This window comes from Thalia democratica, chromosome 5 (genome assembly GCF_965202585.1).
Source record: "Thalia democratica chromosome 5, ktThaDemo2.hap1.1, whole genome shotgun sequence".
NCBI lineage: Eukaryota > Metazoa > Chordata > Thaliacea > Salpida > Salpidae > Thalia > Thalia democratica.
The window spans coordinates 53,415,415-53,487,503 of NC_139169.1; the positions used below are offsets into that span (position 1 = coordinate 53,415,415).

A 72,089-nucleotide genomic window follows, 5' to 3' on the forward strand; every position below is an offset into this window, starting at 1 on the left:
TGGAATATAGAAGATGGGAATTTGATTTATTAATTCTTTACAAAATTATCAATGGCAAATATAAAAGTTTTTTTAACCAGTTTTTTAATTTTTCCCAAAATAAATATCAACTAAGAGGAAATAATTTGAAAATAAAATGTAAACATGATTTTCAAAACAGTCAGTGGCAAGGCGCATTTTTTCACAGAGCAAAAGCTATGTGGAACAGACTACCTCAGGATATAGTATCTTGTGAGAGGGTAGAACAATTTCGTTTAAAGCTAAAAAGATTTGACTTAAATACGATAAATACCAGTAAAATTAACTAATTTTCCACTGTAACAAATGGAAAAATATTCGTTTCCCTACGCCTCCCCCCTACAAACTATTAGTTTACTTATATATTTTGTAGTTATGAATATTGTTTTATAAGCCATGATTTTAGACAAACTTCTTTACTGTGTGTACTAAGTAATATATAAATTTGAATTTTTTTGAACTGAATTTTCAATTTAGTTCATTTGTTTATCATATTGTGTTCAACTTTGTGTTTCCATTTAAATTATGTTTGTATATATATATATGTATAATTTATCTTAAAGTTTTGAATATAAGTTTATTTTCTTTTTCTCTTTTTGTGTGTCCTGTTTAAGTGGCTCAGGTTTTGATGCCTGAGTCCAACATTGCACAATAAACAATATAATAATAATAATAATAACTTAGTCATAGTCTACTGTTTTATTAAGCACAAATACTGTGCGTGCATCTTTCTCTAAAAAAATTTAAACAACTTAGTCATAGTCTACTTTTTTATTAAGCATAAAAACTTTGAGTTCATCTATTTCTAGACAAATTAAAACAACTCACTACTCAGTCATAGTTTTACTGCTTTATTAAGCATAAATGTTGTACGTACATAAGTTTGTAAATAACAAAACAACTTAATCAAAGTTTTACTGCTTGATTGAGAATAAATGTTGTGCGTGTATATATTTGTAAATAACAAAACAACTTAATCAAAGTTTTACTGTTTTATTAAGCATAAACATTGTGCGTGAATCTATTTATAGAATCAATAAAACAAGCTAGTCAGTTTTAATGTTTTATTAAGCACAAATACTGTGCTTGCATCTACTTGTAGACATAAAAACTACTAAATTGAAATTTTAAAAGAAGTACAGACTAGTTTTAACAAAGATTTGATCTTTTTTTTTCCTTTTTTTTAATTATATTCTTTTAAAAGAAATATTTATGTTTAATAATATTATAAATTACCAAAATTTTTAATTTTTATTTTATAAGTTTAGTTTTAAGTAAATATAAAAGATCATATTATTTTTTTTTATGTCAAGATGAATTTTTGCATGTAAATAAAATGTCAATCGAAGTTGGGATGTCACAAAATATTACAATATTTTGTCTTTGCTTTAAAAACTTTGTTTTTTTCCGTGATCTGTAAATAGTTATAGTTAATAAGTTTTTAATAAATTTCCTTAAAACAAATTAGTTATCATAGATAAATGTGGATGAATTGTTTTGTACCTGGTAGTAAATAAAAATTTAGTGCGTACTTCTTAAAATGCTTACCTTATCGATATCTTACACGCATAGTTGCCAGAATGATTTCAGCTATCGATTGCCCTCCTATTAGTTTTATGGGAAAATTTACATATACAATTTTTAATCATCGAGTGTCGCTCAAGAGCTAAGTTAGACTCTATTATGACTATCAATAAGTTATTGGCTTACTGTTTAAGAGTTATAGTATAGTGCTTTACTGACATACTTTAAGTTTTTGAAAGTAAACTTGTTCATAAAAATACTAAAAGATATTCTGCAACGAAGCAGATATAGTAATTAGGTTATTAAAAATATTAATTGTAAAAAATATATTTGTGTTCATTAAGGTACTTATGATTTCCAAATATAAAAGTCTGGGTTCGGTTCGCATTTCTTGAACAAGCACACTCACTTAATTTTGCAATTTTTGTGTTCGCACTGCTGGTTAAGTTTGCGTTTTTAACCAAAAAAATTCTGCTCAAATGTAACTCTTTTCAATTTTAAAATAATTAACTCAAGCTAAAAATTAGTTTTAAAACATAATTATTTTAGATTAAGTGAATTTTTTCAATAAATTAATCTGAATATGTAAAAAAAATAGTAAAGTTTTTAATTATAATAAACGGTCTAATCTAAAAAATCATTCGTTAGTTTTCTCACAATTATAGTTGTCTTTGTAATTTCAGTCTTAAAATAAAACTAATAAACACTTTAAACTAAAAAAGAGTAAACTATACGATTGTTTCTGAATAGTTATTGAAAAGTGACCCCGTTTAATATATGTAAATTAATATAATGTTTATACTTTCAATAATTAAAAACAGTTATCAGTAACTTTAACATGTTTAACCTTTTTGCAGTAAAAGATTGTTCAAATATTAATATCAATTGTGAATAAAATGAAACTTTTGTTATTATTTATAGATTAACTTTTTTTCAAACATAGTTTTTAAGCATAGAACACTAAAATTTATATTTTTTTTAAATTTAAATTGATCAATAACTGACACTTAGTGTTAGTGTTCTTAATGAAAATGTTATTTTACAGTTTTATAATACAATTTATAAACTAAAAGCTTGTAATTTAATATTATAAGTGTACATTCCTGTAATAAATAACTTTCTTAAAACTTAAAGGAACAAATGATAATAGTTTAAATAATTTCGAAGTAAACTATTTGGATGCATTTTGGTACAGGGTACAAGGTTTTTAAATATAAAGAAAAACCACTAGTACTGAGTTTATGTTTTGTAACCAATTTATGCATTTTTTCACGTACTAGATTTATATGAACCAGATTACTTACTTATGAAAAAAATTCTATAAAATTTTACATAAACTAATAAAAACTAAAGCTTTATCACAGTAGAGATATAAAAAACATAGATTGCAAAAACAAATCAAACTCCATACATTTATTGTAAAAATAAGAAGGAAATCACTATTTGAAATATAGTAAAACTAAAAAATGTAAAGCACCCTATAAACAATAAATCTACTTTATTTTGTAAAATTTAAATTGTTACAAAAGGAGAGTCTTTTAAGATAGTTGAAGTAAGAGTAAGCTTAAAAAACTTTTAAAATTGGACTAATTTGCTAACACAGGTTTAACAATTTTATAACTTTACTGGTTAATACAATTATGCACATTTGTAAACTACTGTGTATGTGGCTACTATACAAACAGTGCTAGACTTTAAAAATCCAAGATATTATTAAATAAAACTTTGCAGATAGGTTGTTAAAATAAATTCTATTTTCATACTTTATTAAGGTTCAATCTGTTGTTTTATTTCTGTTAAGAGTAAGTGACCAGCAAGAATGTGCAAAACTTAAGTCAAAAAAGTCATTTTTTATATAATACAATATATTTAATTTTTTTTTTTTTTTTTGAATTGACAAACTTGTGTATAAATTTTAATATAGTAATGTCTTGGTTATAAACTAGATTACTTGAAATGAAATCATAAAATTTGAAACTTATTAAAGTCATTTCAAAATACATTAAAACATAAAAATATATATATTAGAGTACAAATCTAAACTAAAAAGAAATCTGTTTAATTATAATCTTCAAGTATTTTAAGACTTTAATCACTTAATTGTATTATTTCTATGAAATTATAATTTTCATAGTAGAAAAACTTCAGACTTACTCCACCCTCTATTTTGCTTTTTAACTTTAAATTAGATATTTTGTAAGTTTGTATTTTAAGTAAAGTTTAAGGATTTGGCAAAGTTTCATAAACAACTTAATAAGCTTAATACAAAATACTTTACAGGGCGTCTTATTTTCGTTAAATGATATTAAAATTAAGTTTGAAATCACAGCTTTTTAAATATATAGTTTTAATTTCTACATTAAAAAAATAGTAATTATATATAGGTAAAGTAAATTTTGAAACATACTTAAAAAATGACTTTTTAGTACTGATGATTTTTTTTTTCATAAAAGTTTTGAGTATGAGAATTATTATTTTATATGTATTTAAATTTATTTAAAGGGTTGTGTCTCTTTAGAAGCTTTTATAAAATTTAAATTGTCACAGTTTGATTTATTATTTTAATTAAGCCTTACAAGCATTGGTACTACAACTTATAAACTTTGATAAATTATCTTTGAAAATGTTTTATATAAAGGGGATTTTATGGGATTCCCCTTTAAGCCGTTATGCTATAATTTCAAATTTCGGATTAAGTAGGCTTATGCTAAGCTATAAGCTATTGTGAAAATAAAAGCTGATTTTAAAACAAGTTTTCCGCGTTTAAGCTACATTTGGAATCTATGCTTAAACGTGGTGTAATATTCGATGAAATATTGTTTTGGGAATTCTCCTATAAAGTGACAAAAATGGTCTTTAATAATGGTATGGGCGTCTTCCTCAAAGTCTGCAGTTTTGCAATTAAGTATTTATTTTTAATTTATGATGTATTTTGTTCCAAGATAACGTCACAAAAAAGTAATTTTTTGCCTTTAAAAAACTTGTTTTGGAGAATTCTTCTACAACGAGTCAAAAATGGTTTTAAAAATAGTTTTGGCGTCTTCCCCAAAGTCTGTATTTTGTGCAATTCAGTTTTTGATTCTTTTTGACGTATATTGTTCAAAAATGACGTCACAAAAAATTTTTGCCTTAAAAAACTTACAATTGTTTCATAAAAATTCAAAAAATTGTACTTATTATTTTAATTTTAAAGTAAAAAAAAAAATAGTTTAGAAATAAATAAAACTAAATAAGTAAATACTTATTCAATATTTTATACAACTAGTCAACTTTTTAAGAACATTTAGTTACAAACTATAACTTTTTTTTTCGGAAAATAACATTTTTATTTAACTAACCATAAGTGGCAGAACTATATTAAATTGATTATTAAAATCTATATTGTAAAACTATGTCTAATTAAAGTTAAACTTATAATATACATAATTAAACTAAAACATTAAATAATTTTTTTAATAATAACACTTAAAAAAAAACTTATAGAAAAAAATCATAATTCTAATAGTAGCTAATTAAAAAAATTCAACATTTTACTAAAATACAACGAAAAGTAAAGAATTCCGAACCAAAAAAGTCGACAATAAAATTAAGAAACCCTTTTTATATTAAAAAAAATATTTATATTATCATTATTTATAAAAGAAATTTAATCAATATATATACCATTTTTAAAGCTTAAGTTTATTACCATAAAAGTTTTTTATTACAAAAAACTTAAATTATTGACAGTAATTAATTAAATGGTTTTATATGAACTCTATTCTGTCAAAGTTTCAAATTTTTTGTGTTCATTCCATCTGACTTATAGTTAACACTTAGGTTTTCATTTAGTACCTAGTATTTTTAAAATTCAGAAATTTTTTATTTACAAACCCTCTTTCTTTTGTACTTTAAATAAATTATAAATAAACAAAATTCTCATGATCACCAGTTAATAATGAAACTATATATGGATATGGTTGGTTTTCAGCCTGAGCAAGTTAGATTTTGATGTTTAGAAGCCTTGCGCCTCAACCGCTCAACTATTGGCTATACTATATACTAAGCTATTATAAGTTTCATGACTTTAGAAGTTCTTCACAAATGTTTGCGCTGCAATTATATTCTTATATGTAAGTTCAAGAAATATATGATAAAACAATTAACTATATATCTATTTTGCTAAAATAACAAAAAAAAAAAAAAAAAATGAATTCATAAAACAAACATAAAATACAAACTTATTTATTTTATAATAAATAGTTTACAACAACTTTGAAGTCGTGTTAAATGTTCTATTGTGGTTTTTTAAGCCTAAAAATTCATTTATTGTATTTTTTTTTATTTAACATGCTCAACTTATATATTTTAACTATTTTTAATTTAAGTTTTAAAAACTTCTACCTAGGACGTTTTAAAGGTTTTTTTGTATTTGTTTTTACCAAAAAGTATGTACTTTGTAAGATTATCTTTTTTATAACTGCTTATCAAGCCATTTTAAATTGTATATTGTCATATAAATTAAATTACCTATACTAAATGTTACTAAGTTTAATTGCCGAACGGATTATTAAACTATCTAAATTGTAATATATGTTGTCAATAAGGATTGTAGGTAGAAATCTTTATGGAAAGTTATTTTCTTTGTTAAGTACAGTAATTGATTTTTTTTTTCATTAAAATTTGTTTAAACTAGCTTTAAAGACGCTTTAATTGTGTTTTTGTTTCTATTAGAAAGTTTATTTATTGTTAGTTTATATTCTTTACCTGCTTAAACTTTTTTTTTTGTTCTAAAAACCTCTACATAAGAGGTTTAATAAGCGCTTTTTTGTTTTTTGTTTCTAAAAAGTATATTTATTTTTTTTTTTTGAACTGTTAACTTTAGATTAAAACTGCCTGTCTAATTTATGTATTAAAACAATGTTTTAGAGTTTTGGATACTATAACTTTGTTTTTGTGTCTATTAAACCTGAAAAGTACATTTATTTTCATATTCTCTATTTAATTTGCCTATAAAGCCATGTCTCGACCAATTTCTAATGTTAAATATGTACAAAAGTGTTCTACTAAGGAAATTTAAACAATTTTTGTGTTTATTTTAACTGAAAGACTAGTTATTGAAAACATTTAATTGAAACTTTTAAAATTATTTTTTATAACTACTAAAAATGAGTTCTAGTTGTTACGTTTAAAAATATTTTTTGTTTTAGACATAAATGTTATTTTTTAGTTAAAACTGATCAATTTTTAATCTATAAATTTGTTTTATTACGTTTTAACAAATTCTTTTTTGTTTTAAGAGAAACAGTATATTAGTTTACCAGTTTCAATCATTTTAATATCTTAAAGTCTAAATTTATTTCATTATAAAACTTATTATTATAGTAAATGCTTCTTTTTATTAATTTATATTTAAAATAAAACTATTAATAAATTAATATTTTAAAAACAATACTTAAAAGCTTAACTTATGCTTTTATTAAAGATATTTTAAAGTCGTGTAGTTTTATCTTACCTTAAATGTACAGAAATTTAGAAAGTTTTTGTTTAAAACTTTTAAATAATTATTTTATTAAACAACAGTCATTTTATCTTAATATTTTTTTAAATAAAATATTTTTTGAATAGGTAAGTTTGATTTTTACATGTAATTTTAAAACAAAATAATACTTGTTTAGATATTTTAACCTAAAAAACAACATAACTAGTTTGTACAAATAATGAAAGTTAGATAAAGTATAGTGTAAGAATACAGTAAAAAAACACTTGAAGATATGCCCGTTTAAAACTGATATTTAAATTTAATTTATCCAACTCGCATTGGTTTCATCGCTATTAAACTATTTACGATAATGAAGTTTGATATTAGATAACTGTAAGCTTTTTTTAAACGTTGAATACTCTCTTAAAAAAAGCTATCTTTTGTGTTCAGTAGAGCGAAAGATCTGGTGGCTAAACGCCAAGCCACCCTTTCAACCTGTACACATTTTTATTAAAAAAAGTATTCCTAAAAAAATACTATCTACACAGAAATCAATTATAGTTATAACCTAAAAAGTTACCTAGGCACACTTGTTAACATAATCATTATTAAGCACTGTATCTAAACTAATATACAAATATTATTCTGAAATTAACTAATTCACTAGTTAAAATAAGGCAAACCTGTTCACATTTTAATTAAAACAAACTGTATTAATTAACAAGATTGAAAACATTAGTTTAACTTTTGCTGACCTTTCATCTAATTTCGATATACTTTACTTGTCTTATCAAAAAGTATAATTGAAAGTATAAATATCTTATCAAAGTGTAAAATTGAAAGTGATATAGGTGCAACATTAACAAGAAGTTAGCAGTGTATATAAAAGTATACATATATGTATTACATAATTTTTTAAAGCAATTTTCTTGCAAACTTTAAAGTACTTTATATTTATTTTTAAGGTCTGAAAATTTACTTATGGCTTCTTCAGAGTCTAAAGTTGTTGCTTATATGTATTTGTAACGATTTAAAGATTTTTAATAATAATAAAAACACTTAAAAGAAAAACAACTCATACAACTGATTTGCGCAGGCTAATAGAATGAATTTTGGTTTTTGCAATTTTCTTGCAAACGTTTATGTACTTTATATTTATTTTTAAGATCTAAAAATTTACTAAGATCTAAGTACTTTAAAGTTTGCAAGTAAATTGCTTTAAAAAATTATGTAATACGTATATGTATACTTTTATATACACTGCTAACTTCTTGTTAATAGGTGCAACATCTTCCTAGGAAATTACCATAATAACAATTAAACAATAAACAGGGTTACCACTTTACCTGGAAACCTGAAATAACCTGAAATTTGACAATTTAGGCAAAAAAACCTGGAGTTTGAGAAATTTTGAAAAAACCTGGAATTTAAAACAATTTTTAAATATTAAGTAAAAAATTTTAGTTTGACACAAAAATCTACCAAACAGATAATTTTTTTTCCTCAATAAAAACACATTTGAAGTAGCTTAATAGTATCTTTTCAATGTTTTTATACTATTTAACACAGTTTTATTACCTTAAACTTAAGTTTAAACTAAAAATAGACCCAAAAACAAGTACTTTAAAGACCTGGAAGAAATTTAGAAAACCTTTTTAGATGAAAGTTAACTTTGTTTTGAAACGTTTTTAAAACAATTAGAAACTGATTTTCTAAATTATAATAATTGATAAAGATTCTTAATTTTTTTCAATCTGGTAATCCTCTTGAAGAAATACAGTAAAGAAATATTTTAAAAGCAATTTTTTTCTACGAATAAAAAAAAAATTGAAAATCAAAAATTAAATTTCAAAAACAAAAACTTTGAAGAAGACAGTATATATTATTTGAAATAACCAATTTTACCTTTTTATAGGAGGTTTAGCCAAAACAAGGTTTTTTGAGGAGAACAATGACTTTTTTTTGTGAAGTCATTTTTGAACAAAATAATAAAAATCAAAGATTGAATTGCAAAATGGCAGACCTTGGGGAAAACACCCATATTGTTTTTAAAAACAATTTTCCACTCTTTTTAGGAGATTTAGCTAAAACTAGGTTTTTGAGGCAAAAAAAGACTTTTTTTGTGACTTATTTACAAAATTTTAATAATTGAAGACAGAATTGCAAAACTATAGACATTGGGAAAGAGGCCCATACCATTTTTTAAGACCAACTTTGACTCTTTGTATGAGAATTCTCCAATACTAGTGTTTTTAGGATATCATATATAGAAAAAAGTTTACTACTATTATGACTCAATGTAAGATAATTAAAAATTTCTGTAAATAAAAACAAAAATTGTTTTCTGAAACTTCAGACCTTCTAGAACAAGATGATGTTTTCTTTTGGTATATACTTAATTTATATATGATAAATTAAATTTGAAAAAATTTCAAATACTTGGCAAATATTACACTAAATGATGCATGTCTTTACTTTTTAAAAAGTACCTTCTGGAAATTTGGACCTGGTAGTAAATATATATATATATTATCAATGTAAAAATCACGAAAAGTTCCTGTAAATATTGTTCAATAATGTACATTATTTTGTAGTGAACTCAATTTTTTACTCTAAATTTAATTTTAAACTAAAAATAGACCCAAAAACAAGTACTTTCAAAAACCTGGAAAAAATTTTGAAAACTTGGAGAAAGCTTTACCTGGAAACCTGGAAAATCCTAGAATTTGACAATTTAGACAAAAAAACCTGGAAAAACCTGGAATTTTAACAATTTTTAAATGTTCAGTAGTAAAATTTCCATTTAACTAAAAAATCTATTATATAAAAAAAAATATGTCATCATCAAAATCTTTTTTTTTATAAAAAAACGTATTTAAAGTAGCTTTACAGTATCTTTTCAATGTTTAACTTAGCTTTAAACTAAAATTAGACCCAAAAATGTTCACTTTTAAAAACCTGGAAAAAATTTGAAAAAAAGAGTGGCAACCCTGTTACAAAAAAATATGTAACTTTTGTAGATTTAAATTTTAAAGGACAATATATAAAAAATATTTTACTGGTAAGTATCAATAATTACTAGTATATGTATTTTTTACAGTTTATGATTTTTATTTGTGTAAATTAAATTATTTATTCAAAAATATAAATTTAAGCGTTTGTTTACAAAACAAGTTCACTGGAATATATAATACAAGGTTGCCACTTTACCTGGAAACCTGAAAAAACCTGGAATTGGACAATTTAGGCAAAAATAACCTGAAAAAACCTGGAATTTGAGAAATTTTGAAAAAACCCTGGAAAAACCTGGAATTTTGATCAAAAAACCTGGAAAAACCTGGAGTTTTTCGTTTTTCAGTAGTAAAATTTCAATTTGACGCAAAAAATCTATCATATAAATAAAATTTTTATGTCATCATCAAAAAATTTTTTTGTAAAAAAACACATTTAGAGTAACTTTATAGTATGTTTTTAAAGTTTTTATACTATTTAACATAGTTTCTTATATAGAAATTAACTTAAAACTAAAAATAGACCCAAAAAATGTGTACTTTTAAAAACCTGGAAGAAATTTGGAAAACCTTGATAATAAAAAAAAAAACGAGTGGCAACCCTGTATAATAATAACAAATTATACAGTATCCTTTTTTTATTACACTAACAGATGTTTCTGGGTGTTAAAGGATTAACACACTTAAACTGAGCTCTGTAAAAAAATAAATACTGTAAGGAAAGTTAAGTAGATAAATTAACTAGTAAATATTTAAAATTAGTACTTCCTTCATTAGTTTATATTATTGTTCATTATTTTGTTATTTTATTTTGTATTTTAGTTTAGTTTAGACTTAATAGTTACAAATATTATATAGTTTTAAAACAGTCAAATTTACCACTAAGTATTTTACCTATAATTAACCATTAAGGGCATAGGGGAGGTAAACACCCATTTTTGGTTTTTTATCTTATTTTATATAGTTTTTGCTAAGCTACAAAATGCTTTTTACAGATTTAAAAAATTCAAAATAATTTTTGAAATATAGCCGGTCAAAGTCGGAGGCAACAATAGGTTCCTTATGGGAGCCGCAAACTAAAAGAGCAAAAATAGACTATTTCACTAAAAGTCTACCTTCTCCTACGTTTTTTGAGATAACTACCTCAAATTTTCAGGAAATGTTCCTTGATATATTTAGAAAGTTCCGTCGGAAGGAGTTTAAAAAAAATTAAAAAATTAAAATTTAATTATAAATAAACAAAAAAACAGTTTCTATAGCAATTATTTTATTTTTAGTAAACACGTGTATATTCCTTCTTTGGGTAGCTGTCAAATTTGCACAAGGGTACAAAATTGCACAAATGCACTAAATTGTAAAAAGATACTTTTGCACAAAAGGGTCACTTTTGCAAAAAGACAATTTTGCACAAGCAGACAATTTTGCATGGAAACATTTTTGCAAGTGGACATTAAACAAAAACTTTTTTTTAATCTAAATATCTTTTTTTTTAATTTAGTTATTTTTTACTATCACTGTTACCCCTAACCTAACCCTTACCCTTGGTCAGTAAGTTATTTATTTTTGTTAGTTTTGTTTATAATATTATTTTTTTTTGATTTTTAATTATTAGTATTATTATTTTTTTTATCACTGTTACCCTAACCTTTACCCTCGGTAGGTAGCTTTTTTTCTTTTTTAATTAATTTTTTTTTTAATTTTTATTGTATTTTTTATTAGATATTTTTTATATTTTTACTATCACTGTTACCCCTAATCCTTACACCCTCGGTCAGTAACTGTTTTTTGTTTTTTTTAATTAAATTATCTTCATTTTTTTTCTAATTTTATTTTACTCTTGTGCAAAATTGACCCTTGGTGCAGAATTGTCTTCTTGCAATTTTGTGCCCTTGTGCAAATTTGACTTTGTGCATTTTTGTGCACTCGTGCAATTTTGTTCTTGTGCAATTTTGTCTTTGTACAATTTAGACCCATTCCAACCTACTTTAGCTTCTAATCTTTCCTATCAGTATTTATTTTTTTACAGAGCTCAGTTAAAGTGTGTTAATCTTTTAACACACAGAATTATATGTCAGTGTAATAAAGGAAGAATACTGTATAATTTGTTATTATTCTAATTTAAATTACTATTTATTCTATAACTAGTTATTACACAAAAAGATTAATGTATGGTGTATTCAAATTATTAGTTATTATTTAACTGGAGTACTAAAGTTGTTTGATTACAGAATTTAAATTAATTAGAAAATGTCAGAAATGGATGTTGTTGAACTTTCTTCTGCCAATGTTGTTTTACCAAACATGACTATTCAGGTTGAAGATAAAGACAATGATGAAAAAGTTGCTGATTTTAACTATGATCAAGAGGTAGTTGATGAAGCTGAAGATGAAAATCAAGTAAAAGTAAGTTTCATCAACAGTGTCTGCACATATGAAAATGAAAAATACAATAAATTAACAGAACTTGGGCTGACTTTTGAAGAAGAAAAGAAAGTTAAAAATAATAGAGCTATGAGGTTTAAACTTGCAGTTCAAAAAGATAACCAAGTAGAAGTTGACAGTAAAAGACTCCAAAGTCTACTAGAGAATGTTTTAAAAGGAAATGAATGCTTAGATGTTTCTGATCCAGAGTATATAAGGACTGATGCACTTTATGTCCATGGTGTTAGCTCTTTAACTACCAAACAAGTTTTTATGCTTTTTGATGATTTTTTACCTAAAAAAATTGAATGGATAAATGATGATTCATGTGTTGTTGTTTGGAATAATAAAGATAAAGCTGTTAGTGTTCTTTTACAAGTTACTGTACCACAATCTGAAGAAGATGACACTATTGAAAATAAAAATAAGAATTTAAATGAATTGGATGATATTGACCTCATGGACACATCAACATCTATAGATAAAGAAGATATTAAATCATTAGAAAACCAAAAAAGTAAAAACAACTTAATAAATGAAAAAGAAGTTGCTTCAAAAGCTACTTTGAACCCTTTGCTTAATTGTGTTGAATCGTTCACTATAGAAAACGTAACTGGTTTCAAACTTAGATTTGCTTGTTTAAAAGATAAGAAAAATATTGGTTCTAATAAAAGAAGTCAGTTTTATCGCAAACATGGAAACCCACACTATGGAGGGGCTAAAGGAATTCTCTCAAACTCTTATAGAAGAAAATACCAAATGAAAAGAACTAATATAGAATTAGAAGATTTAAATGTGGAAACAAGTAGAATGAGGGAAGCTAAACGTCAAAGAAAAATAGGAGCATTTAAATATCAGCGGGAGAAAACAGAGGAACAAATGGCTGATGAAGAATTAATGAGTTTGTCTGCTAGTAATTTAGAAGGAGCTTTAAAGTATAAGAGAACAGAAAAAGTTGAAATCCAAAATGAAATTCTTCCTGAAGAATTTAGCAATGAGTCTGAATCTGAAGATTCATATTCAGAATATAGTGATGATGATGGGTTTTCTTACAACACTATGATAGCAGACAAAGAAGAAAGACTTCAAAAAATTTCTATGAAGAGTAGATTAAATAAAAGTAAAACCAACAAAATAGGACCCAACCCTGGCCATTTAAGATCAAGCTCTGGTAAATCTGTTGACTTACGTAATTGGCTTAAAACTAAAAAGTGAAGAGCCTATCCTTGCATTTTAAGTTTAGAATAACACTTTTTTTATTAATGTCTTTTTAATAAACAAGTTTATGATAGCTTTTTAGATAATTTTGTTTCTAACTTTACTTAAGTATTGTTTTATATTTCTGTTAAAATGTTTATTGTTATTTAACTTTAGTATTTGTAACTGAAAATTGTATTTCTAGTAATTATTTAATAAATTACTATAATTTTTTCTTGTATTTAACCTATTCTTTTAATAATGTATAACTGCAAATTAGTTATTTTCTTTGAATATTAGAAGTGTAGTTTTTGAGTTGTTTTAAATATATTTTAAGATAAAAGATTCTTATAAATCATCAATTTAAATTTTAGAAAATGAAATTATGATTGTGTCAAACAAAATGCAAACTTTATATAAAAAAAAACTTTAAAACTAAACAATAATTAAATAAAAAATTTATTAGATATATGTAATTATTCTAGAAGAAGTGAATTTTTTTTGGTTGTTTTGTATCTGTATATTTGTTTGTATATTTAAAAAAAATTTGTTTCAGCGTTTTAAAAAAGTTTTACTTTGTTAATAATTGTAAATAGCTTGGTTTGAAATCTAAAATGGCAGGAAATTCTGGTATGGAGGCCTTAATACCACTGGTAAACAAACTTCAAGATGCGTTCACTATGTCTGGTAAGTAAAAGCTGTTTATTATGATTATTTGTTTTGTTAATTTTAGTATTTGTCAAGAGGTAAATTTATATGTTGAAGAGATATTGATTGACACACTCAGGGTTGCTACTTTACCTGGAAACCTGGAAAAACCTTGAAAAACCTGGAATTTGACAATTTAGGCAAAAATAACCTAGAAAAACCTGGAATTTTTAATAATTTTAACATTTTCAGTACTAAAATTTCAATTTGACACAAAAAATCTATCATATAAATAAGATTTTTTTGTCATGATCAAAAAATTTTTTATTAAAAAACACATTTAAAGTAACTTTACAGCATCTTTTAAATGTTTTTGTACTATTTAACACAGTTTCTTTTATAGAAATTAACTTAAGACTAAAAATAGACCCAAAAATGTTTACTTTTAAAAACCTGGAAGAAATTTTGAAAACTTGGAAAAAATTTTGAAAAAATGAGTGGCAACTCTCACTGTATTTTAAGTTATTTCACTAATTTTAAGCAGTTTATGAATATGAACTTATATATTTTAACAAATTGTACTTATATTTTTGCTGAAGATCCAAAAGTATTTACTGTAATAGTATTTTTAGTTGCAGCAAAACAAAAAATTAGTATTATATTTTATTACTGTTTTTAAAATTTACTGTTTATTTCGTTCAGGGTTGCCAAAAAATATGGAATTTGACAATTTAGGCAAAAAAAAACCTAAATTTCAAATAAAAATCTCTAAAGATGGTCAAGACAACCTGAAATTTAAAACTATTTTTACATGTTAAGTCACAAAATTTTGATGAGATATGAAAATATATCATAAAGACTAACTTTTTTTGTTGTTTTTGCTAAAAACAAATTTAAAGTTACTTAACAAATTAAAATTTCAATGTTGTGACACTATTTAGGACAGTTTTTTTTAACTCAAGATTAAGTTTGTACTAAAAATGGATTAAAAAGCTTAATTTTTTAAACCTGAAAGATATTCAGAAGACCTGGAACAAATTTTCAAAAAAGTTTTGGCAATCCTGTTTTATTGTATATTTAAAACATTTAAAATGGTATTTAAAATGTGAATATACTAAGCACTAGGTATAACAAGTATATTAGTTTAAAAACGTTTCTAGTAAGTTTAATTAATTAAAAGTAAATTTTGGTCAAACTCTTAGTTTTTATAAGTAGTTAAAACTCATTTATAAAACTGTAGATAAGATTGTTTCAAAATATAATGCTGTTGTTTTAAATGCTTGTAATTTAAGTCATATGGAAATGAATTATTATTTTTGCAACTTGTCTTAATCTGTGGAGTTTTTACTAACTGTATGTCACTGTTTACAGCTTTTAAATATTCAAAAATATTTTTCACAAATAGCCAGTTGTTATAGTCAGAGAGTACAATAAGTAATTTTGAGGAAACAAACTTAAATTGTGAATAAATAAAAGTCTCTATAAGTATTTCTCCTATGTATTTTGAAAAGCTGCTAAAAGTTTAAAGACATGATCTGTGCATGTTTAGAAGAATTTTTAGTAATAAAAAATATAATTCAATAATAAAAATTTTATGATCAAAATTAAAGATCACCTTTTTTGTTTATTTAAGAAAAAAAGAATTGAATATCCTCTTAACTTAGATATTTTTAGTTTATAAAAAATTAAATAAAGAAGATATAAAACGATTGCTTAAAAATTATAGACGGAGTAGAATTTTTTCCCCCTTTTTAGTTTGTGCCTTCTATCAGAAATATTTAAAACTCATAATCACTTATGGAAAAAAGTTATATTGAATAAAAAATCTGAAAAGCAACTAAAAGAGTAAAAAAACAATGATAAAAATAAAAACCACCAAGGGTAAGGGGTAAAAGTGATAGAAAAAAAATAAAGAAAAAATAATAATTATTATAAAAATAGGAAACCAACCAAAGTTAAGGGTTAAGAGTAACAGTGATAGTAAAAAAAAAAACGACAAAAAAAAAAAGAAAAAAAAATGATCTAGGGTAAGGGTTAGGGGTAATAATGATGATATAAAAAGAAAACAAATTAGAAAAATATTAATAATGTTTAATCCATGCAAAAGTGTCTTTGTGCAAAATAGAGCCTTCAAACAAAGATTGTTTTTACTTTGTGCAATAGCGTCGTGCAAAAATGTCCTTTTGTACATTTTTGACACCTACCTATTTTAGTCATTTATTATGACAGTTTATAATTGAAAAGTTATCATAAATGATAAATTCAAAACTGAATATATATAAGATTTTTAAAAATATTTTGAGCAATATATGTTGTGTTTTGTAGAATCTACTTAAAATCGAGATTCGAAATTTAAATAAGGCAAAAAACTATATTAAACTGATATTTTTGTAAATTGTTCTGAATTTATTGTTTATTAATTTTTAGTCATCTACTTGATGTTTTTTAGAATTTAGTGTCTACATAATACATAATTCTTTAAATATTTACATTTTAATTTATATATAGTAGTCATTACTCCTAAACTATACTTTATATTTGATTTTTAAATAAGAATATTAGAAACATTTCATAGGGTAACATAAAAGTTTAAAATTTATTAAGCTGGTTGTGTGCTGATTTTAAGTTTGTTATTAAGGTCATACGGGTCCAACATTTTTTTTTACAAAAATAATATGGGATTCTATATGTAAGCTTAAAGTATAAACTACAATCCAGTTTTTTTATAATATAAAAGTATTAAATAGTTTTTGAGATGTAAACATTTTTGTAAAATTTTCTTATACAAATGTATGAACCACAATTTTTTCATTGTCAATTTTCTTGGAAATTTAAAAAGTTAGTAAAAATATATCTTAATTATTTTCAAGCTAGAATTTTCAGGAAACATTCATTTTATAGTTTAAAACACATTTAATGTTACAATTATAGAAGTACTTAATAATAAAAAAAATCCTACATGCCCTTATTTATTACTATGCCCTTAATTATTTTCCTAAACATACTGTTTAAAGTTAGTAAAATTTATTACTTTTGAGTTTGAAATTAATCTAAAAAAATTTGAAATTATTCTTTCAAAGTAAGTTGAAAAATCTTTTATATTAACATGTATTTTTTAATTACTATGTCTGTACCATACACTATGCCCATAAAAATGTTAATTATTATGTAAAGTTTTCGCAAATTATTTTTAAAGCTTGATCCAAAGACGACTGTATATATATATATTTTAAAAGTTACTTTGTTAAAATAATTTGTTCAACAGAATAAGATTAAACAGTTTATCTTATTTATTCAAAAGCTTTAGTTTAAGATCTGAAATAAGCTTAAGATGTAAAAATAATAATTCAAACTAGCCAAATTAAATCTGTGTTTTATACTTTTAAAGGTTCTCAAATTGAAATAGATCTGCCACAAATAGCAGTTGTAGGAGGGCAAAGTGCTGGAAAAAGTAGTGTACTTGAAAACTTCGTTGGAAAGTGAGTTTGTTTTGTAAAAACAGTGAACATTTCTTTCTTTAACTTGATTATTTCATAAAAAGGCTTTTATTTTATTTGTATAGAATTTATTTTTTCTCGAACTATAATAGTCTGTAATGAGCATACCGCATTAAAAGTTAATATTATTGTTGTTTTTATTTTAGTTATTTATAAATTTATTAAACTAAACTAATTTGTTAAAGCTGCAAATTGTTTTTACATTTTCACTTTAAGTACAACCATTGGCAGTATATTCCAAACATTGAAAAAATTGTTAAATTATTGCATTAATGAAAAATATTTATGTAATCTGTTTTAAAATATATTCTAAACTGGGATTGGTTGTTGCTATATAAACAAACATTTCTTCAATTTAAGTTTTTCATCAGTATATAAATATAAATAACATTTATTAAATATTAAATATTTTGTTTATAAACTGCTTATATGTTTAGTTTAAACTTATTTTGTACAAACAGGGATTTTTTGCCTCGAGGTTCAGGAATTGTGACTCGTCGTCCTCTTGTCTTGCAACTTATCAACTCAAGGGGTGCAGGTTTGTGTTAAAATTTGTAAAAAACATGTTTTATTTTAGTTATTACCATGACTGCCCTTTAATCAGTTTAGTTTCATACAGTTTGCTAACACTTGTTTTATTATGTACCAAAACTTTTATTGCATTACCCTCATTACTGTTAAAAATGAGTGATATTGAGAGATAACTTGGTAATTATAATGTAAATTAGTTACATAAAGTTGTACCTTAAGTGTTATTTTTTGCTTTAGTTTTTTGTGTAAATATTTTAGGTGAAAAAATACTTAGTTTTTATATTATACACAAAAATTTCATGTTTGAATGATAAACATTAATTTATCTGAAGAGTTCATTAAGGGCATAGGGGGGTCCACCTTGATTTTTACAAGTTGATCTTATTTTATAGAGTTTTATCTAAGCTATCAGACATTTTTAACCGCTTGAAAAAAATCGAAGTACTATAAAGATATGAGCAGTCAAAGTTGGTGACCTCAATAGGTTCTCAATGGAAGGAGCAAACTAAAAACGCAAAAAAAAAACCATTTCACTAAATATCTATCTCCTCCTTCATTTTTTAAGCAATCTTCTTCAAATTTTCACAGAAAGTGTATTATTAAATTTGAAAAAGATTGAATGCAGGAATTTTTTTGATTTTGAAAAATAAAATTTTAATTAAAAAACTACCTATTTTTTTTTGTTTTTTTTTATCTAAAATTTTTATTTTTTAATGTTTTTAAAATTCCAACATTAAAAGTCTTTTAAACTATAAAAGAAACGTTTCCTGAAAATTTGAGGTCTCTATCCCAAAAAATGAAAGAGAAGATAGGTATTTAGTGATTTTTTAAATTTCCAAGAAAATTGACCCGAAAAATTAGCAGTCCATACGTTTGTATTGGAAACTTTTTATAAAAATTACAATATCTCAAAAGATAATAATATTTTTAAATTCTATAAAAACTGGCTTGTAGTTTGTTCTTTAAGCTTTCATATAAGATCCAGTGTTATTTTTAGGAAACAAACATGTCGGACCCCCCTATGCCCTTAAAATACATTTGTTTTTATTTTTTTAATAAAAACAACTTATTATCAACTTAGTCCTACCGATAAAAAGCTTTAAAAATAAATTTATCAAGAAAACTCTTTGGAATAATAAAACTAGTACTAGTTAGTTGTACTTGTGTAGTAAAAATTTTTGTTGTTATGATTATTTGAGTACTTAAAATACTTAGTTCTAGAGATTTCGATTTATTACAAATATATATTTTGTTTATTTTAAAAGCAATATTTAGAGTTATCAACTTGATCTGAAGGAGATAAATACAAATTTGATATTTCAAATAAGTCTGCGGATTATAGAATGTAAATTTTGCCCACTAAATCAAATTTTGAAACTTACATTACATATTCTGGCATTTAAAATGAACAGAAAAAAAGCCACAGGTACAACTTTAAGAAAGTTTTAAAATTTTATTTTAAAAGATAAAGCAAAAAAAACATCTATAATTATTATTTTGTCGAAAATAATTTGATACTTTGGTAGTTTTTGTGAATGAAATGTTATTGAGCTACTCCAGCCCGCCAAGGACTAAAATTTACTATATATGGGTCGTTAACTAAAAACACTGTCCACCCCTAGATAAGACTATAAAATAAATTTGTTAATAAATTTTCTCAAAGATTTGGATGCTAGTTAAAATACTTTAAGGTTATTAAAAAAACTATATATGAATTTGTCAGATAGACTTACTAAGTAAGATAAGCAAGAAAGTAAGCACAAGAAAGTAAATTTTTTATCTACTGTACAAAAATTGAATTGTTTGAATGTAGTCTGCCTTTTATATAGTAGAGATTGGGCAGCTTTGAATATTGTGATCAACATGTAATAAAATTGGTTTAAAAAAACATTTATAAAACTGTCTCAATCCTTTTACAAAAACAAAAAACAACAGACACATAGATATTTCATTTATCATATAAACATTTTAAATTCTGTTGAGAACTAATTGCTTATAAAAATAACTAATGAATATATTTTTAGTTTGGATATGTTTTAATCAGGAATTAAAATTGTACTCTATTAAATGTACTTGAATATGTAAAATTGTTGAACAATTCACTGTATTTTATAAAATGTTGCAGCATATATTCCATAATATTGCAACTTAAATGTAATTTTATTTCTATATTTTTTATTGTTTTTTGTATCATAGTTTTTCTTATAATTCCCAAAATTTACATAATGCGCATTTTCCACGTTAAGCTGTTTTATGGTCTTCATTGTTTTTTTTTTTCATAAATTTTTTTTGTTTTCAAATAAATTCCTTAGTGTTTTTGTTCTTTTTTATGTTAATCATAATAAGTTTGTATTTTTACATAGTTTTCTTTGTTTAATTTTATAAATTGTTTAAAACTTGTTGCCCATGTGACTTTTTAGTCAGTTTTGATATATTTTCAATATTTTTTTTATGTCTTCTTTATTTTTTTCTAATTATATTTTTAATGTATTATATATAACTTTTTGTTGAAATTTGATTTAATACATTTGGTTTTCAGGTTGATAAGTGCATTTTCAGATTCTTCTGTTTTTTCATTTATTTTTTTTAGTCAGTTGACTTCAGATAAAATAATCCCTCTGGGTACATGTGGTGGGTGGTAAGAATTGCCATTTAGGAACTTTGCTGATTTTGCTGTGGGTTTTATATGATTTATAATTTTAAATCCCTTTTTTTTAAATCTTATTATTAGTGTAGTACATCCAAAAGTTCTAGTTCTTCCCTTAGTTTGCTTTAGTAGTTCATTATAAAAATTTTCACAAAGAAAACATACCAAAAAAAAATAGAAGAAGCATATAATGTACAGTTTTTAGAGAGACTAGTAAGAAATATTTTTGGTGTTGTTGAACAATGGTGGATTCAGATAACTAAATCAAAAGTTAGTTTATACAACGTGTTCAAACAATAACTCGAGCAATATACAGAGTTTTTTTTTTTAAGTTTAGTTTTAGGGTTTTTTTTAAATTTTTATTTACAACTATTGTTTATAGTTGCCTTAGTTACAGTAACAAATTTCAAGTGATAGTTTGTCTACTTAAATTCAAAAAAATTTTACTATCATATTTTTTTAAAATTTAATTTAATAAGCTATGAGTTACACTGAATTGTTAAACAATTTTACATACTTATGTACTATTTTAGATAAAGTTCAATTTAATTCCTGATTTAAACATGACCAAACTAAAAATTTAAACATTTATTATCTCTAAAAGCAATTAATTCTCAACAAAATTGAAAATGTTTATATGATAAACGAAATATATCTGTATCTGTTGTTTTTTGTTTTTGTAAAAAGACTGAGAAAATTTGTTTATATGTTTATATTTAATCCAATTTTAATACATGTTGATCTACTATACAAAGTTATAAATCCTAACTTTTTTCTGAAAAATATTAAAAATATGGTTTAACTAAAAACTAAATGCATTACTTAATGATAACCTGCAACCTGTTACTGAAAAAATTCATAATTTTAACATTGTTTTCATTATTGAATTTAAAGTTTTAAAGATAAGTTTCTTCGGATTGAATCAGCTGAAATATAATTCAATTATTTTTCTAAGATAAATTAACTAATTTGATTATGTCTACTACAATTTATATAACTAAGTGTAAAATCAGTTACAGCTGAACAGATTGCAAGTTAGCATTTAGCTTTGCATAATGCGCTTATTTATAGTTTCGTTATAGTTCTAATATCTTATAAAATAAAAGTTAGAATTATTAATTTTTTAAAATAGATAAAACATTTGTTTTTGTTTATTTACAAATTTATCTGATGTTTTTTCTTAAGTCTATTTGAGTAACCTATTTATAGTTTTATTTAATAACCGTAAAAAGTTTTTGTTGCATAAAGAAAACTTTATAATAGTTTAGAGGTAAATTTATTTTACAGTTTAATTCTAAATAAGTTAAGCTTCATGTTACACTAATCATTTCTAAATACAAATAAAAAATTAACAATTTAATTCAGTAGCTAAAACACAGCTTTTGAATTTTATTAAATATAAACAAATAAATAGAAGTACTTTTCAACATCTTTCATCAGCATTTAATTTGTTGTTAAAATTGCTGTAATAACATTAACCAGTAATAATTGGAAACTTTAAAACTTAAAAAAATTATTAAAGTTTAACAGAACTATAAAAATTAACTAGATAATGTAAACGTTAAATCAGTGATATAAAAAAAATGTAACACAACTGTACTACTAAAGTAAATAGAGCATAAAACTTATCAACTTAAATTTAAGAAGTAAACAATGTGGTCGAACAGACAGATTTCTTTTGTATGCATATTTCTGGTTTAAGGCTTAAGAAGTAAATTTCTTCTAAAGTTTTTTATGAAAATCATTACAGTCTCTTGATATGTTTTGAATTATCCACAGTATAGTTTTCAATAAATTTCGAATTGTTGGTTAAATGTTGACCAATTGCCGAACTACTATTTATTTTCTGTAGTTTATCAATTTATTTTCGCTGTTATATAACCTAATCTTGTTTAATAAACTTTTTTGTAGTTGTTGATTAGTTCTGTTTTTTAGATTGTTGCTTGTTCTACCCTTGTATTTTTGCTTACGAAAACATACAAATTAATTGATTTTGTTGTTCGTATTCAGGGTTGGTAGTTTATCTTTATTGTTAATGCGGAACAGTTTATTGGTTTTATATACTATTCTTAAAGTAACTAATCTGTAACATTTCTCTATAGAGACAATTTACAAAGTTTCATGTAAAGAGTATAATATAATTCTTAATATAGAAACTATTACCTAACTTATTTCAAAGAATTTTATATATACAGAAGATTTTTTCTTGCTCAGGCTAACTCAGCTACTCTAAAACTTAAGATTTTTTTAGTAGTTAAATTGATGTGAAAATAACAAATTACTAAACGAAATTTAAATTAAATGTTTCCTAACGTTATTTTGTAAAACAATCATCAACAAAAAAAGGAAAATTAAAAAGTGTTAATATATTTAAAAATTTTTTGAAATTGTTAAATTTATTTAAAAGATATTCGATAAAAACTTTTTTTTTCTGAATATATGCAAACATAGTTGTATAGTTAAAAATAAAGCTGTATGTGAAAAGTTAACTTTAAAAGACTTTTTTATGTAAAATAAAACTAGTTTTGTTTATAAATGATAAATTTTGCAGAATGGGCAGAGTTTTTGCACTGCAAAAACAAAAAGTTTACAGATTTCGATGCTGTTCGAAAAGAGATTGAAGATGAAACAGATCGAATGACAGGTAGCAACAAAGGAATTAGTTCCATACCCATCAACCTCAGAGTTTATTCACCTAATGGTTTATTCTGTTCTTTATTATATTACACTTCTTTTCCTCTTAAATTTTAAAGTATTAGTTATTTTAAATTGTATTTTCAATGCGACTTTAAGTTTAAAACTGCAATTAGATTGTTTTCAACATTTAAGTTTCAACTATTAGCATTTTCTATTTTCAGAGTTTTGACAATGATGATTTATATTTAAAAGCTTTAATTTAATTCTATCTAGATTTAGAGGCATCACATTTAAAGCCTAGCTTTACAACTTAATTCCTTTTCTTTTTTTTTCAATTTATAGTAAAGTTTTTAGTTACTGGAAAATATAATATTTACAGGTACTGACCACTAATGAATATATTCCTTAAAATGAACAAATAATGAAGCTATTTATTAAAATTATTCATTCAATTAAAATAGATTTTAAAACTACTTTCGTAGTTGTGTAAACATATCACTCTGATCCTTAACATAAACTTTTTGAGATAAATATTTTTGTAATAAAAGATCAATACTAGCAGAGCTAAAATGTCTTTTATTTAACAACAGAATGCTTTGAGTAAAAATTTGAATCATGTACAAATAACAGTTTTAACGCAATGTCAACCTATTGATAAATAAGGCATTGATAAATAGTGATTATTAAAACTTACCTTATATACTTATTAGTATATTTATTGTATAAATATTTGTTTATCATTTATAATGACCTTATAATTAAAAGTTGTTTTAAAATTAATAACAAAAATAAATTTTTGTTAGTTAAGAGTTCAAATTAAATGAATAATTCCAACTTGAAAAGTTTTTGAGTGGTTCAGTAAAGTTTTTATATTTTTCATATTTTATAATATTAAGATAATGAATAAGCAATATACAAACAATTTTATCTAATGTCTTTTTAAATCACCAGTGCTGAACTTAACACTCGTCGATTTGCCCGGAATGACTAAGGTGCCAGTTGGAGACCAACCCACTGACATCGAAGCTCAAATCAAAGGAATGATTTCTCAGTTTGTTGCTAAAGATAATTGCCTTATCTTGGCTGTTTCCCCTGCCAACACAGATCTCGCTAACTCAGATGCTTTGAAAATAGCAAAAGAATATGATCCCCAAGGTTAAAGTTATACATTAATGTCACATAATTTAAACTAAGTTTATCAATGGGTTTTTTAAATAAAAGAGTAACTTGTCAAAAATTTTATTTACTACGACGTTATCCACTACTTAAAAAGTCCTTAGAATAATACTTCGTTTTTGTTTTTCAACATACCATAATAAAATTAAAAAAGTCTTGGAAATTTAGTGTTTAGTAAAAAAAGGTTCAAAATTTTTCTTTTGAAGTACTTTTAACAGGTGCGCGTACAATTGGTGTAGTTACGAAACTTGATCTTATGGATGAAGGCACGGATGCCAGGGCTATACTTGAAAACAAACTACTACCACTAAGAAGAGGTATTCTAATTTGCATTTTATATGTTGAAATGTTTTTATTTATGTTGCTATTGTCGTAATAAACTTATTAGTACATACTGTCATGCAGCCAAAAATCTTTATTTTTTGTGAAATCAGAAAACCAAGTAAAAAGCGTTTCAAACTACATAATACATAATTTTTGCAGATTTATAAAAAAAACAAATCACGTTAATTTTCTTGTTGTAAAGTTACTGAGTTATCTGTGGTGGTTTAGAATATAGTCTTCGCTTGTGTAAATTGATAGTTATACAAAAAAAGTATGGGTGCAAAAACATTACATTTTTGTTTTTACTGCTTGTTAAAGAAGACAATAAAGTATATAGAGAAAATTTTTAGCATCTACTGACAATGTAAAAGTACTTTTGTCAAGTAAACAAAAGTATCTACTGAAAAACAATTAACTCCTGAAGTATTATCGTTACAAATCTAGAGTTTTGTTTTAATAAATTTAATTTAAGGCTTTAGAATAGCACTTATAAGGTTAATGTAAACTTTCTTATAAGTTAGAACAATTTACATAATATTTTTTCGATCAGGTTACATAGGAATTGTGAACAGATCACAAAAAGATATTATGGGTAAAAAAGACATAGTGGCGGCGTTGCAGGCTGAAAGACGTTTTTTTCTCGGCCATGCAGCTTACAGGCATATGGCTGATAAAATGGGAACCTCTTATTTGCAAAAAGTACTGAACCAGGTTTGTCTTAAATCTCTATTAACACTGAAATTTGTCCAAAAAGTTGGTAAATTGTTGTACAATAAAGCTAATGTTTTTATTTTGATTTTTTTTAATGTTCATTGTTTAGTAAGTATAAAATACTTAACAAATGTATATAGAATAAAATTTAAGGTTAGCAACAATTAATGAAAAAACTATTTAGCAATTGACTGGTCATATCAAGAACACATTGCCTCGTTTGCGCAATAAACTGCAAAAGCAGGCAAAGGAAATGGAAAAAGAAGTGGCAAATTATAAAGATTATGATCCCAATGACCCGAGTATGAAAACTAAAACCATGCTCAAGTAATTTATTTGTTATTATAATTTAAAATTAAACAAAATGCTTATAAGTTTGATTTAGTTTATTTACAATATTGTTGGCACACATTTAATTAAATTTCCTTCTAAAAGAAAAAATTTTCTATTTACATGAAATCTGTTTTTAATAACAATCATTAAACAGTATAAAAAGGTATGTTAAAATATTTTTAGTTTTTAAAATGATATGTCTAATGCAAACTGTTTTAAAGTTACACAATAGTTCTCTTTGTTTTAATATCAAACAAAATCTTTTAATAAAAACTAAAATAGTTTTAGCACAAAGCTTTAGTATAAACGTTTAATGTCTTTACCAAAAACATTTTTTATATTCCATACTAATATTTAATCAACAATTTTAATTTATTTATTCATTGGTTGATTGATTTCATGATTTTTCATTGACTAAGAAAAGTTTTTATTATTTTAATGAATGTAAAATATATTTAAAAATATATATTCAACCAAAAAAACATAAATACGTTCAAATGATAAAACTATTTAAAAGCTTCAGTTAAAACATTGTTGCAGAATGGTGCAAACTTTTGTTGACACATTTAACAAGTTAATTGAAGGAATAGGAGCAGGATTAGATCAGAAAGAACTGAGCGGAGGTGCCAAGATGAACACAATTTTTTATCACACTTTTCCAACTGCTCTAACTAAAGTATAGCAAGTTTTGTTAAATAGTTTTTTAAAAAATATTAATATAAAATTTTATTTAGCTTGACTTTTTCTTATTTTATTTACTATAAAAAAATGCTAGCCTCTAAAATTTACCTAGTTTTACTTATTTTTACAGCTAGTTATAATAATTTTTAATTAAATCCAAATTAAAATAAATTACCGTAAATTTAAACAATGCATGGTATTCACTATGATTTAAAAAGTTTAAAAACTTTTAAATTTACTAAAAATGTTTATATACAGTCTTTTTGAATATAGTTTAGCTTGATTTTTTTCTAACTAAATTTGTAAAATATTTCTGTAGCTATAAAGTCTAAATAAATTTAGTAGTTTTGATAAGTTTTAATTCAATATAGTACACACTGTGAGCTTTGTATAGTAGAAATATTAGTTATGTTTTGTTATCCTAACTTGTAACAACTATCTCTGAGTTTTTAAAGTCCTAAGTTAATATAGTTTTAAGTCATTAAAAGTTTTCTATTTCAAAATTTTAAATTCAAATTGCTAGTAATGATTCATACACTATGTTTTTCCCAGCTGAACTTTGTTGATTAATAAGTGTTTTAAATACGTGTAAACAACTTATACTTGTAACATCCTTAGGTTGGTGTCGACGAACGTACATTGCGTAAAGAAATAGCTTTAGTAATCAGAAATATCAATGCTGTTAGGACTGGTCTTTTTACTCCTGACCAGGCATTTGAACAAGTTGTAAGAGGTCAAATAAGAAAAATTGAGGTTTGTTTATATTAAAATAATCACTTTTTTGCTTGTCAATGTTTTTTTTTATTTAACGATTCCAGTACGAATGTCATTATTAACAAAACTAAAAAAGTAACGTAGTAGACTTGTAGTAAAGTAATTTTAGGTTAAAATCAAACTTCTGCAAAATACAACATCTAGCATTTTTATAAATTTTTTATAAATTGTGAATTATTTTTTTTATTCCTTAACTAAATTAACTTTTTAAACTTTTTTACTGTTATGTTATACAATTTTTCTTGTCAATGGGCTAAATGTGGCAGCTTTTTGTACATTGCTGGTCGGATTTATTCAACATAGACTTAAAGGGACATGTTTACTTCTGCATAATTATCATTAAGAACAGTTTAAAATTTGTTTAAACAACAAACTTTAACAACATAAAATAAATTGGCAAAACAGTTCGCTCTTAAGATAGTTTTTTTCATACTTATAAATTTGTATACTAATATTTTTTATGTTTTCTCAAGTAAAAAATATAAACAAATAAGTCGCTGACCGCATACTACCAGTAAACGGTATGTTGTTATCTCTATTGTATTGAAAATTATTAAACTAAAAGTGTTTTATATTTTACTTCTATACAATTATTAGCTATAGCATATTATAGAAAACCTATGGCCCAAGGGTCGTATCCAGTTTGCTAAGCCAAAACCTCTGACTCAGGACAAAAACAACTTGTGCAAAGCAACTAAAATTTATCTTTTTTATAACAAGTTTTTCTAAAAGTGCTTTGATTTTTAGTACACAGTAGTGCATATTAAATGGTAATTTTAGTTCAATTTTACTTCTAAGATAAAAAACATGTTTATAGTATAATTTTCTAAAACAGTTCCGCCTCCAAGATTAATATTTTAAAATGTCTTACCTGCGAGAAAGTTTTTTGGTAAATCTGGCTTTCCGACTAGAAAAGTTTCCCAATCTTATAATAGTTGATATATAAAAATGTATTTATTTGAGATGTAATTTAAGTTTTATAATTTTAAAAGTTTAAACTACCCGGACCCGACCAGATCTTTATTTGAAAAAATGTTCGAATCCGGTAAATCCTTAATTATAAGTTATAAAAAAAAAACCTTTTTAAAATGATTAAAAAAATAATTTAAAAGTATTTTTAAAGTTTATAAATTCATTGTATTTATGGTTGTATAGTATTTTAGTCATTATAAAATATTTTCTCAGCATTTAAAAAATATTGTTTATAGATACCAGCAAAACAATGCGTTGATTTGGTTTCGACAGAAATTACCAATGTTCTCACCAAGTGTAGTGAAATTGTAAGTAATGTAATATTGTATACTAGAAATTCATTTATTTTTGTTATACAAATAGTTTGGTAAAACTAAATTCACATATAACACAATCACTCGACGCAGTATTATAAAATTGAACAAAAATGATAATTAATCAAGTAAAAGTTTTACAGCTCGTACTACCTAATGGAATTTTTTTTTTAATTAAATTTAAGAAGTCACTTTTTTACTTTATCACTATTAACCAAAAGATTATTATGCAATTAACTATGTGTATCTTTTTTACTTTGTATATAATGAGATTAGTTATAAAAAGTTAAGTTTTGTACCGTAGGAGTATGTTATAATGTAATATGTTATATTAATTGATGATCACTGTTCTTATCCTATTAACTTAATTAAATATTTTTATTTAAATTTATTTTAAATATCTTAAATACTCTATCATTAAAACTGTCTAGAAATTGTATTTAAAACTTACAATATTTTTAATCTTTTGATGCTGTACAAAGAAAAAAGTTTGGCTGTAATAAATCAGTTTCTGATTTAAGGTCATTTATTAAGTAAAAAAAAATCGAAATTACCCAAAACTAGTATATTAAAGCACGTAATCAAAAAGGTTTTAAGTTCAATTACAATTTTTTTCTTTTAAATACAATATTTGAAATGCTATTTTAAAATTTGGTAATTTAACTTTAAAAACAGATGAACACCTACCCAATGCTGCGCGAAGAAACAGACAGAATTGTTGTAGAATACCTCAGAGAACAAGAGCTTAAGACGAAAGATATGGTAACTAACATTTAAGTTCAATCATTAATTTCGATCTAGTGAAATAGTAAATATTTTAGCTTGTTGTTTTATAACTCAGATATTTAGTACAAGTAATACAGTTTTTCTTATATTGGAATTTAAAAGTATTCACTTTTATCTTAACTTAAATCAAAGTAATTATTTAAATTGAAGAGTTTATAGGTTCTTTATGGAATTTAAAAACTTACTTGAGTTCTTTAATAGAAAAATTGGTTAAATTGAAACTATAGTTTATCTTTTTATGAATTTTTTTATTAATTTTTGAAATTATTTGTACTTGTAGTAGTTGAATGAATTTTTTAATAGTAAACCTAATCAAAACAGGAAACTAAGTATTTTTACAAAAATAACTTTTATTTGTTAATTTGTTGTAACAACTAAGTAGGCTAAATAAAAACCTTGCATATATAACGAAGACCACTTATTGTTTTGAGCAGATAATAATATTAAACAATAATAAATATTTTAGTTAATAGTTTTATCAATTTTACCAATATTTTTACTGCATACATTTTTATTAGTATTAGAACATGTTACGGATATTTTACTTCTTTATTTTAAAATTGTAAAATTTCTACTACTACAGTATACATTTGTAAAATATATTATTATGAAGTTATTAAATAAAAAATAAAAATATTCGTACTAAATAATCATTAAAGTTGATAAACGTATATTTGTAGGTGAATTAGTATTAGTTCAGTTTTTGTTAAATTAAGCATTCTAACATAAATATACCATATTTGTACTTTGCTAGATGGAACTTTTTATACAAGTACAAGATGGATACATCAACACCAACCATCCGGATTTTATTGGTTTTGCGAAGTTAGTTTTTTAAGTTTTGTTAATATTTCTATGTAATTTTTTAACTGTTTACAGTTGATTTCAACTTTAGATTAAAGTAGTACCAATTGATATTACTTACCATACATACTCAATAATTTAAATGATATTGTTGTTAGGTTAATATGATATTGATACAATAGAAAAAAAATTATTGTGACAAATAGACTGTAAATTGATTCAAGTCAGGCAATTTGAATTAAAAAAATTCTTACTAAGTAAACTTTTTGTTTAGTTTATTCGAATTGACTTGTAAACTAATAAGAAAACTTTATGTTGAAAATAATAGATTTAGATATTTATTCTTTTTTTTTAGTAAAATTAGTATAATTGTTTTTATGTTAATTAAAGCAAATGGTTATTTCACACAAATACTTTCTTCAACTGCCTATAAAATGTGAACAGTTCTATGTAGTATGTAATCACTAAAGCGTGAATAAGGAAAATCTTTTGCTAATTTCATGTATCTAAAAGAGTTAGTGAATGAATTATACAGAGTTCTTACTACTTTGAGTTCCCTGGATTTTTTCCCGTGATGTCTTGACTAAGACATATACTCAATTGTTGGTGATCAAATTTACTTGTTGTGTAATAAAGTATATTAATATAATGCTTTTGAGTTTAAAGGAAAAAAGGTCTAAATTAAGAAATATTTTTGAGTGGCCAAAAGTAAGATTTAAGTGTTTTAAAAGCTAACAGAAGGCATATGATATCTTAATCTGTTATTTTTAACTTTTATGATACTGCTTCGGCACTGTTTATAGCAAGTTATTTTTTATTACTTTTATAAATACTATGCAATATAAATTTTATAAAAATGTACACAACAACTGTTTAAAATCAAACTTTGTTCTATAAAAGTAAACTTACAATAATTGAAAATAAATTAGTCTTTCAACTACTGAAAGTAAACAATAGTAGATGATTAGTTGCTTTAGTCTGTGGTTTTTTAACTCTTCAAATCTGTGCAGTGTAGATAACTAAATGAAAAGTTTTGTGCATACTAGACTGTTATGTAAAAACATTTCTTCCTAAAATGTTATTCAATTGTAATTTCACAAAGTTCAATAGAAATTAAAAATCCATTAACGAAATATAGTAAAAATAAATCTGATTAAAAATATTTTGTAAAAAGACTGCACAGGGTTTTTTTGTGAAAATTGTATATCGCATAATATTATAGTCTATTTTTTTCAAATTATTTAAAGTATCAGCAATGCATTCATCAAAATAAATTTAAGTTAGTAGTAATATTTTTACTTTGTTTTTAGATAACCAAATGTACAATTGATTTTTTTTCAGACAATCTTAAGAAAACGTTATTTTCGAATATAATTTTAAAAAATCTTAGTTAATTTTCTTTTGTTACTGCGAAATTAGTTTATAGATGTTGAAAATTTAAAGTTTTTTAAATTAATGTTCTTCAAGTCAACTAAAACAGTCTGTTGTTTTATATTAAAATTTAGGGCATAGGGGGGTTAACCTTGATTTTTTAAAGTTGATTTTATTTTAAAGAGCTTATTCTAGCTATCAGACATTTTTAACCGCTTAAAAAATTCCAAATAATTTTTGAAAAATATAAACGATCAAAGTCGGTGACCTTAGTAAGTTCCTAATGGAAGGTGCAAACCAAAAACGTTAAAAAAGGACTTTTTCATTAGAAATCTTTCTTCTCCTTCATTTTTTAACCAATCTTCTTTAAATTTTCACATAAAGGATTTTTTTGATTTTGAAAATTATAAAAAAAACACTTTTTTATAATATTTTTTTAAACGCAACATTCAAAGTCTTTTAAACTATAAAACTTGAAAGTTTCAGGTCTCTAGCTCAAAAAATGAAAGAGCAGATAAATTTTTAGTGATTTTTTAAATTTCCAAGAAAATTGACTCCGAAAAATTTGCGGCCCATACGTTTGTATTGGAAGCTTTTTACAAAAAGTACCATATCTCAAAAGTTAAATATTTTTTTTTATTCTATAAAAACTAGCTTGTAATTTGTACTTAAAGCTTTCATAAGAATAAGTTATTTTTAGGAAACAAAAAAGTCGGACCCCCTATTCCCTTAAATTTCATACTAAAAAGTTTGATTATATTCGAAATGTTTAGATATTTTCAATTTTTATCACGTTGAATTTTACTAAATTTGAACTTAATCTTGAAGAAACCTAAGTTTAAAAAAGTACTTAAGTCAGGCTAATTTAAATTATAACACTTTGTAAGTCTTTTTTTTCACGTTTTTTACAGCATAACTGCTAATAGTAGTTTTAACTTGTTATTAATAAGCTTAAGAAAAGACCTTAAACTTTTTTTTGAATTCATACTACTTACTTAAACCTAATGTCCTTGGTTTTAGACTTCTAATTAAATGTATATGAAGACTTTTATTAATGTGTGTAAAACAAGTTTTTAATTTTTTACAGTGCAGCAAGGAAAGGTGCTGACGGAGTGTCCTTGCCTAGTGAAAAACAAGCTAACCAAGTTGGTTTAAAATTGTTTTTTACTAAATATACTCAAGTTTACTCTCAAACAGTAGTCAGATATGCTCACAGATATTTAAAACTATAGTAAATTATTGTCTTATTTCAAAAAATAATTAAAATACGAATTATAGAATGAGGTCGATAGTAAAATTAAACAAAATTTTGTAAATTTCTATTAAGTTAACTAATAAATTAACTTTTCAAGATTATAGCTAAACTATCAAAATATGACTTATACTATTTATGAATTATTATATAAGTGATAGCAATAGGAAGGCGACTGATTTTTTTGAAATTTCTTCCAGGTTTTTGTTATTTTCATTTTAGATGTACAGGTTATTTTGTCCTTTAAAAAAAATTAGGTAAAAAATGCTTTTTATAGTATAAAAATACTTCCTAGCTTTAAGCCTCGTGGAGAAAATCACTTTTGAAAATTTTGCTTTATATCAGTTTAATTAAAAAGGGGAAAAAAATATTTCACTAAAATATTATTTTCTCCTACGGTTTTTGATATAATTACCTCAAACGTTTAGAAAATGTTCCATGCCATATTTGAAAAATTGCGTTTTAACAAAATTAAAAAAATATAAAATTATGCAAAAATCACGAAAAATTATAGTTATTTTATTTATTTTTTTTTAAAATTTATATTTTTTTGTTTTTATTAAACATTGTTAAAACAGGATTTTCTTAATATGGCATGGAACATTCCCTAATCTTTTCAGGTAATTATCTCAAAAAACGTAGGAGAAAATAATTGTTTTGTGAAATAATCTTTTTTCCCCTTTTAAATAAACCGAAATAAACCAAATTTTTAAAGGTAATTTTCTCCACGAGGCTTAAAGCTAGGAAGTTTTTTTTTTGTGCTGTCTATTTATGTGATTTCCCAACGTCAAAAAATTAAACTTTGCTAAGTTCCAAGGTCGGGGCAACAGATGCACCCTAATGGCCACCCTGTAAGATAGTGTTTCTGAAAGATGTCTTAATGAGCAATGTTTTTCATTTTCCAGTCTAATTAGGTTTGAGTTTGAATATTAACAATTCAAGTTCAGACAACTTAAACTCTTATAAAATTTTAATGGGGCCATATCCAAAAAAATTATTGAAAATTGAGAAAAAATCTTTTAAAAATTCTTATTATTTGTATATTACGCCATTACAACTAAGCTTTTAGGCTACGTCGTTTAAGGGCATAAAGTGTAAATCACTTTTTAACAACTTAGACTAATTTTGTAGAGATTAGAGTTTAAAGTTTACAACATGATTTTACTACTTTTTAATATTCATATTTTTATTAAGATATAACTGTTTAAAGTCGGATAGTAAAATAGGTTCTTTATGGCAGGAGAAAACTAAAACAGTAAAAAAATAAAAATCACGAAAAATATATCTCCTCGTAATTTTTTTAGAAAAATAATTCAAGTTTTTAGGACATACTTCCTCGCTTATCCGGTCATATTGGGCAAGCTTTTTATGCAATTATGTCTGGATTAGCCTTTAGCCGGATAAGAAAAAATATCGCTTTTCTAGTAGTTTACCTCATTTACATTGTGCAATGATAGAATAAAATACACGGTAAACAATTTAACTTATATCAAAACTCTTTTATAAAAAGAAAAGAATGGAAGTTTGTTTGATAGAACTTTTGCGTTTCGAATTGATTAGCAGATGATCTATCTAAAATTAATTTATTAATACATATTTTGACATTACGCAAGCCAAACCTCCTGCAAACGTCCATTCAAACCCTGTACTTGCTGAAAAAGGCGTTTACTGTAAATTACACGGAGGAAATCTTTTCTAACAGTATTGGACCAGTTACTGCACAGCCCTTCTCATGTTGCTGACGAATCCAATGTTAAGGGTACTGTCTAGCAATGTAGCATCCCTCTATTTTTTGCTTTTTCATCGGCTATAGTTAGTCCCAGCTCCTCCTATTCAGCTTTAAACTTTTTAAACTCCCCCTCACTTCTCAAAATGTCATCCAAAGTCAACTTGCTTATTATAACAGATTTGGCACATTATTCTTTGCCATATCGCAAAGTTTTAGTTTTTTTTTCAACTGTTAATTTAATTCGTTTTCTTTTCTTTGCTGTCTTATTCATTTTATAGACCAGATATGTTGACTGTGTCAAAAGTATGTAATTTACTTAGCAAAATCAAGAAAGCTTGCAAATGATTAATAAATCACGTTTTTTACTGAGCGCAAAGCAATGAATTTTAAAACTAAGTTTTAAAAAAGTGTTAGAATTAGGACGTAATTATAAACTGCTTGCTTAGTTGTAGAAATTAAATTTGACATGTATCTATAGTAAAGCATTGATTTTAGCTGAAATAAATAAATTTGATTCTCGACTTAAACCGGCAGGATAAGCGAGGAATCACTGTATTAAAAAAGAAAAATATTTAGTAAACAAATTTCAGTTTTTAAGTGAGGTTTTTTTTCACTAGAAACTTATATATTTACAAATCTGTTACTAAAGATATCTTTTTTTTCTAGTCTTATAAAAGTAAAAACTGGTTGCTTAGTTATTAATATAAAAATAATACTAGATAAAGACCTTTTTATCCTTTCTGTGGCCTTAATGTAAGACTAGTACTGTTAAAAGTGTTGGTTTTAATTTATTGCACGAGATTAAACACCAAGTTACATACATAACGAAAACACTAAACATATTAGACAACTAAATATTTCAGTTTACATAAGGGACATCAGTGACTCTAGCAGTCACCATCTACCAGAAGCCAGTCTCTTTGAAGAATTAAAATGTTCATCTTTTTTTGTTATTTTTCTCTTAAATTATTACAAAAACAACATATCCAGTAGTGCTATATAGGACCTAAGTATAATATTTAAAATTATTTTCATTGATTATAGTATATGGTAACTAAGTTTTATATTTGGTGTTAAATGTTATTTATATTTTTAAAGTTTAAGACTATGGGGTCGAATTTGAAGTGGTTTGATCATAAGTAGAAGTGTAAAAGTTGGCTATACTGTGTTAAAAGTAAGGTGATAAAGATTATGGTTAGGATTATTCGTGTAAAAGAAGTGCACTTAGAAATTATGTCACCTGTTTGTTATTTTATTGATGTTTTTATCTAAATGCTTGTTAATAATATAGGTTTGTAATTTTTACAACAAGTAAAATTTTGAAGTCAGTATCGTTTGAGATTCTAGGTAAGAATCTCCAAATAAAAATGTGTAACTAGTTGTTATCAACAACATTAATATAATTTTAGATTTGTTTTTCATATTTTTTGACTTTATTAGCTAAATACAATAATTTATTTAGGTGATAAAAAAAGGTAACATGACAAATCACAACGCCAGTTTTATGAGAGGAGGTGCAAAAGAGTTTTGGTTTGTTCTAACTACTAATCATCTTACGTGGTACAAAGATGACGAGGTTTGCTTAAAAGTATTTAGTTTTTACAAGTAGACAGCTGTGTACCACAGCAATTTAAATTTATGAAATTTAAATTTCTGACATTTAAATTTAAAGTTAATTGAAGAAATTAATATTTATGACACTTACAAGCTTTATATTTCTACCACTAAATTCCGATAATTCAAATAGATTCGACGATTTAAACTACAACAATACAAGTTCCAAAAATTCCATTTATTAAATTTTAAACAACGAATTTTATAGTTCACATATAGAATTTCAGTTTATAATATTTTATCAACTCACATTACCAGAAATAAAACTAATACAAATAAAAGTTCCCACTTTTTGATTAAAAATAATCCAAATAGTAAGAGTTTTAAGATTCTAAACTTTATAATTTGTTAAAATAGATCTGAAACTGTTTATAACTTGGTATTGTTTTATATTTCTACAGTTAAATTTTCAATAATTCAAATAAATCATAACTAAAAAAATATTCTAAATTATCATATTTCTACAACTAAAATTCCAAAAATTCAAGTTTTTATAATTCAATAACCTGATATAACATAATCAGATTATGTCAATTCGAATTACGACGTTTAAAATTACGCAACCAATTAAAACTTATACTTCATATAAAGAAGTTGAGATGATACCATATAAAAATATAGTAGTTTTTTGCTTGATACTTTTACTTTACATACTAAAAGCCTTTAATTGAAAATTTCTAAAAATCAAATAAGCTATTACCTATTTAAAAAACTACATATCATTTAAGATATTTTGTTTCAACTAATCAGAAAATGTCATGCATAAAGAAATTTAAATATAGAATTTTAATTTAAGTATAGAATTGTTATTTTACTATAAATTATATATTTTAATTCAATTATGAACTTTAACTTATTTAGAAACATTTATTTTAAGTTAAAAAAGTGAAAAAATCCCTATATAAAACATGATTTTTTGATTTATACTTTATTGTACTAAGCAAGTATAAGATTTAAGAAAAAAATTAAAAAAAAATAAAAATTACAATATAAAATTGTTATAATTATTTTAAAAAGTGGAAATGTCAACAAATGAAACATTAGAGTAGTCGTTAATTCGACCAATAATAATTTTTCTATATCAATACTACGTAAAAGTTTAATATAAAGCTGTTGTAGCTAAAATTTACGTAAATTGAAATGTCAAAATTTTAGTTTTTGTAGTTTCAATTGTCTTGATTGATTTTAAAAATTATCTAATTTGAAATTTTAAATTTGATTTTTTGGAATTTAAGTTGTCGATTTCGATTATTCAGAGTTGAAATTTTGGAATTTTAAAATAAAGGATTTTAAATATCTTAGTTTAGATTGTCAGAATTTAAAGTGAAGTAATTTGAATTTTTCGGATTTAAATTGTCATGTAATTCATGTCATAAATTCAATTTTGTATGTATTATATTTTACAATATAATTTTATATTTTTAAAACAACGTTTTTTTGGTTTCAACTTGTTTTCACATATGTTTGTACGCTTTTAACAAACCAAAAATTTATTTAGGAAAAAGATAAAAAAGAATCGATAGCTATGGAAAATATGAAAATAAGAAATATAGAAAAAAATTTTGGAAATAAGCCTGGATTATCTTTATTTAGCACTTCAGCTCGATATATTTATAAAGACTATAGGTTTTTTTTTGTTATTGTATATATATATTATTTTGTACCAGACAAACTTAAATTTAAAAACTATTTCAACAAGTATAGTTATTACAGTAGTCTCTTTATGTCTAATAGTTGTAAAAGTTTCTTTAAAAGTAAGTCTTTTTATTGTTCTATTTTTTGTGAATATTTTAAGATCTAAATTTGAACTAAGTAAACTATTCTTCGAATGATAACAAACTTACCAGATCTCTTGACTTGTCTTGTGAATCCCTCGATGAACTCGACAGTTGGAAGCAAGCCTTTGAAAGAGCTGGAGTTTTTGATGAGTTTCATCAGGGTAAAGCTAAACCCGTTGCTGACCCTGTGAGTAGTAAACTTTATTTTGATATTAATTTCTACTAATTATACTTATTGATTACAAGTATTAAAAATAATACATAACACACTCAAATTGAAAATTTAAAAAGTTTGTTTAATATTTTCTTTAGTTCTGTTCTAAAATTGCTACTTATTAAGACTGAAAATTTCTAAACCAGAAGATGTGTATAAGTTAAATAGTGTGTAGTTATTGTTGCGTATTTTTATAATGTTTTACTTTTTCAATTCAGTTTTAAAGTAAATTTTCCAAAATCTTAAAAAAAAAAAAGTTTTAATTATTTCTTAAACTTGATAATAATAGCTTAATTTAAGTTTTAACAAGTAACACATACTTGTTTTACATTTAATTCTTTACGGCGTAATTATTTTTTATATACTTTGAATTTTTTATACTATACTAACGAAAGTTTTTATCAACTCTTATTCTGACGAGATCTAAACAAAAATATTAAATAAACCTTACAAAATGAGTAATTTATGAATAAATTTTCTAATTAAAATTAGTACCAAGACAAAAGTTTTAAACTAATTTTTTTTATGAAGATAAATGACTACGATTCTTCTGATCCATTTGCTGGATCACTTGACAAGGACGTGGAGCAAAAAGTTGAAGTTATTCGTAATCTTGTTGACAGGTTTTTAAATTAAACGTCTTTTTAACTTATTTTATACATTTTACAACTTTGAGTCTAAGATTATCATTAAAAATAAAACTACATTGTAAATAGAGATTTTAGCTATTAAATTTTTATTACACATCTCATTTTTACTATAAGTAAAAATTTTAAACAAGTTTTCATTAAATTTATCTTTTAGAATATCAAGTTATAATTTCCGGGTAATAATAAGCAATAATTCATAAACAGTTACATGAGAATAGTGACAAAATGGGCGACTAGTCAAATTCCGAAAACAATTGTGCATTTTATGGTTAATGGAATTAAAGAATTTCTTAAAAATGATGTACTTGTAAAATTGTACGAGGCTGAAACCAATGTAAGTTTTGTTTTTTAATTATATTAATAATTATAATTTTATGTTTTATGTTAGTGTAGATTTATTCTGATTGAATTGAAATAAACAAATTATTTAAAAAAACTGTATTTTTTTTAATAATAAATTGAATATTATAAGCATTTAATTTTCTTTTCATAAGTTTAATAATACTTTATGTAGATGAATTTGATGGAAGAAGCTGTTGAAGAAGCAGAAAGGCGACACCAAATGGTTAAAACTTACAATAGTCTCATCGAAGCTCTTAAAATTATTGGAGAAATCAATATGAAGGTATTTAAAAAAGCAATAAACTAACCTAAATGTAAATAAGCAAACTTTAAACTAGTTGAACCGACATATACAAACTTACTTATAGTGTAGTGTAACGAATAAGTTCAAATTTTTCTTGAAAATTAAAGCTAGTTTAATATAACAGACAACAACAACTGCACTACCGCCTCCAGTGGACAATTCGTGGATCCCCGAACAGACAACCTCTTCTGTTCAGCAAAATCCAACAAGAAGCACAAACAGAAGACCCCCACCTACTGTGTTTGTTTTCCACTAAATAGAATTTTTTATGTGTTAAAACTAAGTTAAATTTTTGGAATAGTAGTTTTTCTCTAACTACGTAAATAGAAACTTTCTACGTTTATGCTTTTTTTTAATTTGTTTTAGAAATTTATGATTTGTTTAATTAATGCATGTAACCAGACAACGACCAGCTTCTAACAAAGGTACAATATCAAGAAGTGCACCTCCACCGCCTCAAGTATGTTATTTATTTTTTATCGACTCGTAGCAAGCTTATAGTATATTTATAATATAAATTTACAATTTTTTAATCTTATGTTTTCAATTTATAAAGCAATTACATTATTTTTTTAATTAATCCCAATTTTATAACATTTGTTTTTAGTTTCAGAAAAGAGAGCTGCAGTTATAATATTTTTGTAAAACTGCCAGAATTTTGCTATGTAAAGGTAGATTACTAATAAATACCAATGGTGTTTTTTCGTTTAAGAAACTAGTTGCTCACTTGATCTAACAAACTATTCAGTCCTTGAGAATTTACATAGCTACTTATCACGTATAACACTTTGTATTGGTATTTAGCAAAAAAAATTGTTTCAGCTTCATAGGCCCCCTCAATCTCACGGACCTCCGATTCCAAGTCGACCGAACGGGCAGAGGAGCGCTCCTCAAGTACCAAGGTATGTATATTTAATTATAGGGTAGAATAAGTTTATTTTACTTTTGGTATTTAATGAATTTTCTTTTACTCAAATTGTCTAAAACTATTTTCATTGAGTCTTAATGATTTAGTTTAAATAGTTATTTTGATATTCTATTATCAGGAGACCGCGATAAAAGTATTCAAATTGAAGCAAACGTAGAACTCTACTTCAATGATTACCTATTTTATTTCATCTTTATAATTTTTAACTTTTGAACGTTGTTCTTTGATAGATTATGTAAAAATTACTGCTTATTTGATTTATTGTTTTAGTTTTTCGTTATTCTTAATATTTTTTTGTTTTTTAAGCATAAAGTCATCATTTGTATATGTATAGTTTTATAATTCTTTCAAAAAAGATATTGGTGATTATTTGTTTATTATAGATTAGATCATTGTGTTCTTTTAAATAAAAACTTTTAAATTTAAGCAACATTTTATTTCCTTTAAACTGATGATGTCAGACCGTATTTTAATTTTTTTTCTCTATAATTATATTGAGGTATTTTTCGTTTGCTTTATAATCGCTGCAATAAATAATGTCACAGTTTTCACTTAATTTAATTCGTATTTTATCTTTTTATCAATTCTTACACTTTTTTGAATTAGTAACTTATGTGACCACAACTCCTGAATCACCGTACCACAATACCCAAGTAAATTTAAACTATGACTTCAATAGGTTTATGATTTTTTTTCTTTTGATTATAGTTCACGGCTAGTAGAAAGTTACGTTTTCTGCTTGAGTATAACAATTCGTTTTAAAAGTATAACAAAGGCTGTATGTGTATATTAATTCTATAACTCTCTGCTTGGTAAAGACCGTATTAATTTGTTGTATTTAAAATAAATCACACTTGCCAAACAAATGAAATGAGGTTATATTTAAAATTGAATATAAGCTTATATTTTTATAAATAATCCATTAAGTGTTTATTTTTTCTAACACCATGTACTTAATAAAACTAATTTTTGTACAAACATAAATTTAAACAATGTTTATTTTGATTAAAACGAACGTTAATTGTTTTTAAACCTTTAATCTGTGATCTACTAAATGATTAAAACTTTTCACATAAGTAATGCTAAAATCCAAGCAAACAACTTCATTATACTGTGTTTAACTATTGATGAGTTTTAATAAATATTCTATGGTTTATTGATTTTAAATCAATTTTGTAGAACTGGGTTTGGTTTTAGTCCTCAGGGGCCTGAAGTGGGAGCTACTGTTAGTACTCATAGGGTTTGCGGGTTTGTATTAGTGGGTAGTAAGCTAGTAGGTATTGTATAAAAGCTACTGGATAATGTTTTAGAGTTACTAGGTAGTGAGCTAGACCTAACTGTCTCTCTCTTATCAGCTAGGCGCCTAAAAAATTAATTTAGTAAACATTTATTTACCAAATTAAGGAATATTTAACCTGAGGCTCCTTGACTAATCACGTTAACTATTTATTAATAAAAATAGTAATTAATTTGAAATATATAGTTTTTTGATAAATCAATTTTATTTCGTTCTCATAGTTCTTAAATATATTTAGTAAAAAATAAACAGATAAACTGGGTAGGTGTCAAGCAGTGGTGTCGCGTGGTCTTTTTGTTAGGGGGTGCTGCAGATTGACATTGTCAAATTAAAAAAATCCCTAGTTTGAAACATTTAGTTTTAAATCATACAAAAAATATGAAGAAATAGTAATTTTTTCAGAAAGAAAGTTGAACATATTTGCTTGATTAAATAACAAATAAAATATAAAAAAATAATAAATAAAAAAGCACATATCTCATACCCATGTATATCATCACCCTTTCTTAACAACTTTAGCTGTGTACTTTTATTTTTATTTATGTCCATGTAAGTTTCTGTATTTGAACACTTATTAATTTACTAACTTAGTTTTATGACTTGTCTAACTAGTAATAAAAAACAAATAAAACATGCAAGTAGCTTAAAAAAACGAGGTTGCCACTGCTCTAGTTTTTTTCTGCTCGAGTTGCTCCTGCTCGAATTGCTCCTGCTCGAATTGTTACTGCTCGAATTGCTCCTGCTCGAGTTGTTCCTGCTCGAGTTGCCCCTGCTCGAGTTGCCCTTGCTCGAGTTGCCCCTGCTCAAGTTTTTCCTGTTCGAGTTGCCCTTGCTTGAGTTTTCCCTGCTTGAATTGCTCCCGCTCGAGTTTTCCCTGCTCGAGTTGCCATGGCTCAAGTTGTCCTTGCTCGAGTTTTCCCTGCTTGAATTGCACCTGCTAGAGTTGCCCATACTTGAGTTGTTCCAATTCGAGTTGCCTCTGCTTGAGTATTTCTCCTCGAGTATCTTCTGCTCGAGTTCAACTTGTCTTATTGTTCTCGCGTTGTAGTAAAAACAACGATTATGATTTAATTCAAATGGTGCTGAAAGTTCATGCAGCTCCAGAATTCAAATTTTCATTGTTGTTTGCATTGAAAACTTGTAAACATTTAAGATGCAGCTGACACAGATTGAGCTTGCAGCTCAATCATTTTACGAACATTTTAAACATCAAATATAAAAGTTTGAAAAAAACTAAGTTAGCAGGGAAGTTAACGACGTTCATGTAGACATTTGGCTGTATTTTTGTATAACTTCATGATAACATAACTTCCTTATTTTTTAAAGTAATGTAGTTTTTATTTTGAAGCTCAATTCCTCAACTTTAAAATAAAGTTACTTTGACGTAGTTTGGGGTTGTACAGCGGTTGTACATTTTAAGCAGCGTGTAAAACTCTAAAATCAAAAAAAATAGCATTAATTTTCATTTTTTTAGGTGGAGCTACAGCTCCAGCGTTCCACCCCACGCGACGCCCCTAGTGTCAAGTATGCACAAAGGGACACTTTTGCACGAAGGGTCAAATATGCATGAAGACACTTTTGCACGGGTTAAAAGTCGTTGTAACTTTTATATTTTCTTTATTTTTACTATCACTGTTACCCTAACCCTTACCCTCAGTCGGTAACTTTTTTTTTGTTATTTTATAGATTTTTCTTTTTTATGATTATTAGTATATTTTTTTACTTTTTTTTTCTACTTTCGTGGAAAAATTACGCTTGGTGCAAAAGTAACCTTCCGTGCAAAAGTGACTCTTCGTGCAAGAGTGTCCTTTTGTGCATAATTGACCCTTTGTGCAAAAATTTCTTCGTGCAGATACAGTGTCCCGTTCCTAGATAAATAAGTTGTTAAACTATAGCAAAGCTAGTTTACATTTAGTTTTTATGTCGCAACAAAGAGGTTGATTATGGGTATGAGGGAATAGAAAGGGTATATGAACATATAAATTAATATAAAAAACCAAAAAAAAACTTTTTTATTTACACAAGTAACAAAAAACTATTTTTTAGAAATGTTTGGTTTTTAAATCTTATTTTTTTATAACACAACATACTAAAGCACATTACCACCTTTTCTACTGCGTGAAATTGCAAGTAGAGTGTTGTTTTATAAGCATTTCAAAACTTTTAACTCCTAGTAAAAACTTTTTATCATCATGTATAATGTTTGTTAACAATACTTGAAATAAACAATTTAATGTTATTTATTTTTACAAAAAATTCCATATATATTCACATTTTTCAAATATATAAAATGAAATGTTGGTTTAATTACATTTAATATCTTTAGTAATAAATAAATAAATTAATTAGTTATTAAAGTAAATAGTTAGTAATTAGGTTTTTTATATTGTTAGTAATAAAAAAAAATAGATAAATTAGCTAGTAAAGTAAAGGAAGCACAGGAGGAACTTTCAAAAAAAGGTGGTATAGCCACATAAGAGATATAAAAATTTACAAGGAGAACGGAACCGAACTATCCAAATATATTTGGAAGCTAAAACGCAACAACACTAATTACAACATCATATGGGAAATTTTACACCACATCGGACACATAAGGAAACCGCAGAGAATCTGCAGGACCTGCTCCTATAAAAAATAGAAATAGCGAACGCTGACGGGGCAACATCTTTAAATAAAAGGAACGAGTTAATATGCTCTTGTATACACTTTAAGAAGCTTTATTTCAAAACTTAAGAGCGTTTTGATAAACAAATATCTATTTTAATTTGTACAAGTATTTAAACCAATATATAATTACGTCATAATACAATAGCCAAACTTTTTTAAACGAGTAAATTTAACTTAAAGGTTTAGTTAAAGAGATGTTTTTCTTTGTTAGTTATCTACAAATTTCACAAGGCCACTAAATGTTAGTATAATTATTTTTTATTGTATATTTTTTATTTATTTGTTTAAGTTTTAAGATTGTATAATTATTAAGTAACGTGCATTTTCATAAATTTAGCCTAACAACATTAAAATCATCATATGCTAGTAACCAGCAGTTGAGATCTCTCTATTTGTTTTCTTAAAACCAAAACATATAATATGCTAGTAACTTTAAACTATAGGTTTTAATTAGATTTTACTCAGTTTTGTGTTATACTTTTTTCTTTTTAACTTCTATTATTTCAAGTTTAGTCTAATGTCTTCCTACTTGTTATCACATAAATTTTTGCAGATTTTAAACAACTGAAGATCTCGTTTTTTTAAACGAGTGAAACATTGTATGGTAATAAAATTTCAAAAATTTATTATTGAATCATTCTCCTTTTTAAGTCGAGAACTTTGATTGCAACCTTTAAAGCAAAAAGTACGCAGTAAAGTAAATAGTAAAGTTAGTAAGTATTTAAGTTAGTATTAAAAGATATTTTAGTCGCATGGATTAAATTGACTTATAAATTCTAACATCAAGATATATTCATATTTGCTTGTGAACTTATTATTATATATTAAGATATAATAATAATTACTTGTAAAACTAATACTCAGGTATTAAAACATATTATAAACTAAATGAAAAATAAATTAATATAAGAAAGAGTTTTGTAAATTTTAATAAATTAAGTGAAAGACGTTTTTTTAATATATTTGTTGGAAAAGCCACTGGTCGACGGCCTGAAACTGCTAGAGTTGCAGGTGACTCTCAGGCAGCACCACTTCCACCAACGCCAGGTGGCTCCTCGAACGGACTATGTGATTATTTTTTCTTTTAAAAGATATTTTTTAAACTTAGTTTGAAAAATTACTTTTTTTTTATAAATGTTGGTACTACATATTTTATACAAAGTTTATGCAGATACAAGCAAAAATTAAAGTTGAAGTCTTAAACCTAAAAAAACTACAAGTTTTCTCATCAAATATAGTTTCTAAAATATATAATTTATTATCTTATCATAAAATTGTAACACATAGAAGTACATCTATTATTAAACGTTATATAACTAGAACTAAATAAATGTCTCTTCAACTGTTACTTATAGAGTCATGTAAACTTTTTTTTTCTTTTAGTGTTATTGTTTATACATGTTACTGTTGCAAATTTTAGTCCACCTATTATGACAATCAACCAGTTTCGTTAGGTCTATATTTAGCTATTGACAACAGTGTTATTTTAACTTAGTGTCACTTCAATTAATTTTTTTGGCGTTCGATAAATCATTTGTTTCTGTTCTTTTAAATAATATTAAATCGGGAGGCTAAAGAAACAAACTTATGAAGGACACTGTTATTCTAAAACCAAAATAGCATTAACACTTAAATTAATGTCATATCGATTTTTATGACAATTTTTTTGACTCGTATTGTTGTTATGAATACTGTTAAATATATATTAATTAAAATCAGGGACGTAGCCAGCTCAAAAAGTTACTAATCTGCAATAAAATATCTGAAATAACGCGTGATAACGTCCTAGCGGGAACACATCAATTTAAACTATCTCTAATGTTATTGAATTTAATTTGAAAATATGCAGTTATATTAATACATCAAAAATGGAATGTTGAAGTACGAGTGATAACTGTATACAAGGCAATTTTATTTTGCACCACACCTCCTATGACTCTTATCTCTCAAGAGTGCATAACTAAGTATAAATGAATACTAAAAGCTAACACATAAGTATACGTTTCTGTAGATTTGCAGAAACGTACCAAGCTACGTCCCTGATTAAAACTAATTATTGATGTAATAGTCCTGGATAAGACGTTAAAAGATATCCGTGGTGTGCGACTCGTTAACTCGTACTCGAAAGGTCCTTCGTCCTTCGTGCACTTTGTCCTAAGACCAAATATTTTGAGTTGAGCTTGAGCGTGTTTTAGTTTTAGTCGTCTAACTATAAGCGTTTTTTTTAATTCATATTTTCAAACTTAAACAGTACACTTAAACAAAATAAAAGAATAATTTTGTAGACTTAATTTAAATAGTTTTAAATTTGTCTCTTTTGGTATGTTTTTAATATATTGCAAGAAAAAGAATTGAAACTAGTTTTGTTAATCAAAAAGCACTAATTGTAATTATTACTAGTGTTATTTACAATAAAAGTAAAAATAAAATTTTCTTTTAAAAGCCAAACTTAGTTTTTATGCATATAAACAAAGACATTTATTTCAAAAGAACATTACTAAAAATTTATAGCAGACGTTGTGTTTTTAAAAATAAAGTCTAAACTTAAAAAGAGGATCAAACTTAGTTTAATTTTAGATATTTAATTCTTACTCGTTTTGTTGTTATATAAACTAAACTTTAGTTCCTATGCGTATAAACAAAAATAAGTTTTTTGGAAGCTTCACTGGAGTAGTATAATCGATGTAGTTAATTGTTTTACAAAAAAAATACGAAAGAGATAAACATAGTGTAGATAGATTTAAATTAGCGGTTTTTAAACTTTTTTTAGTTTTTTACCCCTTTTTGGAAGATTATCACAAAATTTACCCCCGACCTACAAAATAATTTTTAATAAAAAAAAAGACTAGATTTTTTGAACTTAAAGATTATTAAATATAAAATGTCAAAAAAATTAAAGACTTATTTAACTTAAAAAAAATTCAATTAAACACTAACTAATAAACTACAAGTACAACTAATTAACATTAAATTACATAAGATGTAATAAAGAAAATTTATCTTATAAAAGAAGGGAATTTACTCTCAAGGGTAAATCTATCACAGTTTAAGTATCGCTAATTTAAACAATCATTTTTGACTATTTTTTTAACACTGGGTAGTGTGTAGTATTTTATAGAATGTACCATAACTTAGCTTCATTTCGAATTTTCTGATAAATATTATCATTTATATTGTTGTTATAATTAAGTTGGTTTAAAGTTTATTACTAATAGTTGTTTTAATCTCAAACGTTATTTTATCTTACTAAGAAATTTCATACACTGATAAAAAAACATTATCATTTTTTTTGTTTAATTGTACATTAATGTACGCAGATGTGTTTTATAAACGATATGTTATTTCTACAGTGTCTATTTTAAACATAGAATTAATTTCATCAGACACAACAAGTATAAGCAATACGTAGCACATATAAATAGTAACTCTAAAAAAATACATATTTTAAGTGACGCATTGTAGAAATGACCATAAAACTAACAGTGAAAGCGACATCTATTTTTTTTTAACAAACTTACATTCGGTAATGTACTAACATTACCAGAGCAAAGCCCTGGTAATGATTTTGATTAGAAAAAGGAGCTGAAAATATTTGAAAATAAAACTGAAAATATACCAATGTGTAAATCAAAGAGTGGGCACATAAAACTAAGGATAACCTTCATTTCTTTATTGTAATTCCACACTTAATATTCTCCAAATTGTATAAGTAATCTTTGCTAAAAACTTGAGGTCTCTAGCTCAAAACATAAAAGAAAAGATAGATTTTTGCTCAAATATCAAGTTTCTAAGAAAATTGACACAATTTGCTGTCCATAAGTATGTACTGGAAACTTGTAAAACAAAAAAGTAAATACATCTTAAACATCAAATAATTTTATTAATTACAAGCATGATGTTGCACCAATATCAAACTGAAACTAAATTACATTCAATGTCTTTTTTAACCATAGTTTTATGCTAATAATCAATGTTTTAAGCCTAATATAGAGTAAAAAGATACTTTGTTTTAGACAAGCTATATAAATACAAGAAAGTTTAATTATACTGTATATTAATAAATTTTTGAAATAAAATCACTTTAATTTTATAATATTGTAATCAATATAAAGTATTGTATTGATATAATTGCTTTATATTGTAAAATGAAAGCAATTTTTATTAAGGTAAAAAAACATCAAAGTCAATCTCCCCTCTGCAACGATAAATAAACGTTTTCTGAAGGGCAAGCAAGTGAGTTTGAGCTCATCATGTGTTATTCCACCTGCCCTACCTTTAAATTTAACAAAAAAAAATTATCATTCAATTAGGAAAATAAAAGTAAATCTACCTATAAACAAACAGGGTTGCCAGTTTATTTAAAAACCTGGAAAAACCTTGAATTTGACAATTTAGGCAAAAACAACTTTCACATGTTCAGTAGTAAAATTTGGATTTGACTTTAAAAATCTATCATATAAGTAAAAAAATTTGTCATTATCAAAAATTTTTTCATTTAAACTCATACTTAAAGTAGCTTTACAATATCTTTTCAATGTTTTTGTACCATTTAACACAGTTTCTTACCTTAAACTTAGCTTTAAACTAAAAATAGACCCAAAAATCTGTACTTTTAAAAACCTGGAAGAAATCTGGAAAACCTGGAAAATTTTTTGAAGAAATGAGTGGCAACCCTGAAAGAAAAAGAAATGTAGAACTTTATACCTATTGTTTGGCAAACACTCACAAGGTTAAAACCTCAACATTTAAAATCACATAGTATGGAAAAATCCTGAAGCTCAAATCCCTAACAGGGTTCGTGCGCGTCAGGCTAAATCAGTTTTTTTGAAAAAAGTTGAAAAACGTCAGGCTAAATCAGTTTTTGTGTTTAAAAATTTGAGAATCTCAGTTTTTGTCAGTTCAAATGCATGAAATTTTATTAATAAAGATCAAATTGAGATGTGAATTTATTTCTAAATAAAGATTTAGTTATTAAAGACAAAATCAGTCAGTATTTGTAAAAATAAGTGCTTAAAACCTTTTGTTGAATCTCTAAAATAATTTTAAGAATCTTCATTTTTTTGTTGTTAGTAGATTATATACGTCATGATTATAAAAATTCATAAAAAAGTACAGTTTAAACATTACAGTTTAGTTTAACAACTTGACTGTTTGTTTGAATTTGTTTACATGAGCTTTGTTTTTCAGAGCTTAGTTGGTTAAACTGTTTTAATTTCTAATATAAAGGCTTTATACCAAACACTTTATAGATTAATACTCTTAGCAGTTTGTTCATATATTATATTTTCTGTTTATTCAAAATTATTAGAGATATTCACAAGACTAAAAAATAACTTATGTAATATCATGATTATTTTAATTAGTTATTTTAAAAATTAAGATGCTTTAATGATAACATAAAGTTTTTTAGAGATGTCTTTAATTACATTTTTTTTTTACACACTTATTCATATTTCTGTTTTAATAAAAGCTTCTGGTCCAGTCATGTAACTTATAATTGACGAATTCAAGTACTAATTGACACGAACCTTGTATATGGGTGATAAGTGGTGGATGTAACTAAGCCCCAAAATTATATAAAGGTATGAATTCATTGAAGCAGAAATTATAATGATCAGTTAAAAATATTCAAGTTGCTGGGTAAGGGGTTGATAGATTTTGAAAAATAATTCATTTAAATTTTTATTTTCTTTAAAAGTAGTTTTGTGAATACTTTTATTGCGTTAATTTGCTAATTAAGACCCCCTGATACCCAAAATACCTTCTGAAGGTGATTTTTTCTACTTTGAAAAAATGTCAGGCTAAATAGGTCTCTGTCAGGCTAAATGAAAAGGAATTTCGCGCACGAACCCTGCCCTAAGCAAGTGCTGCCAATGTTCTGAACAATAACAACAATCCATTTATGATATTACTTTAAGTGATTCCACAAACAGCTATTGAAAGTTAGGGTAGCAAACACCATTAATCAGTATAAATTAAAAACAAACAACTACAAAACAACAAACTTCAAAAAAAAAAACTAATGTAATTTAATGCTAGCAATTCATTAACACAAATCTTGATCTGTATTTAAAATCTTGAAAAATAATTTCTCTCATAACAAAGTATTATTGGAAAAAGTACAATATTTCAACAGAGATGTTCCTTTTTATAATAAAAATAAGATTAGTAGCATAAAATTTTCAGACTCAAATTTATACAGAAATTAAAAGGCAAAACAAAATATATAATTAATCTAGTTTATACATAAATGCACAAAAAAAATAGACAACAAAACAATATACTCAGATATATAATTAAAAGCACTCCAGTTTTACTTCTTGAATTTTTAAGTTAATAGAAAATTTTTATAACCTCATTTAAACTCATTTTTTTAGCTTTTAAAAATTTTCTGGGACACTAGACCAAAACCTTAGTCCCAAATACCTAAAGGAGTTTAGACCAAGTCTTGTTCTCGGTCAAAATCCAGTCATACTATTCTGCATTAATTTACAAATTTGAAACTTAAATACATCATTTAATTTCAGCAGACCAGTTTTCACAAACAGTGGGTTTGTTGGGGTCAAAGCAGGCACACAACAAACATACCTCACTATTCTTCCTTGCATACTAACAATTTGTTTCAAATAAGGTTCAGCAGTACCACCCCAAGCAGATAAACAGTATTGAATATGGGGATAAAAAAAACTACAAAATGCTATTTTAAGTGTACTCACATCCAAATAGTACCTCAATTTTGACAACACAAAACAACTTCAAGACAACTTTGATTTGAGAGATCTAAGTGAGCCCTCCAATTCAGTTTTTCATCTAAAACCACACCGAATATTTATACTTTCACTCTGTTCAATATTAAATCCATTTATATTTACTTTAAAATCACATTTTTTAGATGTATTGTTAAAAAGCAAAATTTAGTTTTAGAATAGTTTAAATTTATTTAAAAGTTTGTTAGCACGCAACCATATATCAACTTTTCTTAGCACTTTATTAATAACACTGTTCACACAAGCAGGATCACTATGTTGGTAGCTTAAGCAGGCATCATCAGCAAACAATCTCATATTAATTTCAATAGAATAAAAACTATCATTTATACACTTAAGAAATAACAAAGGACCCAAACAAGAACCTTGTGGTATACCAACATTCACAATTTCACGCTCAGACACATCATTATTTACAACAGTTGATTGACCTCTAACATTTAAATAGCTTTGTAGTAAATTTAACATAGATTCTTAACTTTATAACCTTTTAATTTTGATAAAAGTATTTCATGATTGACCATATTGAATGCTTTTGCTAAATCTAAAAAGACAGAACAATTAACTAACTTTTTCTCACCAGCCTCAGTTAACTCATCCACAATGTGATTCACAGCTAGCTCAGTTGTACTATTTTTCCTAAAACCATACTGCTTTTTAATTTTATGCAAAACATAATTTGACAAAAAAAGTTTCAACTTCTCACACGCCAAGGACTCAAGAACTTTTGAAAAAGGAGATAAAAGGGAAATAGGTCTATAGTTATTAAAACTATTTTTTACCAGACTTGTAAATTTCTACCATTTTAGCATATTAAAGAGACTCGGGAAACACACCATACTCTACACATTTGTTAAAAAGTTTAGATAAATAAGGAGCAATAACTTTTGCACTTGGTTTTACAAATTGAATACTTAGCACATCAGAGCACACACTTTTATTTGGTCTCGTATTCCTAATGTACATCTCAATTTCACTATTAGTGAATTCTTTGAATACAAAATCATTACATACCGAACTAAAACAAAACTCATGATTATTATGAAAAGCATCATTTCTCTTACTTAACAACTTGTCTGCTGTATTAACGAAATTTTTATTCATTAAATCAGTTACTCTTTTCAGGTCACTTGTAATTTTACCACTCTTGTCAAACACACCATTTATTATACAGCTTGAAGTAGATTTAGAGTAGACAATATTGTTTAAAATTTTCCATAATTTTTTGCTGTTACCTTTACTATACTTAACTACTTGTTTAAAATAGAGTCATTTGGCTAATTCTATTTCTTTAATAAGAAAATTTCTTTACTTTTTAAATTTAATAGAAGTTTTTTTTTGTTTATCTTTTATTGCAAATTTAAGTTTTTATTATTAATTGAATTAATTGCACCTTTTGTTAACCACGGTTTAGCTTTTAATTTTTGTTCTTTTTTATTTAATACTTTGATTGAAGCATGATTATAAACTGTTCCACTAAAAATAGCTTTAAACTCATCTCAGCATTTATTCACACCTTCACAACATTCTGCATACAACCTCAATTTTTGCAATTCCATTCTAAGGCTATTTATAAAGACCCCAACATCAAATGTACTAAAATCTTTAACATATTTCTGGTTAAAGTTTCAGTTTTAGTCTTTTTACAAATAACCTTGCACACAACAGGCGTTTGATCAAAGACATTATAGTTCACTACACCAACATTCAGAATTTTGCAATCAAAGTTAGAGTACACATGGTCTATGTATGACTCTATAACCAAATGGTTTTTTCGTGCACCAGGTCCTTGGATCAAATTTTTTGATCGTTTTTTTTTGTTCAATAAACATTATTAATTATATTTATGTATTTATAAACATTGATTTCTAACCTTAAATTATGTTAAAATCTCTTACACAAAGAATTTTGAAGTACTTCTTTTTCTCAGTTTGCTTTATACTATATAAATAGATAAATAAATTGAAACAAAAATAAATTGAATTAAAAAAAAAGATAACTTGTTATAACAATTAAGATTTATAGAACAATTAAGTATTGTTAGATCTGCATGTGTTTTGGCTTCATTAAGAAGAACAGGGTTTCCACAAACTCAAGTCAACTTAAGATATTTAGCAGTTTTGAAAATTCTCTTGAGTCAAAAAACTACCCTGAAAGAACTACTCTAAGTCATTCTGAGTTATTTTCAAACCCTTAAAAATATTTTTGTCTCTGGTGCAAACTACTTATACATCATGTTCATTTTTCTTCTTACTAAATAAAAGGAAGGTTGTATATGTAAACTTCTGCATTATATGTTCACAAATCTTATGAGAAACAATGTTTTTGAAGTTTCAAGGTTAAAAGTTTAAATCAAGGTTTCCAAAACTTTTTTTAAATGGCCCCTTTAACAAATTTAAAAGAGCTATGACCCCCTTCAACAAGATTCCTCAAAAAACTACCATTAAAAGAACCTAAGACTTTTTTTTTACTTTTCATCAACAACTCCAGAATATCTAGTGTAAGTTTAAAAACTAACATTTAAAACACTTAAGGCCTTTTATTTTTTGCTTTTCATCAACAACTCCAGAATATTTAGTGTAAGTTTGGAAATTATAAACTCACTGTATTAATTAATTTGAATAAGTTATTTTTTTTTACAGCCATAAGGCAGTCAAACATTTTTCTTTTCTAAAGTTTGTGTAAGCCCTTTAATGAAAGCTATAATTATATACTATAAGCTAGTGGTCTTCGAGCTAATCAAAATCTGTGCACCCTAAATTGCAAAACTAAAATTCTGTTTACCCCAATGTGCGAAAATCTAATACAAGTTTAAAATTTCCCGTAATGTCTAGTGTAGGGTTTCTCAAAGATTTCTTCAAAAACATCCATAAAATTGCCTAAGACAGGCTTGCCAAAAAAACTAGAATCCTGAAAAACCTTGAATTTTTAACAGTTTTTACAAGTTAAGTAGTAAAATTTCAATTTGACTTCAAAAATCTATATGAGAAATTTTTTTATATCACCATCTAGATTAAAAAAAAACATTTAAAGTAGCTTTACAGTATCTTTTCAATGTTTTTATACGATTTATATAGTCTATACTAACAGTAGATTTTATACTACATTTGTTTTGTTTTTATGTATTTGTTTTTTGAAAACATTTTTTTTACATTATTATTATTATAAATTAATTGATTGTATTTCTTAATTATGAATTTGAGTATATTTGAAGATAAATTATAAAAGTTAATAAGTATTTAAAACTGCTATAATAGTTTTTGTCATATCTTATTAAAACTGCTTATTAATATGTTTTATAACTAAATACTAGAATCTCTAAAAAGTTGAATAAGAATAAAATATTGAATTTTGAAGTTATATTATTATTTCAATCCATAGTTTTTTATTTATATATGAATTAAATTTTTGTCTGATAAAAAAAACTTTGTAGTTTGAAATTCCTTTCTTTTTTTACTAACAGCTGTACAGAAAGTGGATAACTTGTTGAACAATTTCTTTTTAGTCGCCTTTTACAACAAATAAGATGTTTTTCAGATGTTTTAATAATAGTTAAGAGAAAAATGTCATTTCTTAAAGTGTTATCTCAATGTAGAACTTATTACTTAACATCACCTTGTAATAAGAGCTTTAATTTTTTATTGTCAAGAAGTATTCAAAATGCAGCTATAACATTTGATGTTGAAGCTCAACAAGTAGCAGGACCTTTTCGAAGAAAGTATTATTTATACAACACCTTTAAAAAAACTCTTACTAATACCATCATAAACTCTGGATCTTTAACTAACAAACAAGCAGCTATACTATTAGGAAAATTAAACAATGTTGTGAGTTTAAGTAACAATGAAAAAAATAAAATTATAAAAGAAATAGAAAGCCATAAACAAAATGATGATATAGAGTACATAAATGCATTAATAAAATTTTATAACCACAATAAGCTATCTTTTGACACCAACATCTACCTGAGTAAAATAGAAGCAAAAGATATTAAAGCCAACCCATTAACTTACGGGCTGTTAATTGAAGCTTTGTGTTTGGACTCACAAGTAGAAAAAGCTCAGCATTTGTTAGCCAATGCAATTTCAAATAACTTCATATTAAACTCAAGTGTTTATGGTAACATAATAGCAGCTCACTGTAGATCAGGAAAAGTAAAAGATCCAATAAATGCTTTAGAAGTTTTACAAAGTAAAGGAGTTGATATAAATAAATTATTAATAAGAAGTATAAGTTGTTCACTTTGTACTAAAGAGCAAGAAAGTCGTTTAATAAGTTTGCTTGATTATAGTAAAAAAAATAATGTTATTCTAGATGCTTTTGATTTGGTAGCGATTGCCACAGAGTTGAAAAATAAAAAGAACTCACAGTTGTTGCCAAAAATTTTATCTTACTTTATCATAGATGAGCCGGGCTTTGGTTATACTTTTTTATTTCTTATGGAACACAATGAGTACAAAAGTGTGCTGTTTTCACTTTTAGAAGATCAGCCCAAGCCTTTAAGAGACAGTTTTTTAGCAGAGCCTGTATACCAACTACTGCTTGATAAAAATGATGATGCAAAATATGATCAACTTTCTCAAATGTTTTTGGAAAAACAAAAAACTGTACCAATACTTATGGATTCAGCTATTAAATATGAAATGATTGATATTGTAAAAAGTTGTCTTTTGGAAATAAATGAGTTAAGTTATACTGTTAATAGATATATAGCAAGAAGAATACTTGCTCATCAACTTAGTGATGAAGTTGTACAGTTTTTGTTGGATAAAAATTTAAAACTTAGTTCAGAAGATATGCTGAAAGAAAGTTTTTGGGATGGACCATACAGTATGAAAGTTCTCTTGGCAGCAAACAGACTATGTAACAAAAATGATAGTCAAGCAGCTCTAAAAAACTACTTTCAGAACATTTTTTCTGATAAATTTAGTTTTATAAAGCAAATAGGTAAAAGAAATAATTATATTTTAGGAAATTTGCTTTGCAAGCCCCAAAAATTTAAAGATTTCAACTCTGAAGTTTACACTAAGGCTTTGCTAGAATTTCTTCCTAAAATTCTTAATGTTAAGACTGATAATACTTATAATTACACAATGAATCTCAAGGCTTATCTAAATAAAATTATTGAAAGTGGTAAATTTTTACCAACAAACAAAGATGAAGTTCTTTTCACTGAAAAAATGGAACCTTCTTCACATTCTTATGCTAAAATTGCCTTTTCTAAAAACAAAGAAGAAATTGATAGTTATAATTATAAACGCCTTGATGTTATATATGATACAAACCTCTTTAAATTATCTGATTCAAATTTTATTGAAGAGATCAGTGATTGGCATCAAAACCATCAACCTTACAAAGAAGCTTTTATTGAATTTACACTAAATGATTGGATTAACTATTGTTCTAAAAATAAAGATCATGCGAAGTTCAAAATTTTGCTGGAGTCTGATTATTTTTGCTGGTCAAGCTGTTCCCAAGCTCTTACTAACAAGGTATTTATTTGTTACTTCTTTTTTTACTTTAAGAATTGTTTGTGTTTTACATATTTGGCAGTCTGAGTAAAAGTAGCTATAAAATTTAAATTCTAATTATTATTGGAGTGATAAAAACATATAAATTTTTTACTTACTTAAAAATATATGTTTGTTATAATATATTTTAAATAAAACTTCAAGTAAAATTATTATTTTGTTTTATATCATAGATTTAAAAAATAATTTTAGTTAATAAAAATAAAGCCATAGTAGGGGTAGGGAGCACTAAGGTGATGTTTGCTGGACACATTTAAACATGATTCAAGTGTGTTTTGACTCAATTAAGAATTATTTGAAAACAAAAAAAATTGCAAAAAAATATTTTTGCATGTATGTTAGCATGGTATTTGATTTCAAAGTTTATTTAGCTAAAAATGTTTAAAAAACATAAGTAGTTATTCAATTTTTATTAAAATAAACTATTCAGTGATTCTAAGATTATTTCAAACCTCGAGTTTTGCAGTGGTATTACTACCAGTCCTCTTCAGTCAAAATAAACTTGCAAAATTACTACATATGTCTATATTTATATTGAAAATTAAAAAACTAAATGGGGTTAGGAATTGTTTTTAAGTAAAGTTAATTAGTTTGCTTTTTATTAATTAGGTATTAGTAATATAAATAAATAGAGTAAACAAAATTTCATTGGAAAAAACTTAGTGTATGAAAACTTTACATAAAAGACATTATCAGGGTTGCCACAAGATCAGGTAATCAGGAAAAACTAAAAAAATGAAAAAGTCAGAAAAAAACTCAGGAAAAGTCTGGAAATTTGACAAAATTAAAAAAAAAGTCAGATTTTGTCAGTTTCAATTTACAAAATACCTTTTTTTCCAAAGCCTTCAAATAGTTATAAATTATTAAAAATGCTTCAAAGTCAGACTTAAATTGAAATTTTTTTCAGAATTTCAAAACAATTTAACTTTTAATGCCTTCATCTGGTATAAATTAATAAAATATCCTTTATAAAACTGCAAAATTTTTCCACAAACATATTGAACAACTACCCTGTTTGAGTAAGCAGTTTTTGTAAGCTTTTTAGTATTTTTAAATAAATTTCATGTAATTTTTACTTTTAACATTAAAACTTATTTTTGTTATGTTTTTGGGTAAGGTGGGTTAGGGATAGGGGCATAGATTTAAAAAAAAAAAAAAAAATATTTTCTTTAATTATTTTAAAAACATTGCAGACTCAGCATTTTGCAAGTTTGCAACTTTATTTGTAGGTCTTTCAGGCTACTCCTAATACCAACTGTAGTAATTGAATTTTGTTTGCATTCTTCACATAATTTTCTAATGGAAAACTTACTCTTTGTATTGTAAACTGCGTTTAAAAGTCACAAAGATATTTGATTAGGTTGACTTACCTCAAAATCTAGCCACTAGGGGTTTTCTATTGGACAAAAGTTGTCATAAGTCTGGAATATATACACAAAAAAGAAGTAACAAATTAACAATAATAAAGGTTCTTAAAGTGTTTATAATAATAATTAATCACATTCATTTTTTCTTATCAAATGCTGTGTTTAAGATTATAATTGTTTCACTATTTATACAGCATTTTATTTGACTTAAACAAAGTATGAAACATCAATACTTTCACTAACAATCCGATATTTGTCTATTTTTATAATCTCAGGCACTTCAGGAGATATCCTAGTCTGACCTTCTTTGCTGTTTTTAATCTTTTTGAATTATGATAGTAGAAAGGTGTAATTTCTGCAAATTTCAACCTCATAAGAGCTAAATGCCACTCATAGTTACCTGTACTATCAACCCAAAATGCAGAAACATAATCACCTGACCTGAAAGATGTTGAATTTGTTTGCTTTTTAGATAAATTTTTCTAATTTAATACTATAGAAAATTTTTGTTAGTCCATAATTGAATTGAGATTTGTGAATGTAAGATATATAATTCTGAGATTAAGTTTTTACCATACTCATCAGACATCAAGTTTCTTCCTGCCCTTTTAAACCTGAAAATTGAAGAGCTTGGTTTTCATGATAAAATGCTCTTTTAGTCAATCTGACTACAATGTAAAGATGCTTATTTTTGTAACAAATCTTTTAAAAACAATGTTTACCAGAAACAATCTTTTCTTTTAACATGTCCTAGACCAGTGCTTCTGAACCTTTTTCTAGTGGCGGAACCCTTTTTCAAAGTTCAACTTTTCCGCGGAACCCCTAATTTTAATTTTACATGAAATGATTAATTAAATAAATGTTCTTTTTTAAATTTTGAAAGGCTCTGCGGAACCCCATTTAGAAGCACTGTCCTAGACCATCATGAGTATCCTGAAATACTTTTTCAGCTTTTTGTCGGAACATTATTAACACATGCATGTTGCAGGTCACAGAGGTAGGGGAATGCTCAGCTCCCAGATCTTGACAAACATAGTTATTTTTTTTTAGATTTGGGCAGTGCTATCAGTCATTACAGAATTATCTTTTTCAACTATGACTTTTGCAGAATATTTGTAGCCTGTGGCAGCTGATAATATTTTAATTTTCGATTTCTCAAACTCAGCTAAGCTTTCACAAGGCTCTGTAAAAATGGTCATTATTAGTAAAGTCCTGTAACGCTATCTGCCCTGCGTTGTGATAATAGTTAATAAATTTACAAAATAACTAGTTGTAAACACTGACAAGTTTAAATTTATTAAAGCACTATGACGTTTGCTTAACGACGAATTTTTAGTACAAAATGCTATTCTTGTTGTAGCAACGGTCAGTTTTATTTATAAACTCTTGTTGATGACATTGAATTGGAACTTTTAGTGGATTGCAGTTGAGTGTTTAAACTTTTGTAAATTTGTTACTTTAAAAGAAGTACCAAATTATAGATTAAACTTTGTTGCTTATTGAAGAAATTATTAAATTATTCTTCAGCTTTATCAACTTTTTGTATAATTTTTACTTGAGTTAATACGTATTTTTTAAATCACATTTGTTATTAAATATTGTTGATTAAACTGTGCTGTATAAATTATAACCGGTTGTTTTTAGTTTAAGCTACTATTTAAGTGATTACTATACCATTAGAATGATTAAGACTAAGAAGGGCTTAAGACATAAAAATAAGTTAACGGGTCATGCAGATACTGAGCCATCAGTATCTGCTGACTTCAATGGCGACTCTGACTTGATATCGAACTCACAATCTCCCAGCAATATTCAAGCGACAATAAACAGCGCTCATGAAACAGAAGTAAGCGCGCAGACTAGGGACAAAAATGAAATTGTAGATTTTAATGCTATAGATGAAGTTGACTTAGACGTTGAGGATTTAGCTCACTTACTAGAGCAAGCTAAGGTTTTAGAGAAAAAAAATAAACTAAAAAATGAACTAAAAGCTATTTATAGAAGATTAGATACCAATAAGACCATAAATGACAGCGGCCTCACCCTTAACAATCACACCTCGCACGCTTTAGGTGAAATGTCAACACAAATAAGTTTCAAGAGAAAAACTCTTGAAAATTGTAAGCTTTTTCAAAAAATTGATGCCGTACGCGATCCGGCTGTGGAGTTACGTTTTTTTGAAGACCGGTGTACGGCTTATGGTATAACATCTGAAATGGAGAAGTTTGAAATTCTCCAGAGAATTTGGCCCCGTTCAGATATAATTAACTTCGTTGAAACACATGACGAAGACAGAACTTATAGCAGTCTTGTTAACTTTTTACAAGGGAAAGGAAGCAAATTGCCTCGCATATTAGGTGCAAGCCCATCATGGCCAGAGCCAGTTCAATTCCAGGACTTGTTTTTGGCAGCTAAGCAATGGGCAAAGTCTAAAGAGGAAGACAGAATTAAATACTTTATGCACAGACATGCCCCTAATAATTTAAAAAACAAAATAAAGGAATGTTTTGGGCTTGAATATAATGAGTTTATTAGGCGCACGGAATTTATATGCGACATTGAAGAACAGAGGGTCTTTGAAAATGCTAAAAACTTTTCATACGAACCTCAGCGATTTAAGCACAATAAGAGATATTACAAACAAAAATGGCATGAGACCATTCCACAAAAAAGGGAACATTTCCGCAGTAATGAACACAATCGTAGTCAGGGGTATTTCGAGGAAGGGTATAACAAGCGCACGAATTACGAACAGAACGCGCTTTGTTACAAACATGCTAACTTGGGATATAGTGCAGACTATTGTGCTGCAGTTGCAACTTGTCCTATGTCTCCGTTAGAGCAACAACACCACCAAAAAAACGAGCTCCCGTCCTACACACAGTAAGAGGAGTTGAGGATGGGGTCAGAAAACCTCTTACAAAGATGGTTGAAGCTGCTCATTGTTTGTCATGCCATTTAGTTCCAACTGACGTGACAAGTAAATCCATTAAAAAGCAGTCAAAAGTATCTAAGCAGAAAATTTTTGTTCCCAGAAAACCTATAGCCTTTAGATTGACTGGTCAAGTCAAGTGGTTTCATGTTCGCAAAGGCTATGGTTTCATCCATAATGAAGAGTTAAACAGTGATATTTTTATCCATTATAGTGCCATAATCAAAAATAACCCTAGAAAATTAATGAAATCAGTTACAAAAGGGGAGGTAGTTGAATTTGATGTTGTCATGGGTAGTAAAAACTTACCAGAGGCTGCTAATGTTACAGGTCCAAACAATAAACCAGTTCGAGGTTCACGGTATGCTAAAGATAAGAGACACATCTATAACAAAAGTTTCAAATTGCAGCAACCGCCTCTGCGAAATAGTTACATGTACTACAGCTGCAACAAATTAAGCAATCAGCAGCAGCGAAATAGGAGACCAAATAGTTACAGAAGGTATTACAATTACGATTTGAGCCTACAACTTACAAGGAAGGATCTTAGAAGCTTCAAGCAAAGCTTCAGTTATAACAAGTATCGAGATTCTTCGTCAGAAAGAAGTGAATCTGGCTACGAGTCAGAAAAAAGTATGATCTTTCAGAACAATTCAGGACTAGGGAACGTGAAAGCTTTTGTTCCAAGGGTCGCATCGTGTAAGGATATCGATAGCTACAATAGGGAACTAAAAAGTCCCCATAAGTTATGCCGAAGCATGTAGCTCGGATGAATTCTAAGCGTTCATTCGGCGTAAGTATCTTTTTTTTTACTGTTTTTAAGCGTTTATGTATATTTAGGGGTAGTGAATGGAAAACAACTGGTTATAATTTTATTTTCTTTCTATTTATTTCTTTGGGAACTAATTTATTTAATGATTTATTAGTAGTTGATTTTTTTTAGTTGTTGCAATTAAAATATTATTTTTGGTTAAAATACCTGTACAAATTTAATAAAGTTTTTCTCTTCTTTTTAATTAATTTTTCTTTTTTTTTTATATCTTCAAAAGTAGTTAATTTTTAATTTGGTACTAAAAAAAAAAAAAAAAAAACTGACAAGTCATGGATTCGTGACATTTTTGAAATCACCAGCAGTGTCTAGAGAAGTGTGACGAGTTGCAGGCGGGCAACCTGTCAGCTGCAAGAGAAAAGAAGCAGTTTAATGAGTTACGTTAGTAGTTGTTTAGCAAACCAGTATGTGTGATTTTTCTTTCCTGTCTACTCATGACCTTGATGCTTATCATTGGAGCCTGGCCAAGAATGCCAAAAAAAGGTAAAAAGAAAGGAAAATGTAACGCTATCTGCCCTGCGTTGTGATAATAGTTAATAAATTTACAAAATAACTAGTTGTAAACACTGACAAGTTTAAATTTATTAAAGCACTATGACGTTTGCTTAACGACGAATTTTTAGTACAAAATGCTATTCTTGTTGTAGCAACGGTCAGTTTTATTTATAAACTCTTGTTGATGACATTGAATTGGAACTTTTAGTGGATTGCAGTTGAGTGTTTAAACTTTTGTAAATTTGTTACTTTAAAAGAAGTACCAAATTATAGATTAAACTTTGTTGCTTATTGAAGAAATTATTAAATTATTCTTCAGCTTTATCAACTTTTTGTATAATTTTTACTTGAGTTAATACGTATTTTTTAAATCACATTTGTTATTAAATATTGTTGATTAAACTGTGCTGTATAAATTATAACCGGTTGTTTTTAGTTTAAGCTACTATTTAAGTGATTACTATACCATTAGAATGATTAAGACTAAGAAGGGCTTAAGACATAAAAATAAGTTAACGGGTCATGCAGATACTGAGCCATCAGTATCTGCTGACTTCAGTCCGTTGCTTTCCTTTAATTGTGACAGATTGAACCACGAAATTGCAAACTCCACTCATTCCAAATCCATCATTGAAGTACACAATAGTTGAGTTGCTACTTATCATCATATGTTTAGTAGTTGAGCAAATAACTATTGCTTCTACATACAAATCTATTCTGTTAGTATTAGAAGATGCTGGCAAAGTGTTCGTATCATATAGTTTATTAGATTTTTAAACTTTCCTTTTCTTTTGATATTTTCCATTTTCTATGAACAAATGATCAGCAATATATTATTTGTGGAAACTAAGACATATTTTTTTGAAATCATAAATCTTCATCAACCATTTTATACCCTACAGGTTTCCAAGTATTCACATTGGCTATGACATCAAAAAGAGTATGCATTGATTCTCAAAAAATATTCAGGTATTATATATTTCACCTCTCTTGTTGAAAGAAAACTTGACCAATGTTCTGTAAGACTCACGAATAAGTTTTGTCTTTACTGCATTCAATGACTTTGTGTATACAGAGCAAAACACTCAATGAAAAACTAAGTTAACTTCAATGCATTGCCAAACTATTGGTATTGACTAACCTCTATTTTCTTTTCATTCAATTAATTACCACTTAAAAGATATAATTACAAACATTAAGTTTTAAATTAGGAAGTTCTTTGAAAAATAGAAACAAAATACAATTACTACAATGGGTATTGGGGGTAGCTTGAAAAAACTGCAAGTAAAATTGCCAACTGGCAAAATGCTGAGTTTGCAATGTTTTTAAAAAATTAAAGAAAAAAAAAATTAATTTGTTTTTTTAAATCTATGCCCCTATCCCTAACCCACCTTACTCAAAAACATAACAAGAAAAAAGTTTTAATTTTAAAAGTAAAAAACAACATGAAAAATTATTCAAAAAATTTGCTGATTCAGCAAATTTTGGCCAATTTTTTTTTGATATTTTTCCAAAAATCTTTGGTCGCCAGATTTCAGAGTGAGACAACTCAATCAAAATTTTTTGTGAGCTTTAAACACACTTTGGAACCGTTTTAGAAGGTTACCGAAAATCAAAAATAACACACCCCCTATCATTAGTTAATAAGTTGAGCTCAGTAGCACATTGTGGATTTGACAAACAAAACTTTCCAAATCCATATTTTCTACCTGTTTGGCAAGCAAAAACTTTGGCAGTATGGAGACGCATCTTGTTAAGAATTTTACATCACACAACACTTATGCTTAGTAATTATATATTATGTTTACCTAATTATCTCAAACAGATAGTCCATAAGATTTTATCAATCGCGTGACAGTTATTTTATAGAATTATTTTTTAAAGTTTTGGTCATTTTGCATTATTGATACAAATGATACAGTGTAATGTTCATTTATTTTGCAATATTTTTTATTTCTTTATTATAATCTTTCATTTGCAATCATTAGTTTAATGTTTAATGCCATCTAACATTATCTTTCACAAAATAAATTTTTAGTTTTTAATTTTTTGTTATTTTGTTGTAATACAAATAGAATAATTTTTTAAAGTATTTAAAAAAAATTATAGCTAATTAAATTATGACATCAAATATCCTGTTAAAATATATACCTAATCACCTAAATTCTAAAGGTAAGTAAGTATACCTACAAAGTTTAATTTTTTTTAATTAGATTCAACAACCAGCTATGCTTTTTAATTTATCACAAAGCACTATTTTACATACAAAGTTTGCATACTTTGTGTGATTATGGTGTTATAATACATTGAAAGCAGTTTAAATTTCGTTAAATGTATATCTATAAGTATAAGCTTTCATTTAAGATATAAGTTATTAGTCCTTTAGTTATTGTAAGTTATTATTATTTAGGATATGTAAAAGTAAGTGACTTTATTACTATTTAAGTCGAAAAGTATTTGGTTTTTGGAAAGCAATTTTTTTTTGCAATATTTTTATTTGTTTTGAAATTCTTCTTAATGGAGCCAAAACACATCCGAATCATATGCTTAAATGTCAAATTTACAATATGACCAAAAAGTGTACTGTACTCTCCCTGTCAACACATTTTTTTTAGAAAAATAAAAATTGGCACCTATTTAAAATCTTGAAGTATGAACGACTCCTAAGCAATTTTTATTAAGAAGACTTAAACAAATATTTGAGCTACAGTATATTTTGTAAAAATTTTCAATATTACTGTAAGCACCATGCTTTTTGTATGTTTTTTAATTTGAAAATTTACTCTAAAGTATATCTATTAATTTTTTTGATCCCGAAATATTAATTTCTGCCAAAATTCCTTTAATAATTTGAAAGATTTATAGTGATTGTCTATTTTTAGTATAAAACCAAATTTAAAGTAAAAAATGCTTTATTGGTTTAAACAGAGTTGCCACTCGGTCAGGAAATCAGGAAAAGTCAGGAAAAATTTAAAAAAATGACAAAAGTCAGGAAAAAATGGGGGGTTATGAAAAAAAGTCAAGAAAAGTCAGGAAATTTGATAAAATTAAAAAAAGTCATATTTTGTCAGTTTAAACTTACAAAATTCCTTGTTTTCCAAAGCCTTTAAATGGTAAAAATTAACTAGAAATCCTTTAAAGTCAAAAAAAATTTCAAAAATTTTCCTAAAAATTTACAAAATTTTTTTATTTTATTTCCGATGCCTTCACCTGGTATAAATTAGTAAAATATCCTTTATAAAACTGCAAAAATTTTCTATTAACAAATTGAACAAGTTCCCTACTTGAACAGGCAGATTTTGTAAGCTTTTTAGTATTGATGTTCTGTAGCAAGGACACATCCATAGTGAAACTGTGATATATACACAAAAGTTTAGCTAGCATAATTTAAGAATCAAAGTGTTTTTTGTTTAATTAACTGAGTTCTTTATAACTAAGCACTTAGTTTAGTATTTTATGTGATAAGTTAATGTGTATACTTAACCTCTTTATAATTTTTACAAAGTTGTTTAAATTTATAAAATAAGTTATAAGAGAGGTATATGCCAAGATTACTTATTATTTGTATTTTTTGTAGAGTAACTTAAGTTTTTAAAGTAAACAAGAGCATATTTATTTGTTACAAATTTTATACTAAATGATAAGAGGAAATATTTTATCAGGGTTCGTGCGCGTCAGGCTAAGTCAGGCTAAATCAGTTTTTTTGAAATAAGTTGAAAAACGTCAGGCTAAATCAGTTTTTGTGTTTAAAAATTTGAGAATCTCAGTTTTTGTCAGTTCAAATGTATGAAATTTTTTTAATTAAGATCAAATTGAGATGTGAATTTATTTCTAAATAAAGATTTAGTTATTAAAGACAAAATCAGTCAGTATTTGTAAAAATAAGTGCTTAAAACCTTTTGTTGAATCTCTAAAATAATTTTAAGAATCTTCATTATTTTGTTTTTAGTAGATTATATACGTCATAATTATAAAAATTCATAAAAAAGTACAGTTTAAACATTACAGTTTAGTTCAACAACTTGACTGTTTGTTTGAATTTGTTTACATGAGCTTTGTTTTTCAGAGCTTATTTGGTTAAACTGTTTTAATTTCTAATATAAAGGCTTTATACCAAATACTTTATAGATTAATACTCTTAGCAGTTTGTTCATATATTTTATTTTCTGTTTATTCAAAGTTATTAGAGATATTCACAAGACTAAAAAATTGCTTGTGTAATATCATGGTTATTTTAATTAGTTATTTTAAAAATTAAGATGCTTTAATGATAACATAAAGTTTTTGAGAGATGTGTTTAATTACATTTTGTTTTTCTTTTACAGACTTATTCACATTTCTGTTTTAATTAATAAAAGCTTTTGGTCCAGTCATGTAACTTATAATTGACGAATTCAAGTACTAATTGACACGAACCTTGTATATGGGTGATAAGTGGTGGATGTAACTAAGCCCCAAAATTTAATAAAGGTATGAATTCATTGAAGCAGAAATTATAATGACCAGTTAAAAATATTCAAGTTGCTGGGTGAGGGATTGATAGATGTTGAAAAATAATTCATTTATATTTTTATTTTCTTTAAAAGTAGTTTTGTGAATACTTTTATTGTGTTAATTTGCTATTTAAGACCCCCCGATACCCAAAATACCTTCTGAAAGTGATTTTTTCTACTTTGAAAAAATGTCAGGCTAAATAGGTCTCTGTCAGGCTAAATGAAAAGGAATTTCGCGCACGAACCCTGTTTTATACAACAGATGTATAGTTTACTTTTTTATGTCTTTTTTATACAGTTACTTAAGTATATTCATTTTTAATTGATTTTTAATTTAAGGATTTATATTAAATAGTTTGGTTAATATTTTATTAAACTAATTGAACAATTAATATAAGTAAAACTGATTGAGAAAAGTCAGGAAAATTTTGGTAAAAAGTAAGGAAAAGTTAGGAAATTTTTCTCAGCTTGATCAGTGGCAACCATGTTTAAATCAGGAATGGCAAACTGTGGCCTACGGGGGCTGAATTCAATTTTATTGCAATAATTAAGACAATTTTTTTTTGTTTCAGCATATTAAAACTGTTCTTCTTGACCTGTGAACTCCTGGTATAAATTTACTGAAAATAATCTCTAATAATTTTTTAAATGTGTTTTATAATAAATAAAACTCTGAATAGTATATAATGTAAGTTTTATTTAAAAATACTTCAAAATTTCACATTTTTTGAAAAAGTCTTCAGTTACTGGCTTTGCCATGTATTTCCAGGTTAAATGACCACCATGCTAATAAAAGGGTTTCCAAAAAACTTAAAGTTTGATAATTATAGCTAAAAATGCCTAGAAAAACCTGGAACTTGAGAAATATAGTAAAAACTTAGAATTTCAAACTATTTTAAAATAAAAAGTAACAAAAATTATTAGAGAATATTTTCAGTAAATTTATACCAGGGGTTCACAGGTCAAGAAGAACAGTTTTAATATGCTGAAAGAAAAATTATCTTAATAAGTTGCAATGAAATTGAGTTCAGCCCCTGTAGGCCACAGTTGCCATTCCTTATTTAAACCAATAAAGCATTTTTTACCTTAAATTTGGTTTTATACTAAAAACAGACAATCACTATAAATCTTTTTTCATAAACAATGTTTTTTTTTAAATTAATTATAAACTTATTTAATGTAAAACACGTTAAAGTATATTTACAGTATCTTATTGATATTTTTATTCTATTTTACACAATTTTTTACCTTAGACTAAGTTTATACTTAAAATGGACAAAAAACTTAAAGTAATTCAGAAAACCTGGAAAAATTTTTTTTGAAGCCTTTTGCGACCCTGAAATAAGTATAATATAATTAGTCTTGTTGTAATTTAAACCTAACTTACATAGTTATTAATAAGATTTACTTGTGATGAAACTTTGAAACAAATAAATCTTAAAAACAGTTATTTATAGAAAAAATTTTGGCGTTAAACTATATATTGTGCACATTTTTAAAGTGATTTATTGAGTTTTTTTTTAATTCTGTATACTTTATTTTCAATTTTTAAGAGCAAAATCGTAAATATATACTTTTTTTTATTTATGTTTACAAAAGGCTTTAAAAATTGACTGTGTTATTTTAAGTATAAGTAGCCTCAAGGCATAATTATGACATAAAAATCAACAATCTCAATTAATAAAAATGAAATAGTAGACCATAACTTAAATATGAAATATCATAATATTTAAAACTTAATAATCAACTTAAACTTATCTTAAGCCTAACAAAAAACTAGCTTGAGTTTTTCAGAAATTTAAAATTAGTTTAAGTGTGTCTCAACGCTGAATAATGAGATAATGACAGTTTTATTTTAAAGTGTCAAGTTACTTAGAAAACTTGAAAAAAGCTATAATAAAAAATTAGAATTTAGCAGTGGTAGTGTTAGAAACATTATAAGTTTACATTTGAAGTGACAATTGAAATAAGGTAGTTAAAATATCATTATATTAATAATGTTACACAGTTGGCCTTGCAAATAGTTTCATTGAATCTTCTTCCTTTCACAGCATAATTCACACATGTTAATACATGCATTCATAGCTGAATAAAATCTGGCAACTGTACTTGAAAGTATACAACTTTTTGTAAATTTCAAGTACTTCCAATAATCTTTTTGTTATTACTGTTTTGATATTTAGATATTGATGAAGTGCATCGATTTCGGTGATGAAGAGTTGGTGAGAAATATTCACAGGAGAAAACTTGTTGAAGACGATCACTTTAGAGTATTTCATATCAACAGCATCCCACTTGATGTTTTGCAAGATGAAAATAAAGTTAATGCAATGCAAGCTCATTTAGAGCAACTGAAAAGCAAGAAGAATGCTTCGTTTTGGTGCTTTTATTTCTCGTACTTACAGGTGAATCATATTATATACGTATTTACAAAATATAATTACATAATAATTATGACTAGTAATAACAGAAACTTACTAACTCATTCAATTAATACTTTTTTCATTTGATTGATATCTTTCACACAATTGATTTTTAGATTTTATTAAATATATATGGTTTATTCTAATAAGAAAAAATTCTGTAGCATTTTACATGAAAATATTTTGAAATTGTTCAATAATGTACTTATAAAACGAGTTAAATGTATTAAATAAAAAGTTAAGGATAAACACTTAAAAGATTTATTTAATTTCACAGCATGGATTGAAGGAAAAAGCATTGAATTTAATGAACACCAAAATAAAGCAACTTTCTGGAAGTCAAAAAGGTTTTCAAATGCATTTTGCTGACCCAATGTTTGTTCAAAGACATTTATCAGGATCTGTGGACAAACTTTTAGATGTCTTTGAACAATGCAACAAGTTAAAACATTTTGACAAATTGTATTTTTACAACCATTTCATATACCACTTTTTAGAAAAAAAAAACTTTGAGTCTCTTGAATACATTTTGAATGACTTATTTAAAAGCAGCCCAGACCATTTATCAGATGAACTGAAGAAAGTTATTTCTTGTGAGTACCAGTTGGCAGGAAATGTAACTCCCGAATGTTTAGTTGCAGAAAACGAAGGGCAAGAACTAGTTTATCGTTTTTCAGGGAAAAACTTTGCAGAACGTCTAGACTGTGTTGAACAACTAAAAGAAAAAATTCCTTTGCAGCTTGCAAAGTTGCACTTTTCTGATTCTTTGACTTTGGAGCAGTACCAAAAATCATTTGATGTTTTTAATAAGTACCTTCCTAATAACAATTTAAATGAAGTTGAAGAGGTTTCAAGCAGCTATTTTTCTGCTCAGTTGCATGAAAAAAATTTCAACAAAGCATTTGAATTTTTAGAAAAAGTTTTGTGCGAACAGGAATATGTCGATGAAGTCTTCCTAAGTAAACAATTGGAAAAAGTTGCATTGAAAGCTGTGAAAACAAAGAACACAAAATTGCTAGAAAAACTTAAAAGCTTTAAGGTCTCAAACCCTCAGTTGAATAGCAAAATAAGTTCAAAAGTCAAAGCGCTCATTATATATTACAAACTATTTCACGGATTGAATTTTAAGAAAAGTAATGTTTCTTTCAAAGATATGTTATATTTGGTTAAAACCATCAAAAACGAAGATAAAAGCAATTTGGTTGATAAGTTGTACGAATACGCATGGATAAAAATTAACTCGGGTGACTCGAAATTGTTTAGTATAATTAATTCTGCTTTAATGTCACATTGCTACCAGCTGGAAAAAGTTAAATCTAATTTGTCAAAATGCGTTTGCGAGGATGGTTATGTAGACCACAGAAAGTACTACTTGACTGAAACATTTCAGAGGGCTCTTTCCAACCCTTTAGACATGAAAGGACTGTTAGCCAGTTTGGAAATTTACGGTCAGTATAAACACTTTAACATTGTAGATCAAACATGGGTAATGAATTCTTTTTTTAAATCGCCCAAGGTGTTCAAAGCAGTAGAAAATTCTCAAAGGTGTGAGAAAATGCAGCTTTTGAATGCTATTGCAAATGTATTTGATCCTGAATCAGTACCGGCTAGCATGCTTGATTCTAGTACATTAAAAATTTTACCACTTTTGCAGCATGGTTTGAGGTTCGACACCCCTGTGAGGCTCCCTTTTTTTCTTTTAAGGAAAAGTAAAAATGAAAGTAATTCGAAAGTTGAAAATAAAAAACTTGAATCACTTTTGCAGCATATTGAGTCGGAAACTAAATAAAAATAATATTAACTAATTTGATTGCTAGTATCCTTAAACACTTCTTATGTATATTTAACATTGATGTTTAATTTTATGTGATGTAATTTGTTTAGCAAATGTTTTTTAGATGAATTACGATTTAAACAAAATTAATAAATACTTTGCTTTTTTCTTTTAAGCTAGTAATTGTATATGTAGAATTGAGATAAAACACATAGTATCTGCAAGCTTTTAAACACTTAAAACTATTGAAAATTTTAAAATATTGTAGCAAACAAGTTTGTTAATATAATTACATTTTACTATTTACTGAAAACGTTTTGTTTACTTATTTAAATAATTCGGAGTAGACTAAGTTAAACACCAGTTATTTTATAACCTAAATTAATTAATGATAATGTTTTAAGTTTATAGTTTATCTCACTTGAAATTGTATAAAAATAATAAATATTTTTTCTTAAGTTTTGTTGTTGCTTCAACTCTAAACTGCATTTTATTTTATCAGTTTCTACGTAAGTGAGAACTTGTAAGTAAGTACAGCGAGTTTTGGTACATCCCCTTTACCAAAACTTTTAAAACTTTTTTTCCGAATATTAATGTAAAAAGTTTACAGTAATCTTCCTCTTTAGGATACACTTTTGTTGAGTACGCACTTTTGGGATGTGTTCAAAGTGGGTAGCTGTCAAATTTGCACGAGCGTACAAAATTGCACGAAGACGTTTTTGCGCGGATTAATTTTTTTAAGTTAATTTTTTTTACTATAAATATTACCTCTAACTTTCGGTTGGTAGCTTTTACTTCTTTTTAATTGTTTTTTTTTTACTAATTATTATTTTATTTATACTATCACTCTTACCCTTGGTCA

General features: G+C 25.8%; 3 protein-coding genes across 4 annotated transcripts; all 3 read left to right on the forward strand.

Annotated features, from left to right (window-relative positions):
- The first annotated feature begins 12,249 nt into the window (after window positions 1-12,249).
- On the forward strand, window positions 12,250-14,037 carry LOC145835781 (nuclear cap-binding protein subunit 3-like). Of its 2 annotated transcripts, XM_082943497.1 has the most exons (2): window positions 12,316-12,417; window positions 12,476-14,037. In XM_082943497.1, the coding sequence occupies exon 2, from the start codon at window positions 12,526-12,528 to the stop codon at window positions 13,648-13,650; it is 1,125 nt and encodes a 374-aa protein (XP_082799623.1). In that variant the 5' UTR covers window positions 12,316-12,417; window positions 12,476-12,525; the 3' UTR covers window positions 13,651-14,037. The 2 variants fall into 2 exon arrangements, with proteins under 2 accessions (XP_082799622.1, XP_082799623.1); XM_082943496.1 differs by having other exon boundaries at window positions 12,250-14,037.
- A 149-nt stretch (window positions 14,038-14,186) lies between these two features.
- On the forward strand, window positions 14,187-41,408 carry LOC145837095 (dynamin-1-like). The gene is made up of 24 exons (XM_082944867.1): window positions 14,187-14,319; window positions 17,669-17,759; window positions 18,239-18,315; window positions 23,507-23,656; window positions 24,544-24,747; window positions 24,987-25,085; window positions 25,643-25,803; window positions 25,988-26,130; window positions 26,677-26,812; window positions 27,436-27,570; window positions 28,800-28,871; window positions 29,553-29,639; window positions 30,418-30,488; window positions 32,926-32,983; window positions 36,282-36,395; window positions 37,932-38,059; window positions 38,281-38,398; window positions 38,957-39,048; window positions 39,280-39,409; window positions 39,590-39,700; window positions 39,846-39,961; window positions 40,124-40,181; window positions 40,544-40,623; window positions 40,768-41,408. The coding sequence occupies exons 1-24, from the start codon at window positions 14,247-14,249 to the stop codon at window positions 40,778-40,780; spliced, it is 2,517 nt and encodes an 838-aa protein (XP_082800993.1). The 5' UTR covers window positions 14,187-14,246; the 3' UTR covers window positions 40,781-41,408.
- A 13,400-nt stretch (window positions 41,409-54,808) lies between these two features.
- LOC145835497 (uncharacterized) lies at window positions 54,809-71,534 on the forward strand. Its single transcript, XM_082943129.1, has 3 exons — window positions 54,809-56,875; window positions 69,214-69,435; window positions 69,731-71,534. The coding sequence occupies exons 1-3, from the start codon at window positions 54,947-54,949 to the stop codon at window positions 71,240-71,242; spliced, it is 3,663 nt and encodes a 1,220-aa protein (XP_082799255.1). The 5' UTR covers window positions 54,809-54,946; the 3' UTR covers window positions 71,243-71,534.
- The last annotated feature ends 555 nt before the right edge of the window (window positions 71,535-72,089 follow it).

What these genes read in the sequence shown, in the direction of transcription:
- LOC145835781 (XM_082943496.1), top strand. Translation starts at nt 12,262, where the DNA reads ATGTCAGAAATGGATGTTGTTGAACTTTCTTCTGCCAATGTTGTTTTA.
- LOC145837095 (XM_082944867.1), top strand. Translation starts at nt 14,247, where the DNA reads ATGGCAGGAAATTCTGGTATGGAGGCCTTAATACCACTGGTAAACAAA. An exon ending in AAAAGAATATGATCCCCAAG is followed by an intron (nt 24,748 to 24,986) that starts GTTAAAGTTATA and finishes TACTTTTAACAG; the next exon opens with GTGCGCGTACAATTGGTGTA. An exon ending in AAAACTAAAACCATGCTCAA is followed by an intron (nt 26,131 to 26,676) that starts GTAATTTATTTG and finishes ACATTGTTGCAG; the next exon opens with AATGGTGCAAACTTTTGTTG.
- LOC145835497 (XM_082943129.1), top strand. Translation starts at nt 54,947, where the DNA reads ATGTCATTTCTTAAAGTGTTATCTCAATGTAGAACTTATTACTTAACA. An exon ending in CCCAAGCTCTTACTAACAAG is followed by an intron (nt 56,876 to 69,213) that starts GTATTTATTTGT and finishes TTTGATATTTAG; the next exon opens with ATATTGATGAAGTGCATCGA. An exon ending in TTTATTTCTCGTACTTACAG is followed by an intron (nt 69,436 to 69,730) that starts GTGAATCATATT and finishes TTAATTTCACAG; the next exon opens with CATGGATTGAAGGAAAAAGC.